We start from the raw sequence: 72089 nt of genomic DNA, 5'->3' as shown, positions 1-72089 counted from the left end.
ATTATGTCTGTGTTGGAAAAAATACTTCAGCCCCAATAAATTAAAATTAATCTATTTCTTAAATAGTTTCAGATAATTATTAGATAATATTTATTTAAATTTTTCATAACCTATTAAATATATATAATCCCTGCAAACATAATTACTTGAACAAATTTTTTGTAAGGAGAACAATCGTTCCTTGTACCACTTAGATAAAAAAAATAGTCTAAATATTATTGAAGTGCATAGTGGTTACGGAGATAGACTAAATTGAAAAGTGTTTGGGTTTTAAAAGTTGATTTACCACATTCAAAGACTGGTTTACCTTCCACACGGCCGCAAGGAGAACAAAAACCGCCTTTGTCAACTGCTTGAAACACAAAGCAATGGTGGGAATCGAGCGTCAAATTGTGGCAAGTTGCGTCTCATTTGTCAAAAAGGCTCCACTGCCACCTTCCAAAGTGAAATATTGCAGCCGCCACCAAGACTTTTGGTTCAAGATAAGGTTGGGTCGACTTTCAACCAAACACAGTGTAGCCTGTGTAGGCTCTTCGGTCCTAAGGCTCAAATACTTACTAAAAGCGAGGCTGTTGACTGTTGAGTGTTGGGACAGATCAAACATCTTTCCCCTGCACTCGTGATAAAAGTTCAGACCAGTGCGATTAAGAATAACAATAAAAGTTATTGTCTATCTATTAAATTATATATTTAAATTTTAATAATTTTTAAAATATTTAAGTCAAGTTTAGTTTATTAAATTTTAAACTGACATAAACAAAATATTTAAATAAAAAATAAAAACCAAAACTTATTTTTAATTTAAAAATTAAAAATATTTGGATTGAAAAAAAAATTGAACCCAAAGTTACTCCCACATCTGGTGTAGTTGTCATATTGTTCTTGCTTTTTTTTTTCTTTTAAAAAAATCAAAATAGAAAAGGAAAAAGTATAAATATAATTCGGTTAGTACTTATTTATTAAAAAAATCAGCTTATATTAAATGTAATTATATTATGAATGAAAAATATTTTATATAACATATATAGGGATGGGCATGGGTTGGGTTAGTAATTTTACATTTTTCACCTGACTCGACTCGACCTGAAAAATATATGACCTCCACCCGACCCAAACCCTATCTGATTTTTTGAGATAAAATCCGAACTCGATCCAGTCCGACCTGAATAGGGATGGCAAAAAAACCCGAACCCGACGGGGAAAACCGAAAACCGAATTAAACGGGTCGGGTTCGGGGATGATAAACGGGGACGGGGACGGGGAAAACCCATTTATTTTAAACGGGGACGGGGACGGGGACGGGTTTGGTAATCCCCGCCCCGATTACCCGATTACCCACCCCGATACCCGACCCGATAAATATTAAAAATAATTATTTATATATATATATATATATATATATATATATAATATTAATAAATTTAATTTAAATAAAAAATATATATTTAATTTAAATATATATATACCCGGCCCGATTCCCAGCCCAATACCGACCCAATACCCGACCCAATACTCGGCCCAATACCCGTTTAAATAACCGTTTATGCTAAACGGGGATACCCGTTTCCCCGCGGTTTTCTCCGATTACCCGACGGGGATCCCCGTTTAAATCCCCACGGTTTTTTAAACGGGGACGGATACCGGTTTTTTAAACGGGGACGGGGACAGGGGGACCAATACCCGGCCCGTTGCCATCCCTAAACCTGAAACAATAAAAAATGTTATTTTTACTCAATAAAATTAATGATTTAATTGGAAAAAAATAATATATATAGAGAGATATTATTGTAATTAGTCCTAAATATATAATGTAAAATTATATTTTTTTGGGTCAGGTTGGGTCAGGTATTTTTACCCTAAACCTGAATCCGATCAGACCCGAACATCACCTTTAAAAAACCCAACCCGACCAAAATTAAAAAAACCTCGACCCGATCAAGTCGAAACCCGTCGAGTTCGGGTCTCATGCCTATCTCTAAATATATATACATATTTATTTTAGGTAATTAATTTATTTTCCCAATGGTGTGTTTAATATCTCATTGTACTATTGTTTTAATATTAAATCAATAATATTTGTTAAAAACTCATTATCTAATAAATACATGTATAATTTTTAATTTCCTTTATTTAAAAAAACTTTAATCCCTAATATATCAAGTTCTTAAAATAAACAAAAAATTATAAAAGTCTTAAACCTCTAATTCCTCAATTTTCAAAGTCTATTTGCTTCTACTGAGTTGATAATCAACGTCCACACTTTCTATCATCGAAATCATATTGGTTCAATTCCCACTTCTTGTTGCATTAATTACCTCAATTGGTAGAGCGCAAGGCTCTTAATCTTGTGGTCGTGGGATCGAGTCCCACTGTGGGCAATTCATAATTCTGATTGTCGGAGATCTTCCATGGAAGCTGCTCTCAAACTGACGTTGGGGACAGCCTACTATCTTACCTCCCATCACTCCATTACATATGGGAATATGATCAACTAATAAACTGTAATATGTCTAGATGATTTGATTCATTGATTCGGTTCAGACAGCAGTATAAGTTTCTTTAAAAACGATAAATCAATGAACGATAATTAAGTGAATGTAGTTGGTGAACAACGAAACACGGTTTAAAGGTATTTAGGAATTTAGGCATTTTATGCGACGACAAGAGAACGATCAAGCAACGAGAGTCTATCGGTGAAAGAGATAATTAGTAGTGACTAGTGATTGATTCGACGGTACATGTTAATAAATGATGATAAATTAATCTGACAATCTAGGGAATAAAAATTTTAAGAATTCTTTTTACAAAAAATTAAGGATTATATTTTTAGGGGAAAAAACCCAAATCACAAATTATGTATTTATTAAATGATATATTAAGGACGTAGACTATTAAATCTTAAAATAGTAACAAAAAGATATCTAAAACACTTAAAATAAGAAGTATGTATAATTAAGATAGTTGTTAAACATTTTTTTTAATTGAGAAGCGATTAAGGCGAGAGGCTAAGACTAAAAATCATCGAGCCAGTGAATTGAGGCTGCAAACAAGAAGAGAAGATTAACCATGTCCACAGGGGGAGTTGAAATACACCAGGTTGTAATGGTGATCCGAGGTTAGGTTATCTATTCGGTCGGCCACTTAATTATCATTTCTTGAGAACCACTAGAAACGAATCTCCCATGGACGATTGCACTAGGGAGAGCGGATTGCGTTTGGGGTCATCTTTAACCATCATTTTAACTGGTCGGGAGCTGTCCAGCTCCACTAGGATTCGATCAATGGCAAAATTCAAAGCAACAAGGAGACCTTCATAGATGCCAATATTCTTGCTAAAACCGACAATTAAAATCGCGAAAATTTTCTTCAAACTACTTTTTTTATATTAAGTAAAAATTAATTAATACTAAAATGATATCCCACGGTATTAATTGACTTTTTCTAGTGAATTGCTATAAACATTGAATAATATTTTCTTAGAAAGAAAATGAAAGAATAATAACTATCAATATCAAAGGTTTTGAGTTGAATGTCATACTAGTTTTTTTAATATTTTTTAACGGCCCATTAATTTTACCGACAAGCCGTGACTTCCCCTCCAATGGGGGAGGGGAGGATTGAGGAGAATCCAAGGAGCTATTCTTTCACATGTGGAGGTTAGCAGCAGCACCATTCGCACTCCCCCTCGTCTCTAGCCCATCATCTATAATACAATCCATTATGCCAAATTTCCAGTAATTAGCCCCCAAACTCACCCTATGTTTCGTTGACTTTTCAATTCCACCCTCCTCTCCTCTTTCCCAGCGCAAAACCAAATGGGGGCCAACGCGTCGGAACCTACCTCGTCCCGGACTCAACGGACTCGCTGGAGTCGGTCCCCTCGAACTGCGTCCAATCACCTCAGTTCGTCTCCCTCCGATTCGCAATCTAGTCCTACTACCGTATCTTACACATCCGCTTCATCTTACACAAAAGAGACGTCGTGGGAGACTTCAATTTCAAGCCCAAGTTCACTTTCAAGCTTCCGCGAATCCCTCTCCGAAAATCCTCACATCTACGACATAACCGAAATCCGAGCTGCCACCAACAACTTCTTAGCCAAGCGTTTCTCATCCAATTCATCCTCTACCGCCGCTTGCTGGCGCTGCAATCTCCGTGGCCGTGATACTGTCGTTTTCCAACGCAAGTTTCGCCGCAAAATCCAGAAGTCTCAACTCAAAGAGCGATTATCCATCATCTGTAGAAGCAATCACATGAGTATAATCAAACTCCTCGGCGCTTCCATATCCGGCGACTATATTTACCTCGTTTATGAGTTCATCGAAGGATCAAATCTCGTTGAGTGCTTGAGAAACCCTAGGAATCCGAGCTTTACCGTTCTCTCGACGTGGATTTCTCGAATTCAAGTCGCTACGGATCTCGCTCACGGTCTCGATTATGTTCACAATAGCACCGGATTAAAAATCAGCATCGTTCATAATCATATAAAAAGCAGTAGCATTATTGTTACAGAGCCTTCTTTCAAAGCCAAGATTTGCCATTTTGGAACGGCACAGCTTTGTGGTGAAACGGACAAGGAAACACTAGAAACCGGCTCTTCGAGACTAGAAACAGAAATTGAAGAAGGTAATGTGAGTTTTAGGGAATTGAATAGATCCGACAGTACGGGCAGGAAATTCGAAGCGCTGAGAGATTACATGTCGCCAGAATTCAGATCCAGCGGCATCATGACACAAAAATCAGATGTTTACGCCTTCGGTGTGGTGATTTTGGAACTGTTATCCGGGAAGGAGCCGTTGAAATATCGACATGATAAAAGGACCGGTGATTTTCTAAGGACGTCATTGGTGGATACTGCGACGGCAGCCGCGGCGGAGGGAAGGGGAGGGTTGAGGAAGTGGGTTGATAGGAGGTTGAATGACTCGTTTCCAGTTGAGGTGGCGGAGAAGCTGATACGTCTGGCGTTGGATTGCGTACACGTGGATCCTGATCAACGGCCTGATATGGGACGCGTGGCAGGGAAGATATCCAAACTTTATCTTGAGTCGAGGATTTGGTCGGATAATGTAAAACTTCCGACCGGTATTTCGGTCTCCTTGGCAGCTAGATGAGTTGGAAATATGGCAGCCTGGTCATCCTTGAGTTCTTTCAGTACTCACGCTTGATTTTGACAGATGTGGAAAGAAACAGATTTTATTCTTTTGCTCAATCAGCATATCAGTTGAAATCTCATCGTCTATTTTATGAAAATTACTATGGCCGACATCATGAAGACGACAATTATAAAATTGTTGGCGTATTGCTGTAATACACCCTGAGAGATTAAGTCGATCTTTGAAAAGTATAGTGTAAAGTGATTTTTTTCCTCTAACAATTTCAGCTGTTTGTTCATTTTCTATTCTGTAATATCGTTTTTTCTTTCATGCCTAATCAAGGAAAATTGGAAAACAATTTGTTTGCATCGCCAGCCAACAGATACTGGAAACTAATTTGGAAAGTAGCTTGTTCATTAGTGTGCAACTTTTATGGGGTATTAGGCACACCAGATTGGAGATATCCCCGCAATGGTAAAATCAAACGGTAGATATAAAATGAGTCGGGTTTAAATAAAAATGAAGATACTATCCTCAGTCATTACATTTGCTTAGTTGTTAACTCATATAAGCTCTGGGTTTTTGCGTGGGCTTTTAAGAACAAATCAAGCAAAAGAGAATAATACAAAAGGAGAAGTAAATTCTTTTCCATAATATACATCGCGTGATACAGTCATTGTACCTGTTGAGCCAAACTTTTGATGCTGCAGTAGGGTCTGAATCTCATGCATATTTTCTTATTGATTTAGCATCTTCTGAAGCATGGTGACCTATACAAATAGTAGAACAAAATCATCAACATGATCGTTTTCAATTCATATTGTTTGTTTGTGTCAACCTGAAGAGAACTTGATCGAAACGATAAGGAATGCATATATCTTTTAACATTAAATCATGACATGCCATATAATTTGCGTTACAACCCCACACAACATTCCCGTCGAAGCATTGTGCGTTCGTAAGCTTCTTTTGGGCCTAAAGAAGACTTCATTTCCGTCCACCGGTCATAATACAATTTAGCCCAAAAAATAAAGTTGTGATCCGTTTAAGAAGCAGTATAGTCATCTCATCCCATTCACCACAAGCATCGATTATAACAAACCACTTTCTCTTTCTGTTGCATCTATTGAAAGGTATATAATTGGTGTTGTTTCATATTGAGATTATTAGACTTCATTTCCGTCCTACCTTCATCATGCAGTCTTGTGTCCTTCCAGTTTCTCTGTGTGACAAAATTGAAGTCATGGTACGCCGATTCGTATGCGGATCTACCACTTCCTCTAAGCGTATGTCTGTTGTTAACTGGAATTCCTTATGCCAGTCGGTTGGTTCTTCATGGCGGACTTGGCATTAGGAAAATGAGGGTCCATAATTTTGCTTTAATATTTAAGATTTGTCACGGCCTTGTCCATTCCCCAACGTCGCTTTTGATCTGGCTCCTTCGAGAGAAGTACAGGATGATGGCTCTATGTTTCCAATCCATCGTTAGAGCTGGTTGCTCTTCCCTCTAGAGTCTATTCGCTTCTGGCACGATTTGTGGGTTCCTCAGTTTGGTGTCTTGTTTGACAATGCGGCATCCTATTCCCTTATTGATGATGATCTTCTTGTCTGCGATCTGCTAAACCCCAATGGAACTTGGAATTGGCAGTATATTGAAGGTGTCCTACTTGGCTAGTTCCAACAGCGATTTCGTTCATTCAAAGCATTCAGCCGTCGGCTGCCTCACTGGGTCCAGAATGTGTGTACTGGCGAGAAGATCCCCAGCGGCGTTTTTCAGTTAAAAGTGCGTACACTATTCTGGATCAGGCAAACTGGAACGCTAAGGATGTTCAGTGGACCTTAACCTGGAAGCTCAAGGTTCCAGAAAGACTTTGCGGATTCCTTTGGTTGGCTATGCAGGATAAACTACTAACAAACCAGATTCGCTGTGCCAGACGTTTCGCCTCCGATTCCTCTTGTTCGGCTTGTAATTGTGCGACGGAATCTCTCCTCCATTTGCTCCGTGATTGTCCTTAGACGCACCAGCACTGGTGCAGTGTAAATGCTAGTTACAACCTTCCTGCTTTCTTCAATCTTCAGCTCGAGGAATGGTTGATGCAGAATCTTCGACTCCATACCCATTGTTCCATCATTAATGGGGAATGGGATATCTTATTTTCTTTTATTTTGTGGCAGCTGTGGAAAGGTAGAGATAATCGAATCTTTCAACATCTAAATGTTGACATAAAGAGCTGTTTTCAAGCTGGAATTTCATGGGGTAAATTCTATGGAGATTCTATTACCACATCTCCTAAGCCTACTGCCCCTTTGTTTACTTAGATTAGTTGGTCTATGCCGGACGATGGATGGATTTGTCTCAACACTGACGGTGCGCTATCTCCTTCCACCAATCTGGGTTCAATTGGTGGTCTGATTTGCAACTCTAGGGGCGACTGTTTAGCGGCTTTCTGCAGATTCCTAGGTCATATTAAGCTGAACTTTGGGGCATCGTCGATGGCCTCCAAATTGCATGGCAGCATGGCTATGAGAAAATCATTGTTCGAACGGATAGTATTGCAGCTATTCAACTACTCTCCCCACCGCTGGTGGACAGCCCTTTTGCGTTGGTGAGATCCATTGCTCAGCTCATGGACCGGCCTTGGTTTATCAAGTTCAAGAAGATTTACCGTGAAACGAATAATGCGACAGACTACATTGCCAAGCAGCCTGCCCCTAGTGATGGCTCTGTGTTTATTTTTTATTCTCTTTCGATACCTCTTCTTGACATTCTTCATCGGGATATTCATGGTCCCCCTACTCTCGTTTGAGAAGTCAGTGTCTGGACGTTTACCCTCTCTCTACTATTCAAAAAAATAAATAAAATTGAATTGATAAAATATATAGATTTTGAGATGAAAACTATTATTATACTGAATTATATTAGCTTTTTCATTAAAATAGGGAAACATGTAACGTTGATGATCATTTAGATAAAAACATAATATGATAATAAAAGAAGAGAAAAATAATAGCATGGTGACTGATAAATATGTAGCGTTGGGTGACCAATCAGAAATGGAAGAACGATCTAGAAGCATTTATCGCTCAACAAATTAAAATTATTCGTTTTTTCCATGAAAGATTGTATTCATTTATGTTCTAATGTTTAAAATATTTTCTCAAGTTTACTGTTTATGTTATTCGTGTTTTGCATGTTATAGAGGATTTGGTTGTGACTCATAATCGTCTGGTGTATGTATGTATATGTCCTTAACTAATTGCGATATTCTCCAACTTAGAATTTAGATATTGCAGGCTGTTTTTGTATCGACTTTAAATGCTTGTTTTTTGGTGTCAATTGCATTAACTATATACTGGTTGGCTATTCTAAAGGGAGGAATGTTGTCTTGGATGAATATGGAAGTCCAAAAGTAGTTAATGATGGAGTGACTATAGCCCGAGCAATTGAGCTTCCTAATGCTATGGAAAATGCTGGTGCAGCTCTTATCAGAGAGGTCACACAATCCTTTTACTATTAATCTTCTGATGTTGAATATGTCTACGATCTCACGTTGACATGATCATTGGAATTGACATCTTTAGTTTATTCTTTGGCTGTAGGATGAAGGTTGCTAGTAAAACTAATGACTTCTGGTGACGGGACAACTACAGCATCTGTACTTGCACGTGAAATAATAAAACTAGGACTTCTCAGTGTTACCTCTGGTGCAAATCCTGTATCGGTAAAGAAGGGTATTGATAAAACAGTTCAAGGGTTGGTAGGAGAGCTGGAAAAAGAAGGCCAGGCCTGTTAAAGATCATGATGATATCAAAGGTATTCTGCATAAATATAATTCGTTTCTGCGCACCAAAACTATTTGCCACTAGCGATCAACCCCCAATTTATCTTTATGTGGGTACTTATGCTTCTTATTTTCAGCCGTGGCGTCCGTATCTTCCGGAAATGATGACCTTATCGGAACAATGGTTGCTGATGCAATTGACAAAGTTGGGCCTGATGGTGCTTTGTCCATTGAGTCATCTTCCTCATTTGAGACCACAGTTGATGTTGAGGAAGGAATGGAGGTATGCCTTGTTGCCGATATTTAACCCATCGGTATTATTCTTTATCACTTACTATAGAAGTAACCTGGAAATCTTAGTGGCAGTTGAAATCTGATTTTTATTCGAGTTGTCTTGGTTTCTTTTTCCTACTACTTGCAGATTGACAGAGGTTACATCTCCCCACAATTTGTAACAAATCCTGAGAAATTGATTTGTGAATTTGAGAATGCAAGAGTGTTGGTAACTGATCAGAAGATTTCAGCTATAAAGGACATAATTCCCCTGTTGGAGAAAACCACTCAATTAAGATCTCCTTTGCTTATAATTGCTGAAGATGTCACTGGAGAGGCTCTGGCCACACTTGTGGTGAACAATTTGCGGGGTATACTCAATGTTGCAGCCATTAAAGCTCCTGGTTTTGGTGAAAGGAGAAAAGCTATCCTTCAAGATATTGCCATTATGACTGGTATGTTAGCTGCCATGTTATTTTTTTTTTATAAAAAAGATGGGAACTTTAGTCCATGTTTTATAATGTTTGATTGATTATGTAAACTGTAGGTGCTGAATACCAAGCTACTGATTTGGGTTTGCGCATTGAGAATACCTCTGTGGAGCAGCTTGGCGTTGCTAGAAAAGTGATCATCACCAAGGATTCAACTCAACTCATAGCTGAGTCAGCCTCTAAGGATGAGATACAATCTAGGGTGGCACAACTAAAGAAGGAGCTTGCCACTACAGCAAAATGGGTTTTTAGCGGCACTTTTAGCGGCGTTTTTTGAACAAACGCCGGTAAATACTTGTGTTTTAGTGGCGTTTGTATATAAACGCCGCTACCTACTGTACTTTAGTGGCGTTTTCGTATAAACGCCGCTAAATAATGTACAATAGTGGCGTTTTAAGCACAAACGCCGCTAAATGCTCGTACTTTAGTGGCGTTTCTATATAAACGCCGCTAAATAATGTATTATAGTGACGTTTTAAGCACAAACGCCGCTAAATGCTCGTACTTTAGTGGCGTTTTTGTATAAACGCCGCTAAATACTATACTTTAGTGGCATTTTAAGCACAAACGCCGCTAAATTCTAGTACTTTAGTGGCGTTTCTATACAAACGCCGCTAAATGCACGTACTTTAGTGGCGTTTTTATAAAAACGCCGCCAAAGACTCGTACTTTAGCGACGTTTTTATACAAACGCCGCCAAAGACTCGTACTTTAGCGACGTTTTTATACAAACGCCGCCAAAGACCTGTACTTTAGTGGCGTTTTTATACAAACGCCGCCAAAGACCCGTACTTTAGTGGCGTTTTTATGCAAACGCTGCCAAAGACCCGTACTTTAGTGGCGTTTCTGCGGCTAAACCCCCCAAAACACGTACGCACTTGAATCCCATTAATTTTTTTAAAGAAACCCTAAAACCTTGTTATGTTTACCCTTCTAACTTTCTGCCGCTTACATCTCTCTCACTCTTATTCTTTTTATCCTTAATAGAAAATGAACCAGAGGCCAAAATCCTCCATGGCCAACCCTCCCCTAGCAACTCCGACAACCTAAGACCATTTCTAGACCTTCCAAAATCGTCTCTTTCGCAGCCCCAATGCCAAACTCAATGGCATTACTTCAAAACCGGCCAATACCGGAGAATCCGACCCCAACGACGACGATGCCTCTTCCAAAGACGACCTCCCTCTCCTTGAATCCGCCGCCGAAGGTATCCAGGAGCTCGAGAAGAAATGCGCAGCCTTCGTGCGCAATGACGTGTACGGTTCAATGGGATGTGGAAAGCTGCCATTGAAAGAGAAACTCCTGCTGGGCATCGCCCTCGTCACGCTTCTCCCTATACGTCTCGTTTTGGTAATGACTATTTTGGTCGTGTATTACTTGATTTGTAGAATTTTTACGCTATTCTCGACCCCGAATCTGGAGGATGAGCAGGAAGATTTTGCACATTTGGGTGGGTGTAGGCGAGCCGTGATAGTCCAGTCGGGTCGGTTTCTTTCTAGGTTGCTGCTTTTTACGGTAGGATTTTATTGGATTAATGAAACTCATAAGGATTCAGCAAATACCCAAGAAAGTTCAAAAACCGAGGTAGAAAGTTCAAAAACCGAGGTAGGATTTAAGATGATTCATATGCATTTAGTTATGATAACTGACAGACTTTAGTTAAACACAAGAAGTAATTGCTTGATCAACATTTTCCTGAATTTATATTTCTGTGTATGATTTTTCTACAGAGTACTAAACAATCAGAACAACAAGAAAGGCCTGGTTTTTTCCACTCTTCTCATTTTAGTAGTTGATTATGGTATAAAATGTAAGCTTTTGATGTTTTAACTGACATATCTCTTGTTTGGTTTTTTCCTTTGAAATGCTTGGATTTTATTGCTGAAGAGATCAGTGAGTAAACTTCCCTTAATTGGTCTTATCGGGTGAGAGTTAATTTTATCCTCGTAAATTTCTCCCGTGATTTGGTGCAAAACAGTCTGCAGTTTGGTTGCCATAATTGATTTTTTTGCCTTTTAAAGCTTGATATAGTTATGGGACTTATGTCAATAGTTTTCTTTTATGTCACTCATTCTCCTAATCTACAAGCTTCACATCTTATGTTGTAACAATGTCTAGCAAGCGAACCATTTACATTAGAATAAGAATCTTCAGTTTTGGAAAGAGTATTGTGTGCATCAATTAGTTCTTGGTAGTTATATGTTTCTTTTGTTTTGTATCTTTCCTACCAGTTCTATATTTCCTGTGTAGTAGAAATAAATTGGTTTTGAACTGGCGTGATGAATGATATTTGGCTTGTTTCTTACAGCAAATGTCTTGGTTGTGTCTATGTTCAGCGCGAGTCAAAATCATCAGACTTTAAAGGTGTTGCAGGTGAGTCAAAATAAATTGATTTTGAACTGTTACTACTACTATTTTAAAGCTTTTTCAGAGTTTTAGATTTATCATTCAAAATCATCAGGCTTTTTCAGGTTACTGCTAACAGCTGGGAAAGTGGCCTCTTTATCTTATTTCTTGTTGTATTTGCAATAATTGCTGATGGTTATGATCAATATTGTTTATAATCAACATGTTTGTCTTTCATGTACTATATTAATGTATCTTGTTTCCCTGCATTTTGTGATTTTAATCATTCCCTGCATTTTGTGATTTTAATCATTAATTATTTTAGAAGCTTTTTTCTTTATGAAGTTTTGGTCTATTAGCTATTGTCTTTTTTTCTTTTAATTGTTTGAATTATCTATTGTTTTGCTATCAGCTTCTTGCCAACCATACTCTGTTCATAGTTCTGAATTTTAGGTGTTATTCTTGAAATGCAATAGAACTATCACGAGCATTTCTATGCCAAATCAGAAGCATCACACCTGTGTCACAAACATTTTTTGCTTAGGAATGTTTGAAGCATTGTACCCATTAAGGGTTGACAGTGTTATGTATGTTAGTTAAATCTATATTTCTCCTCCTTTTTCCATATGCCATCTGATTATGGGGGTCTTCCAGAATGCATTGGCTAGCTTGCATATGTGGATATATGCCATGTATCATAGTTATTTAGAAAGAAGATAATGTTTAACATTTTTTCTCATTAGCTTGAACTTATGTTTGAAGGCAAGAAATTTGGAGGTAATATTGTTTAGAATCATGCTTTTTCTTCTAGTTTATCTTCTTGTAATATATTGTATTTGAATCCATTGTTTTCATTGTTGTTTGAATTGAAGGTACATTTCTGATGAAGAGAATCAATTGAAGTTGCATGCCAAAAGGAAAATTGCCACTAGAAGATTGTTTTTTATTCTAGTGAACAATGTTTTTATTCTATTGAAAGAGAAATAACCTAGAATAAATTGTAGTGAACAATCTTGAACTATGTTACATTTTAATTTAATTTTATAAAATTTGATTTATTTTTGCATATAATTTGTGTCGTAATTAAATTTTAAGTTTATTATTATTAGATAATGATATAGAATATTAAATATCAATTAATCTTAGCTAAAGAATGGTAATTATAGATCTGACTTTTTGCGGCGTTTGTGTCCAAAAACGCCGCTATAGATCCGTACTTTTGCAGCGTTTTGTATCCAAAAACGCCGCTAAATATCTAACCTTTTGCGGCGTTTGTGTCCAAAAACGCCACTATAGATCGGTCCTTTTGCAGCATTTGTATCCAAAAACGCCGCTAAATATCTAACCTTTTGCGACGTTTGTTACAAAAACGCCGCTATAGATCTCGACCTTTTGCGGCATTTGTTCCATAAACGCCGCTAGAGATCTTGACCTTTTTGCGGCGTTTGTTCTAAAAACGCCGCTATATATATCGACCTTTTGCGACGTTTGTTCCAAAAACGCCGCTATAGATCTTGAACTATAGCGGCGTTTTTGGTTCTCAAACGCCGCTAACTTTTGCGGCGCTATTTTTTGCGGCGCTTCTTGCGGCGTTTTTCCAATCGCCGCTATAGGACTAAAAAAACGCCGCTAAAACTCTATTTTCCTGTAGTGTGCTGAGACAGATTCTGTCTACGATTCGGAAAAATTAGCGGAAAGGATTGCCAAACTATCTGGTGGTGTTGCAGTCATTAAGGTGGGGGCTGCAACAGAGACCGAACTCAAAGATCGTAAGCTGCGAATTGAAGATGCCAATAATTCTACATTTGCTGCCTTAGAGGAAGGTATTGTGCCTGGTGGTGGTTCTACATTAGTTCATCTCTCAAGTTGTGTTCCTGCAATTAAGGAGAAGCTTCAAAATGCATAGGAGCTGACATTTTGCAGAAGGTGAACATTCTGAAGATTTGCTGTCTACGAGTAATGATTGAACTCGGTTTAATCATTTTAGAAACTCAGTCTAACATGAAAGGCCGCATTGAATATGTGTCATAAACGTGAACTTGCTTTCAGTGCAAGACATAGTGTAGTTGCAATTCTTGTGCTATAACCAGGTGAACATTTATTCTTTAAATTTTAAAATTATAGTGATTAATTATTTTTGCATGCAGGCTCTTGTTGCACCAGCGTCGTTGATAGCTCAAAATGCAGGAATGGAAGGTGAGGTAGTGGTGGAGAAAGTGAAGAATAGTGAATGGGGAGGTTGGTTACAATGCAATAGTGTATGGATTGTGATTTCCCTTGATTTATTTGTATATAGGCTATTTTCTCCATCGTTGGTCCCAAATGATGTGAAAAATCCTCCCAACCCCAGTCTAGCATCAAGATAAGAATCTAAAATGCATTACATCTTTGCTGTTTCATGAAAGCTCAGCTGCCTCTGGCCCATTTCAAGATTCCATTTATAACTCTCTGCTTACACATTTTTCTATTATCACGACAAGCAGGTTTGGTGGGTGCAACTGCAGATTGCTCCACATCAAAGAACCAAAACCATATCGATAATGACCCTTCTTTAGCCTTGCAGCTGGATATCTTTTTGTAACAGTATGGTCCGAGTGATTTCGTCCATGCTCTAAACCAACATGTGATGTTGAGAAATAAATGGGAGGTGGCCATCGGGATACAAGTTTTGATACACGAGGTAGGCCTTAATTAATTATTCACACATTGTAAACATGCAACAAATAACCCTCCTCCTAATAAGGTATATATTCCCTTGGGATGGCGGATGCCCAATACTTTTTTTATTTATTTAAATGCTGTCCAACATTTCAATGTAAATGGGAATATTGTCGTTGAAATTTATGCATGGTGTAGGGACGGTATTCATCTGATTAGTTTTCACATACTCGAGGTCTGCATGCTGTGTGTTTTTGCTAAAATATTTGAAGCCGCTGATTAAAGCAAACGATTCTCTACAAGGAATGCTTTCTTGCCACACATTTTAATCGTAGATGGCGAGCTTTCGTATAATGGAGAATCAAGAGAATCTGTTCTTATATTCTTGAATTGCAGATACATTTATTTAAAATAGTTAAAGATAATAACATATCATTTAATTTTAAATTTAGATTAATGAAGGCATAAAATGATATTGGAAGAAAAAAAAACTGAATATCTAAATAGGTTACATCCAAGAGATGAGATGAAATGATATTATGATATGTTTACTGATTTATTAAATTTATGACTATACTTTAATAAAAAAAGTTGCATAGTATCAATTATGAAAAAAAAATACCATTTGAATAATTTTAACTTTTTTTTAATAAAGTTCATGTATCTAATTTATATTATTTAATAATATCATCGATTCAATAATTTTAATGATTAAAAAAATATTATTGTTCATTAAAAATTCAAATTCGCACGACCGAAGTGGTCGAAATGAAAAGGGACTATTCAACTATAGTCCCTTTTCATTTCGACCACCATTTTTGAATTCTCGTCAGTTAAACCGTCCAATTATTTAAACGCATTCAATCAAGTCACTAGCCGTAACAGTTAATGGAATTGTTGACGTGACAGTTAATAAATTTGGTCTAATTTACATTTAGTCCTTGTTACTTACACAATCTATCAAATTGGTCATAACCTCAAATTAATTCAAAATATTTAATCTGCCAATAATATATGTCATAATATCATTAGAGAGCCTTTTTAATTTAATTAAAATTTTTAAATGGGATGAGTACAATAAAATTTCAAGATTGAATATATTGAATTAATTACTTATTTTCCTTAAATTAAATTAAAAAGGAAAATAAAATTTCAAGATTGACACCATTCGTAAAATAAGTAATTAATCGAAGAAAATTCAGATATCAGGATGGTCACCATCAGTAAAATAAGTAATTAATAATAAAAAATCAGATTTCAAGACGAAGACATGCCCACCATGACTAAGTCGTGGCTCTGCCATTGATTGATAGTCTCTTGTAATTATTTTATTATGATATATTTGAATTGTGTTAAACTCAATTTTTAATCCTTTTTTGATGTGGTTTTATTTTTACTATTCAAGTGTTAGTTTATGTTCTCTTATCGTTTCAGATAAAATAATTGGTTAGTATCATTGGTGAATTTCAATACAATAAAACGTTATTTTTTGAGTTCATAAACTTTTATTATATTCTTTTTTATTTATTTAACATAGTTAATTGTTTAAAAAAATATTTGCTTATGGTTTATAAATAATAATCGTGTGAAATTGAATTGAGGTGTCTTTTCACTTCTCAGCTTGGTCGGGCTGTTGCACCTTGGTTTTTCACCTTTCTCCACCTTATTTCCTCGGCTGTGGCTAAATTTTGAGAATGGTCCTCAACTATTGGTTTATTGTCCTCAATTAATTCATCAGCTAATATACGAAAGACGTCATTCCGAAGACCCAGCTGCTGGTCCTTAAACGTAAAGCTTAGGATCACATGGACCATATTACAACATTTTTGGGACCATTCTTTCACAAAAATTTGCAGAGCACCAGAGATAAAGCAGCGACAGCCTGCTTTAAATGTCTAATCCCATTTTCCATCCATCGTGCATGGAGGACTCTAAGTAGGTAACATATTCCTATAGTTAAGGAAATAAAACAGATCCATTTGTATTTTTGTTGTTGTATGTAGCAGCCTCATTTCCAACCATCACCTGTAATTGCACAATGTATCATGCACTAAAACTTCTGTGGCTCTTTAATCCACAGAAGAAGAACAAGAAAATATCACAAAAATTTCATAGTTTTCCTGTAATTTGCCCTAGATCAAGATCAGTTATTGAAATATATATGAATCACCCAGCTTTCAATGAGGTTTCTGAAACGTTGCGTGGATTGAAGACGTCGAATCATGCTTTGAAAACAATAAGAAACGACTAAAACATAATTATTGAAGAAACACACCTAAATGAAAACTGACATCACAGCAGTAGTTCTGCAGAAGAGCCGAAAATAAAAGAAAACTATTGTAAGTTTATTAGCTGCCAGCCTATTACATGACATGACTTGGAATCTCGGTGCAAGTATGTATGTGTTTTAGTTTTTACCAAGTAGTAGGGCCATGCCATGCACAGAGAAATCATTACTATCAAGTATTTTGCTGAGAAAAATACTAATGTTACATTCCAGTCTTATCAGGCTGATCCCATAATACTAGTTATGTGTTTATTCAATCTGGTTCCTATAGCTAAGAGAAGATAAAATCGATGCCTTAGGCATACGCTTGATTTGAGAACAGATTATTATTCCAGATTTCCATATGTGCATGAAAATAATTGATGAGGAAAATATCCGTATACATACAGTCTCTCATATGTGATATCTCAAAGAATGACTAATCGAATAGAGCTAGAAGTATAATAACGAACAAGCTTTGAGTTTGCAAACCCTACATATTTAGTGAGAGCAGTAATATAAATAAATACATAGTGCTTCATGTTGCTGCATATGTGTTGTACTGTACGATATCTATGCATCCTTTGTCAATCTTTCTTTTGGAGTTTTTGATGATGATACTTAATTCATGATCATCTGATGAATTAAAGGATGAAATAATTACTAAAATTTGATTCTATTAAGCTAATGAAAACGGTAGAGGACAAGTCCAAGAATAACATTATTGATCTCAGACCACATGATGGCCAAAAGGGAAAACCATTTCTCTGATTACTACTCAAAACAGTAGAGTAAGAGTAGTTTCATTTGAAGAGATAGAATTTCAGAACAATTTTTCTCAGGCAAGTATTTTCATTGATTGCAAGTTTATAGGTTTAGAATTATTCACCGACTACTTGTAAGCAACATTTTGACCAACAACCCAATGGGTCATGGTTAAAGCTCCTTATTCACACACCTCAAAGGTAGGGTTCGACTTCAAGGTCTGTCAATGGTCTCTCCTTCCCAAAAGTTATAATGGACCAAAGTAGAAGTTGATAATAATAACAAATTTTGTACGTATATACTGTTCAGGACTGCCATAACAATGGGACATGGTGTCTATGACCTAAGTAGACAAAAAATGATAGGTGGGGGATGATGAGTTGATGCAGTCATATACTCAAGGGGGAGAAGCAAACGGAGCTTATTTAACTGATTGGAGATTGGAGAAGCAAACAAAGGTGAAGGCTCAAGTTCGAAGACAGACATGTTACAAAGTTCCACGTATAATACTTCCTACACCACTATTTAGTATTTACACAGAAAACCCTGAAATAAACCCAAAAAAGAAAGAAAACCCTGAAAGATTTTTCTGCCATGAAACTGTCTCCAAGAGACACCATCAAAAACTTGTCTAGTATGTGGTGTGCGCAGAGCTTAATCAAACTTATGAGCCTGAACCCCATTTCTAACACGCAAGTTAAAGACGTAGTACTATTATTTTCTTCGCTTAGAGCTTTATTTCTCTTTAAAGAACAGACTGTAAAAAAAATGATTTTCCAGAACAGGCAACTGATAACACGGGTATATGGTAGATCTTTGTGAGAGTTTCGATAATCAATAGCGGGCCAAACTTTTCGTATATGTTTGGCTTACAATTAATGCAGTAAAGAACCTGAAAGAAACTATCGGTATATGCCATTAATATATATACGAGTACCTACAGCTTGGAAAGTGATAGAGGCACACAGATATCCATAACTTTTTAGACACTCGAATCATCACTTTCATGACCAAAGAAGCAAATTTAGCCTCTTCTACGAAAAAAAATCTCGGTAACGTGTGTAATTGAAAGGGATGAGGAATCGGTGGGACTGGATAGTCTTGTCTTGCAATTGATCAGAGAGAAAGAGACAAGATGTTTGAGGGTCCAAGTTGCAAGGATGCGTCTCTGGCGGATGGTCCACCAACAAGAGGGGATGGTTGATTAATGCCAAAGGGCTATCGAACACAAAACATTGGCATTTGGAAATGGCAAAGTATCAATAATGTGACATGTTCGCAGTCCCACCACCATCTCTCTTCCACATTTGAAGTTCCAATTTTCAACAATCTACTGATTCTACAGATAAAATCCACTTGGATTCGTTTCCACAAAACTTTTGTTTCTTTTATCAAGTGCTTAATCAAATGCGTTTTTGAATCTTTTCCCTAGTGAGGACAAAGGCGGTGGAAAGAGCGAAGCAAACATTTTTGCAGTGAGCTATTTAACTGATATCATCAAATCCCCCCCCCCCCGAAAAAAAATCTAATATATACCTCCCTTCTCCCAGAGTTTGTGATGGTTGCACATCCGCTGGCAAAGCATATCTTCAACGAAATAACCAAAATCGAAGATCTGCAAAGTAAAAGAATGGATCTAATTTCCTTTTGTGGGAAGAAGCAAAGATAACAGAACAAGAGAAGGAAAGAAATATTGTACTAATGATAAAAGTTCACCTTTTTGGCATAACAGGGCAAAGTCCGTTCTCCAAGTCAAAGTACCCATTTCCACTGTTGCAGCTTATTGGATTTAGAACAAGAGTCATAGATCAGCAAGCCAAAAACCTTTGGAAACACCCTAGGTAAGTCGACACTTCATGGGTATAAAAGAAAACAACTCCACCCACCTGACAACAACATAAAAAAGAAGAAGAAAGAATCAACTTGATTTTGTTGAGAAGCGCAAAACAGTACATTTTGTGTATAGTCGTTTATTGCCGATGCAGCATCATCAAGATTCTCACTTTCAAAGATGTTTGGCAATGAAGTTTAGAAGGGGAAGAAGGGTATTATCATCACCACCGTGCATTTGCATGTGAATCTTGATGATGCCACATCCGCAAACGACGACTGTTTATCTATCTCTCCCATATCCATTCTCATGCACACACTCAGCCATATATAAAGCCAAGGGAGACGAGACGAAAGATTAAGGATCCGAGTTGAGACATTTGAGTTTGACCCAAAAAGGAGCATCGAAAATTTTGGATTTGAAAATGAAAAATCCTTAATATCATATGCTTATTATTATTATTATCGTTATTATATTTTGGTATGGCATCGAAGGAGTGGGCACGAGGTCCAGCTGATGTGGCCTGTTAACACTGGTGAAAACGTGAAGTAATTACGCGACAGCTACCCAAGAAGAATCAAACAAGTTGAAAGAAAAATTATTAGATCGACCTCATTCACCACATTTACACTTACGTGGTCTCAACTAACAATATTTTTTTATCTTAATTTTTTAGATTAAAGTTTTAGTTCTTTACTACGTATAAATAAGAAGTTAGCAGTTATTTATAATTTATAATAAATTGAATTTTATGGGATAAATGCAAAATAAAATATATTAATTTATAATTAAATTAAAAAATAAAGAGTGGTTATGAATTTTAATAATTTGATTATCAAACTTTTCATCAATTTCTTTCTACCTTAGATAATTCAAATACTTAAGAAATTTGGAAATTTCTAAACTTTCTCACTCATGTTCTTTGAAGCAATTTGAAGCATTCAAACAAAAAGAAAAAGAAAACGAAGAAATGGACTTCCTTTCTCTCTATTCAATTCGGCTAAGAAAGAAAATAAGTACCAAAATGCGTTTTACATAAAATTTATAAATTAACAATTTCAATAAAACCAGATATAAGTATATATTATTCACCTATTTCCTCATTTCAGTAAACCAATTCAGTTCTCATGCAACCAAAAGTACTGAATTTCACTAGTTTTGAATTGGATGATGAGGTGTAAATTAAAGATGATAAAATAATGTTTTGTTGTCTTTTGTGTAAAAAGATAAAATTAAAAAATAATTCATTTTGCCTTACTCATAAGGTGTGAAAAATTAAATCTTTGAACCTTTCTTCTTCCCTGTATGCGAGGGAAAAAAGGATGGAATTGATGATTCTTTTGTGCACCCATGCTCGTTTTATGTTCTTAATTAAGGATATGCGTCTAGTAATTATAGTTATTAGTTATGTTTTGTGAACTTGAAAAGCCTTCAAAGAAATAGAATTAATATCATCAAAAGGAAATAAAAAGGGGGCTGGAGTGAAGATTTTGAAATAATATTTTTTTATTATTTGCTTGCTTAGATAATGTTAGTGTATTTAACTATGCTTTGAATTTGTACGCAAATATGTAAAGGCATGTCTTTTAATTGTGATATTGTATGTTCATCATGTTCAGATATATGATATAATATATAAGATCGGATATGTGAATAATTATATTATACAATATGGACTCTTTTTTAATATAGCATGTTTGAAATGTTACATTACATTAATTAGTATAATTTGTATGTAGAAGTGTTACTGTGAACATGTTTATAAGAATGAATATTTTTTTGGGTACATAGGATAAAACGGGGCTAAATCTACGAGATAATGTTTTGGAATTATTTATTTCACGAGATAATGTTTTCCCAAGATTAATTGCTGAAGTAGGGCGAATTGCACAGTTGGCCGTAGGTCGCCCGGTAGGTCGCCATGCCTTCCGGACGACCTACGACGTGGCAGCTTCCGACGAGGGAATGATCGTGTGCATGGGACATGCACAACCCAACCCATAGGTCGCCATGCACTCCCAGCGACCTCCTAGGTCGCCATGCACTCCGGGCGACCAAGGAGGTCGCCATGCATGCCCGACGACCAAACTTGCCCGACAACCAAGTTTTAACCCTCTGCTCCCTCATGCATGCGTTGAATCCATAGAGCGGGACGTGCAAAAATATCACATGGCCATGCAAGGAGACAAGGTCGCCGGGCGTGCATGGCGAGCTCCTTGGTCGCCCGAAGTGCATGGCGACTTAGGAGGGCATGGCGACCACGTTGTAGGTCGCCCGGAAGGCATGACGACCTATGACCAACACTGTGCAATTCGCCCTACTTCAGCAATTAATCTTGGGAGAACGTTATCTCGTGAAATAAATAATTCCAACACATTATCTCGTAGATTTAGCCGATAAAACGGTTATGTTTTGCAACCTAATGTTTTAGGGTTTCTTCACCATTCGTATCCGTGAGATTAGCTCGAAGGGGGGCTCGGTTAGAATGTGTCCTCCTCCTTTATTCTCTAATGACATGTTAGCTAGTCGATCGGCACATTGGTTGCCTTCTCTCCAACCGTGTCTAATTTCTGTTACCCAAACTTCTTTTCTTAGATCGTTGCAAGCCCTAACTATGTTTTCTTGTTGCAGATCCTCTGATTTTTCCCCGTTCAGTGCGTCGATGGCCCTTTTACGTCGACTTCAACAATTAGATTTCTTGCTCCCAGTGACTTCGCAATGATGAGTCCTTGTCTGATGCCCCAAATTTCAGTCATTGTGCTGGTGGCTGTCACTGTTCAGCATGAAACCAGCCACCCAATTCGCCTTTATCGTCTCTAATGAGGCACCCGAGACCTGTCGGGGAATTGCATGCGCCATCGGTGTTAAGTATCCAGTACCCTTCAGGAGGCTTTGCCCATTTCACCCATCAGGGTTCCCCCCCGGTGATATCTTTATAATTTGTGACCCCAACAGAATTTCTCTTGATCGTAAGTAGTGTTGCCCAAATTTAATTTATCGTTGTCTCGGAGATTTGGTTTATAAGAATGAATATGGTATCAAAGTAATACGAAATTAAATTAAATTATTGGTCATGTTAATTGAAGCACCTAATCGTTTTGAAACATAAAGCAATCATACATAGAATAAAAATTCAAACAATTAAATTAATTGAAAATAATAAGAAAGATTAAAAGTGAAAAGTTTTACTAAAATTAAGAGATTAAAATTAGTATTTTTTACCAAATATTAAAATTAATATTAAGCCTCAGATTTAATCCCACATGTGAAAAAATATTTTATATGAATATATAATACTTAAATATATTAATGGTGTCTTGTAATATTTTATTGAAAAGGTTTTCCTATTTATTAAATGGATACGAAGGAAATCACGAATCCCGAAATAAAAATAATGAGTCCCATCAAGCCTCCACCTCATGAAAAATTTATTAGATAGTCTTAACTTACAATATCAATCGTATTTTTAATCAATAATAATTTTTTTTATCTTATTTATTTTAAAATAAATCTTTATTTTTTATATGTAAATAAAAAATAGATAATTACTTAAAATTTATTTTAAAATATATGATTCTCATTTAGACTATAAATTACGTGATGACACGAGGAATGAAATAATTTCTCCCACCTTATGCATGGCCCAAATTCGTACAATCTGCTGTGGTTGATGCTCAATTTCCTTTTCATTTTGTTCGCCACTTGGCCTCTTCTTTCTTTTCAAACACCATGATTGATAAATTTATATTATATTCAATTTATTTTTATCTTTTTACAAATTAGATTCAGATATTTTTTTTATCGTACACCATTATCCACTTCTTAATTTTTAATTAAACACAATAATTGGAAAAATATAATCCATACAAAACTACCTAAGCATAAACACAATAATTGGAAAAATATAATTGGAAAAATGAAAGGTGACGTGTAGTGGTAAAAAACTAAATTCACTAATGTTACTCAAATCAAATTTCTTTGTTAATGTCGACAAAAATGAGGTGTAGCAGTAATAAAGAAAAACTTACGTTTTAACTTTAAAAGTAATATTATCAAAAAAAAATATAATTCTAAACTTTTTACTACATTAAATACTAAAATAATTCCTTTGTTAATAAATTTCCTGTTGCTGCGTGTGAATGTAAAAACTAAAACTGGTTTCTGTTTGTAAATGATCCGGTGCGCGGGTTTTTTAGATTATAAAATGAACAAAAAAAACTATATTCTGATAGTAAGAGAGTCAGTCTGCAGGATTTTATATTATTCCTTCAATCAGATACCCGAAGCAATGATTCCACAGCATCACATGAAGAAATGCCAAAACCATCACTGGAGGATTAGGAGCTTTGTGTCTGCATCAAGGACGAAGACAGCTAGCACTGATACTCTTCCAACAAGGCTGAATTTTTTTAACACAAGTTTTAATCTTCATTAATTAGGGAAAAACTTATACAAGGAACATGAGATCAGAACTTGCACACGTTGCATGTAACAACCCATGTAACCATGACAAAGATATAACATCAAGAACAAAAGGTCAGCCCCTCTTTTTTGACAATCACGTATGATTTATGTATATTCAGACCATATTACTTGAATTTACGAGAATTATACATGCTTTATTCTTTTTCCCGGAAACGGTTTAGAATGGAAAAAAATCGTTAGATTCAATGTACAGATATAACAGATTTTTTGGGGGAAAAAAGTTGAAGGTAGGATTGAAGTTGAAGTGACAAGTGAGTAGGGATTTGCGCATGAAAATGAAATGTACTAATCTTAGTTATAAATGGTTGGTGGCGTAGTGATTGGATGGGATGGATAGAGATATAAGGTAGGCGGCTCGCCATAAATTGATGATTGGCTTTTTGAGAATCAATAACGTGCCACGCCTTTCATATTTTGGCCACTTCATCCTTTCACGCCTTATTTTTCTTGCCATTTCTATCTTACTATTCGCCCCCAGAAAATCAAGGAGGAAGAAGGCCTAACTTGGTCTAAAACTAATGGAAGACCAGAAACAAGGTTTATACATGTGTACGTGTGAGATGAAAGAGTTTTGGGTTTTAATGATCGCTATTGAAAACTTTTTATTTAACGTTGCAAATAGGTTTGAAACAAGTGTGTTGAATCCAATTGCTAATCCAAAAGCTTCATATACGTGTTGCATGCATAACACTAACATCACGAGTGCCTTACGTGTTATTGTTAATGACCTGTAACAAAAATACGATTTTATTAAATTCAATTAAAAATCTTGTGTCTCTTGAGTCGTATTACGTACAGTTGTATTTAATTTAGAAAAAGGATGGTAAAACCTAAATTGACAAATGAAGCTCGAGAAAAAAAGAAGAAATAAAAGTGGGTTTGATGAGAAAGTTGTGGTTCCAGTATTGCAGAGTTGGAGGAGAAATAAATAAAAGGAGGCGGCGGCGGTTGTTGGGGGGCGGTGTTTTACGTGGGAAGCACGGTGGCTCCAGTGGCGTAAACTGAGGAACGGGCGTGGAAACCGTACGGACGGGCCCACCACTCCACGTGAAAAATGAATGAGGCTGCTTGAAAGGAGAGTGTGCCGCCGACAACCTCTGTTTGTAAGCGCCTTTCAGAGCGAGGTGGGCGCAGGCATCTCTCCCTCTCCTTAGTCCAATCATACACACCATATCTAAGGTAATTTTATATTAAAAACCTTAAATAAATAATTATTAAAAAAAAAAGAAGATTTTATCTAAAATCGTCTACATAAAACAATCTCGCAACTTGTAAATAGCGTGTTAAATCATCACACATTCCAACATTTGAGATACGTCTAATTTGGGTGGACTTTCTAGGTAATTCAATAAAAGAATTTAATAAAATGATCTCGCGCATTGCGAAGCGCGAGGTATCATCAGAACCAAAATATCGCGAGATTTATGAGAGATCTCGTGGCCTGCAACGCGCGACGATGTTTCAAATTAAAATTAATAATAAATAAATATAATAATAATTAATAATATTAATTATTAAATATAATAAATAATTAAATATAATAATAAATAAATATAGTAATTAAAATAGATATTTTATAAATAATTATAATATATTTTTGTAAATTTTGAAATAATGAAAAATTATATGTATAATATATTAAATATATTAAATAATTAATAATATTATAATTATAATTATAATATATTTGGAAATTTAAAAGATAAAAGCTGGTATTTTTTTTTGAAAACAACAATCTCGTGCCTTGCAAACTGTGAGGTACTGGAAACGAAAGAAATTATGATGGGATTCGATGAAACTCAAATTGATCAACCGAATAATTTGCCAAGAGATGGTGAATTAACTTTTTGAGTTTAGAGAGTAAGAAGTAAAAAGATGAAACAATTTGCACAAGGATTTATAGTGATTATACTTCTCAATCAAGTTTACATCCACATAAACTCATCATTTAGAATTTTCTAACAAATTCACTAATTTGTTCTTTCTTTTTCCAGTAGAAAGAGATAACATTTACAACTCCCTAGCTTCTCAAATGCTAAGCTAGAACCAATCCCCTTCACAAAGGTTGAAAGATGTAAATAAGAAAACCTCTTAAAGGAATGTGTTTACAAAAATTAAGCTCATTAAAACACTAATATTTACGAGAGAAAGGAAAATAAGAATGAAAAACTATTTTCTTATGTTCGATTACTTTGATAGGTGTTGTCCAACCTTCTTCAAGTGTCCTCAACTTGTTTTTATATGTTGAAATGAGTTTTTGGTTGTTTCTAGCCATTGGAGATGTTTTGGAGCCGTTGAGATTAATTTTATGCAAAATAAAACTTCCCAGAATATGGAGTATCGGTACTCCTTTCAAGAGTATCGGTACTACCTTTATAATATTTAAATAACTAGCCGTTGAAGATCATTGGGCTTGACCAGTATCTATATTATGCTTCATGGTACCACTGTGTAAAGTAGTATCGGTACCCTTTGAGTATCGATACCTATTTTGCATTCTAGAGTTTAAGCAAATTGGAAAACAACTGGTAGTATCGATACTTCTCTTACGTTTGGTATTGGTACCACATGAACAATATCAGTACTGATCATGTAATATCGCTACTGTAAGAATAGCATCGGTACTACTTACCCAGAAAAACTGTTTTGTACTCAAATTCTAGTTTAATGAACTTTGAATTATTTTTGAAAACTTTGAACAAATTCAATCAAGTCCAAAAATATTTTGCCTTAATTTGTTATATCAAAATATTATAAAACATATTTCAACAATTTAGAGTGTTTTCAACAATCGTTACAAAACTATACCCGTTTGCCATCCCTAGTCAAGGTGTGTCAACGGTTTCTAAGAAGGTCTCTGTGTTATTACCTATGAGGATGATGCACATTGTAATCTTCTTCTTCTCTGGCTTGACTCCCCCCACGTTGCATCCCCATACATGGGCGACTCTGTGGATAGGGATGGCAAACGGGTATAGTTTTGTGGATTCCGCTCCGCATCCGCTCCAATTGGAGCGGGGATGGGTATAATTTTAGCGGGTAGTGGGCGGGTGTGGATTTATAAAGTGGTACCCGTCGTGGGTGGTGGGCGGGTAATGGGTTTGAGACATTACCCGCCCCACATCCGCCCGCCCATCTAAATATCTATTAAATTTTGGACAATTATGAATTTAGGTGTAATTTTATAGACTAATTTATAAATTTTAATATTGTATAATATATAACATATAATTTAACCTAATATTAAGGATATTTAATCTTTAATCTGGACTTTAATTAGGGAAATATTCGACTCTTTGATTAAACCCATAATCACACTAACCACGTCACTTTCCATGTTCTTTAGCTCATGCTACCCATCCAAACACAAATTAGCCGTACTATAAGCATTAACATCAAAAGAAGCAGTTTCCATGTTCTTTAGCCCCTCAAAACCCATATTAGGCGCACTATGAGCATTAACATCGAAAGCAACACAACAATCCAGCTCTGAGACAACATGCTCCCTATAATCTGTCTCCATAACATTCGTAGAGCCACTCCTCTGACAAATTGAAGCATGCGCTGCTACCTCATCACGAACTGTCTGGGAACCAACTCCAACATCCCATTCGTTTGCTGTCAGGCGGGTCTAGATGGGTATGTCGCTAGTAGGTAGTGGGGATAGATTTGAAAATGTACCCGCGTGGGTGGGTGTGGATTTGAAAATTTGTACCCATCATGGGTGGTGGACGGGTGGTTGATTGAAAAATATTAGGTGGGTATGGGGATGGGGGAGGGGGTATCCGCACTCGACCCGCCCGTTTGCCATCCCTAACCTTGACCCTGTCTTCACCCACTCGACTCAATCAGTATTTCAGTAAATGGGGCAGTTGTCGAAAGGTTTATTCGCTGATATCTTTGACAAGTTGAATTTACCACCGACACCATTGATGGCTAACTTCAGATCTGGTATTGTTGAACAGAAGCCACCGCAAAACATATTTTACACATGTCCCGATTCCAGTGTCAGTGGTGGATCGATTCCATATACAGTCGTCGATCCTGACGATGATGGTGCTGAAGAGGAAGAGGGACTACACTTATGTTCGCGTCGGACTCGTCGTCCACCACGATGCAGAACAAGTGGACATAGGCATTATTGGCTCTTATTTAGTTCGTTCTTCAAAACTGAAATATTTTTACTGACCTATTTTATTTTTAGTTAATTAAAATATTTTCTGTTAATTTAGTTTATCGATAATTTTTACTTATAGGTCACACACAGTCTGCACGTGCGTTTGAGGATCTGCTGCAAGAATTGAGACACAAGAATTTTTATGGCTACAAGTGCCTTCCTAGAATCCTAAAGGAGAAATGGTTTTGATCATTTGATGGGGCTAGACGGTATGGTCACATGACAACTAACTTGGCTGAGGTAATAAATTCATCACTAAAGGGAGTGTATCATTTGCCTACCATGTCCGTTGTCAACCCTTTTCGCAACTTTGGGAAGACAAACAGTTGACTGGATAACAGGTGGCTACCAAATCCACCTAGACCTCTTTAGAAAATTGCAAACATTACAGTAGCATTCCAACGCGATGAGTGTCATATGCTTCTCTCACGAAATGTCATTATTTCGTGTATCAGAATTTGCTAAGTCATTGGAAGGCATACAATACAATGCATATGTGGTTAATTTACGAGAAAAAACATATGAGTGTAGATTCTTCTAAACTTTCAAATACCAGTGTGCACACACCATTGCTACTGCTTCTTCTGTTCGGATACCCTACATGAGATTCATTGATAGGGTTTACTTACTTGAAAATATATTCAAGGTTTATGAATATGAGTTCTCTCCCATTGGAAATGAATGAGATCCGGATGTAGTTGATGATGAACATACAATGTGGCCAGATTATGCACTACGACAAAAAATTTTGGTCGTTCTCGGTCAACTCATATTTTTTGTAACGAGGATTTGGTCGAGCTTCAAGAAATAACCGAAAACCCTAAATTATGCTCTATAGGTAGAGATCTCGGACTCACGAAGAATAAATGTCTCAATTGCTCTGACCCACGTATCAATTAAATGGGATTTTTGTATTATTTATTTTTTAATTAAATGTAGGAATCATTGGGCTATTCGAGTTAGCATCCTTTGTTGGCTGTTGTGGAAGGAGCGTTGCAACAAGATCTTTGATCCAAATTATTTCATGAGGGAAGATATCATTGTTAGGTGTAACCGGTTGGTAGAGGAGACTTTACAGGCCGTCATTCCAGCAGGGGGTGCAAACCACGTGTGAGCAGTCTTCCCAGGACATGGTCAAAGCCGACGGCTGGTTGGGTTAAAGCGAATTCTGATGGTGCCGTCCGGTCAAACGATAGTATGGATGCCGTAGGTGGTGTATTGCGGAACTGTAATGGTGATTGGCTCTTTGGATTCACTCGTAGTTTGGGTAGATGTTCCGTGCTTGTCGCGGAGCTTTGGGCTGTTCACGAAATCCTTTTATACGCTTTGAACCTTGGTTATAGACAGATTGAGATGGAAACGGATAACCTCAAGGTAACCAAGATTTGGTCAAATACTTCTGATGCGCTTCTTGGTGATTCGCTGGTGGATGCCTTGCTCGAGTTAAAGGAGCGGGATTGGTCTATAAAGATGCGTCATATTTGCCGGGAACAGAATCATGCTGCTGATCGCTTGGCTGCCCTCAGCCGTGGGGCTCCGTTGGGAGTTCAGGAATTCTTAGTGCCACCTAGAGAGTTGGAGGCTGTTTTACTGCAGTATAGCATGATTTCTAGCTAGTTTGCTTTGTCTGTATTAGCAAAAAAATAAAAAAAAGAATGTGGTTACACGGATTATCTGAACTCAACAAAATATGTTGTTCCATCTCTTGTTTTTCATTAAAGGTGTTGATCTCTGATATGTGAGAAACAACGTACTGTCATCTCTCTCTCTCTCTCTCTCTTTTTTTTTTTAACGTTTTCAAAAATCAATGGGAGTTGATTTATGAGGTGTGGGAAATGACAGATGCTTAAGTTAATGGCTTCACCCTCTTGAGTTTCTGAAATTATTTTCTCTTTTATATTTTATTTTTAAAAATTAAAAAATATATTCAATAATTTGAATGATTTTATTTACAACAGTATATAATAATTCTCTAAGAAATAAGTAGCCAACATTTATTTAATTTTTGACCAACAACATATGTAACTGTAGATTGCTGACATGCGTACGTTATAATAATAATAGCCAAAATCTGTCACATCATTTAAAATCGGTAGTTTGAAATTTTCTCGAATGATTAAAGTGTTTGTGGCTAACATGCGGGTGATTGATTTTATGATCCTCCTGCAGGTTGTTTTTTCTGACAAGTCTGGGGCAGCTACTGGAATGAATAAAAACACAACTGTATCATCTACAGTGGAAACTGGAAACACTCGATTATTTGGATAAACAGCTCTTCATTTTAGACTTTCAAACAGGAGACTGGATGTACAACTTCAACTTCTGGAAATAAAACACTGTACAATTCATCTTTTGTACTCCACCTACATTACGCAATGCACATAGCTTTTTTGATTGATGGATATTATAATCTAAGCCGTACCATATAGTTCAGTTTAGATGACAAGGTAAGCTAAGTTACTGCTACATCGCTTCCCTTGATTGGCTCTACTTCTTAATGGGTGATTCAACTTTCAACAAAATACTCATATCATTATTATTTTTTTGATAAATTCACATGATATGGGGATCTTAATAAAATCTTTGATGTTGTTTTCGTTCTACTTAATTAATGTCTCAACTTTTGTTTCGAACTGTTATAGCCTGTATATGCTAATTAAAAAACTTGTATATTATTTATTAGAATTTGTTTCAGGAAAAAATTCATCAAAAAGTACAATTATTTGGATGCATTAGCCCACTGAGACTATCAAAGGTATAAAAAGAATGGGTAAACTACAATATTGATAACTACTGATTTTTTAAAACTTGTATTATATTCACGAAATTTTTATTTCATTTTAACTACGATCATTAGTTATCATTTAGAAATATTAACGTCACATTAAAATATTATTTTAAAAAATTCTTAATTTTTCAAAATGTCAATGACCGCGAAAATCAAATTTATGATGAATAAAGTAATTGATCAATTCCAACGTGGGAAGACTTCGTTTCACCCAAAAGATGATCATAATTTGATTTCAAGTTGATTTGACAGTTAAAAGCGACATATCACAAAAAAATTAATTTATACGTTTTATTAGGTTGTTGCCTCCTTTCATCGTCGTTTCTAACATTTTTCAATAGCTTCTCTAATCGAAAAGATCATAAAAGTATTTTTCTTCCTCTTTCCATTCTTTCCTTAGTTTAAACTCGTTACAAAGCAACCCAACTTCCTCATATTTTAATCAAAAACTGTAAGTTAGAACTTTTTGATTTGTTATTGTCAGCTATCGAATCAACTTAAAACTAAACTATGTTAATCTTTTGGTCAAATTAATCATTCTTGTTATTGAGATTGATAGACAATCACACAATCCATAAGAAACCGACCTTGGTGACTGCTGCAAATTTCAAACCTTAAGGTTCAGTTTCTTAGAAGACTTTAATATGTGAAGTTAATATTTCTTAATGACAATGATTATAATGAAAGCGAAATAAAATATGGTGATGCAAGTTTTGAAAGGTTGATATTCAAAGTGAAAGCATTATAAAAATACAACAACTATCGATATAGTTTACCCTAAAAGAAACAATAAATCCCTCAAACAGTCACACCCGACACAAACCAAAACAACCTTTAATTAGGGAAATAATTAACCTTAATTTGTTTTATCCCGCGACATTAGTTCACCTTTTAAGGTTTAGCTTTGGAAGGCGAATCAAAACATACGAGTCATCCGATTTCGGAAATATAAAAATGGAGCTTGCCTTTATTGAAAACTTACTCAACGTTTCATGACCATACACAATAAACTATATATATTTGGACCTATTTGAATCTCATTATCCCGAAGAACATAATTGCTACAGCATGCGCTAATCAACCTATACTCGTATATTTGAAGTTGTAAACAAACTAACGTTAACTCCGTCAACCCTGCTTATCCTTACATCAAATCATCCACTAGCTACTAAGTGCTACATCATGTGCTAATCAACCTATACTCGTATATTTGAAGTTGTAAACAAACTAACATTAACTCCGTCAACCCTGCTTATCCTTGCACCAGATCATCCACTAGCTACTAATTACAGCTTTGACGTCTTCAAATAAATGTTTTACCATTAAGCTTTGCAAAGCCATTGTAGATCTGCATTCAAGCTCTTAAGGGCTCTTCAAATATTGCACAACAGAATAATTGCAGACCATTTCTTCCTTGAAAAGGCACATTCAGCGAAGATATGATTTTCTCGTCTCAGATTCACTATGACGTGATATGCATTAAGCATCGTCTGTGAGCCTACATCCATATGCTGTTGGATCAGGGCTAAGAGCTAAAAGTAAAAATAAAAATCGGGGCTTGAATTCATTGGCACCTTCAGAGAGGGGGAGTTGTTTGGGCCTATTGATACATAAAACCCCAGACGATGAAGAGAGATTATACCTTCAAGTTGGGTTTCACAGCAGTTGATCCAACAGCCAATCTAACTTTTCTTTTCTTTCTTTCATTCTGAGATTGGTTCACGATGTCATTTCTTCCCTTCTTTAAAATTTAGTTAATTGGATGCCAATTTGATAAAAAAAAATATTAAACTAAATTCAAACTATTTTATTTTATTCGTGTACCGTTTTTTTAGTTTTGTATTTTTTTTATCGCTGATGATGACATTAATTTCGCCTTAATATATTTTTTTTCTTTTTGAATAAAAATGATAGATGAATTTATCTGTTTTTATAGTAAAACTATTTTTTCTTTTTGAATTTGATGCATCTATATATTTTTTTTTCATTTTCATTTTATATTAAATATTTTATTCATAATTCTCAAATTATTTCACTTTAACATTTTAAATTCCTAATTCCTTAAATTATTTTACATTAATATTTTAAATTATCTTTTAAAATATTTATTTTAACTCCAAAACATTTGAAATTTAATTATATTTCTTTATTTTAATTTTTAATAAAAAAATTTAAATCATGTAATTTGAATTTTTAGATTTTATGTGTGGATTATATATATTATACACATTTATATTTTAAAATTTTAAATTTCTCTATATATTTTTGAAATATAATATAATTTAAAGAATATATATATATATGAACCGGGTACCTGTGACCCAAAAATATGGGTATCCGACTTACGAGTACCCTGATGTAATGGGCCGGGACACAAGCTGACTTTTTGATACCCGAAAATTCTAGGTACTCGATTTTGACCAACCCTAACTAACAGAGTGTCACATTCAGATAATGCGACTCTTATTATTGCATTATTATTTTATAACCTAGAGTTGTATTATTTTGATTTTAAACTATGTTTCACGGAGCTCCGATTTATAAGAGTATTTTTATAACTATTATGTATGTCAAACTTGGTATCATTCTGTATGTTTTGAAAATAAAATGAACATGTTTTGACAATCTGGTATTCCCTCATTAGCTAAATATGACACTTCAAGCCCAACCGAGTTTAGAGTGTTACACAAGTACAAAAAGAACCACCATTTTCATGGACATCGAAGGCTCCCACAGCAAACAAGTAAAACCAACAGGATGTCATGATCCTCCATTCTAATTCAGAGAAAGAAAAAATCATGGGATAGCCAAAACCACTTACTCCTTATAGAACCTAGCTGCTGAAAGTAATTCCCAAACTTCTCCCTAGATTCAAGGTTCTCTCAGCCTTTCGAATTAAAGCTTTTCTTCTCTACACTCTTGTATATTCAATTTCAGCTCTTAAAAGATGCAAACAATTCTATGAAGCTACTTTCCTCTTCACGTCCGTCAAATTCCAAAAAAGCTGCAAGGGGGTGAAGAAGGAGCTATATCATATAATTTCTGTCTGCATCAATGGACTATGAGGATTGAGGAGCAAAGAAAAAGGAAAATTCCAGTTTATGCATTTCAGAAATAATGTACCATTTGACTTCAGAACAAGTATCAAATTATTGGCATTATCTTTAATGATGAGAAAATGGAAGTTTAGTTTATTTTATTTTTCTTGAATGAAAAGGGTTTATTCAATTCCATCGAAGTTATTTGCTGACCTGCAAATTGCAAGGTATATGTGAACTTTAGAAGCGTTACCAACACACACAGAAGGAGATCATGAGGTAGGCATATATAATCCCACTTGTTCCAACACACAGCTTGAATGCATACTTATTGGAGATTTGAATTCCAACACACGCATAATTCTAGTTTTGCCGACCTATTAAGTTATATTTAATGTCTACAAACAAAAAGCGTTGTAGTACTGGTTGCACTGTATGTAAAGGTCTAAATTAATCTTCTTACCTAGGCCTCGTAAGCTTCTTCGCTGCTAAATTGGTTAAATATTGGTAGCAGGACCACATACTTCATTAATTTCTTTGAACCTCAGTAATCAACTTTATTAATTTCTTTCTAGCAACTTGGCCCCCATCTCTTCCGTGGCAAACGTTAATGCACTTACCATTAATTATATTACTTGGGTAGTTTAAACAGCTGGTGAACCCTAATACAAAGTCTACTTGATCCTTTGGAAATTCCACGAGACCTCTCCTGTTCACAGCTAGATGCGGCGAAGCGGATTAATATTTTATATACTAATATTTTTTTAAGTTGTTTACTGTTGGGAACCTCCACTAGCTCTTTAAAGTTTAAACAGCTCTTAAATTGCAGCTACCTTCAGTATGGTAAACCTAGTAGCCCGACCCTTTGGCGGTTATGCTTCGGACAAAGCTGCTCAGTTATTTGGCATGAGAGGAAGGCCATGGGTCTTATGGATCCTTCAAACATGTGGAGGTGTTCTCTGTATCTGGCTGGGCCGTGCCAATACACTCCCCATTGCTGTCTTGGCAACGATCCTCTTCTCCGTTGGAGCTCAAGCAGCCTGTGGAGCCACTTTTGGCATCATCCCTTTTATTTCACGACGATCTTTGGGAATCATTTCAGGTCTAACAGCCGCAGGTGGAAACTTCGGGTCCGGATAGACTCAGCTAATATTCTTCTCAACCTCTAGCTTTTCCACAGCAACAGGTCTTACTTGGAAGGGAGCCATGATTGTGGCTTGTACTCTTCCTGTTACTCTGGTTCATTTCCCAAAATGGGGCAGCATGTTCCTTCCACCTTCAAAAGATGTAAACAAGTCAACCGAAGAACATTACTACTCCTCGGAGTGGAACGATGACGAAAAGAAAAGAGGCATGCACTCTGCTAATCTCAAGTTTGCCGAGAACAGCCGGTCCGAGCGCGGAAAGCGTGTGGCCTCAGCATCAACCCCACCCAATACAACACCAATATCCCATTTTAAGCTATACAGTCATCCAATATATTCTTTCTTGTTCAATATTGACGAGGGTTATGCTCTGTTGTGTTCTGAAATCTGAATTAAGCTTTGTTGTTTAGATGAAACTAGATATTATAATATCCATAACAGCCAGGGATTCGGGTTAATGCTGGAAATGAAGAAAATAATCTAAGCGGGAACTGTTTATTGATACGCATCTCAATGCATGATTCCGTGGCATTCCAAATTTTTGTAATTAAGGGACAGTTGACTTGTCGTTCATTGTGAAACACAACTAGAGTTTGCCCATCTATACAAAAGCATAACATATTAAAATAGTAACACATTTCAATTATCTATTCGGTACATTGCGTCACCACAAGTATAAGATTTTCTCAATTATATAGATACGGTGAAAAGCTACAACCGTCACTAAAGTTTAAATAATTTATTGGCTTTATTAAGTTTAAGAAGTCATAAAATTAATTAATTTAAAGAAGGGTTTGTTACCTAGTAAAAAAAATTATGCAAAAACCAAACCATCTTGGTGGTAGAGGAGTTGTTGTTGTTATTATTTGAGGCCTCGGGTTCGCACACTGAGAATAGTTAAGAGTTATCTTTAGACATATATTGTTTTGTATTTACATCAGATTAATCAAAAAAGAGTTAAAAGAAAAATATGAAATAATAAATACGAGTCTCTTTGTCCAACATTTTTTCCATTGAATGAAATTAAAAATTATTTTGTTTATGATAAAAATAATATTTAAATTAAATTATGATTAACATAAATTAAGTGATCTCAATGGTTAAGGGAATAATTGTTATCCTTAGAAATTTCAAATTTGAACACGACGTCTGTATTGAGAGTTATGACTAAAAACAATTGTATTTATTTTATAAAAGATATGTTGTTATAATATTTTATAATTTACACATTGAAAGATACTAATTTTTTTTTAAAAAAAAAACCGACATACCAATTGTCCTAATATGACATATAAGATTATCAATATTCAAGTGATGAATGTTAAAAACTAATTAATTTTTTTATTATAAAATTAATAATATTATTAACCACAATATAACTTTTCAAATGTACGTAAAGTTTAATGACCCTCGACTTCATTTATAAAAAAAAAATCTTAATTGGGACGTGAGATTTTTTTAGTAACATTACTGTAACCAAATTGCATGGGGGTGATTGGTTTCACTTTGGTTATAAAATTACAACTTGTTTGGCCATCTTTAGAAGTTAAATGACGATTCCATTCATATAAAAATCAAGGTAAGGGGATGTCCTCACGTCAGAAAATGATGATTCACCCCTTTTGGTGTCAGCACAGAATAGGATTGAAAACCACAATTTACAGCACCCAAAATTCCAACTTCTTTTGGACGGTACATAATATCTGAAATCGTACTATTACTGAAGAGAATGATGAAAATCTTTCCCCAAATGTCTAATAATATGCAAGAAGCTGTTAACCTTTGCAAATTTTAATCTCATTGTTCTAAAAATATGAAAATATCCTGCATGATTTGTGTGCACAAATATCAGCAATTGTATATTCAGCAAAGGATGTGGGAACTGTCATTCCAGTTGCAAATACTCGTTCAACTCACGGCTCTCTATTTGCTTCAAAACACAGCTCGTGGCGCCTGCTATAATAATTTATTTATATATGGCCTTTCGATACAAAGCAAACGGCAACGAGGATAGCCAAATTCCTCTTTTGGTTTAGATATTACGAGGCTCTGCAAATATTACGTAATACATCGAACCACAGGCTGATAGTCAAACATGTTTACATCAACCACCCAACAGCTACAGAATAGTGGCAACGCTGTTTTATTAGAAAACCCATAAATTTATGATTTTTATACAATTTATGAGCAAGCAAACTGACCCTTTGGCATATACGATAGGACCCTCCCCCCACGTTCAAATCTAGCTGGAATCCCAATGACTAGGAATCTCCAGCCCTAGCTCCCTTAGGGCTTTTACGAAGTCAAAGACTCATTTTCCATTATAAATATACTGGAGTTGGGATCCATTGTTTCACCACAACATAAACATAAAACACTAGTTAGCAAACTTTCCCTTCCTATTGCCAACTTATCTCTTTGAAGAGGCAGAAATGGCTCGCGTTGAAGGATCTCCAGGAAGCTCCATGCATGGAGTCACTGGAAGGGAGCCCGCTTTTGCCCTGTCAGTTGCTTCACCAATGGTCCCAACTGACACAACCGCTCACTTTGACTTGCCTGTGGATTCTGAGCACAAAGCCAAAGTCTTCAAGCTTTTCTCTTTTGCCAACCCTCACATGAGAACCTTTCACTTATCTTGGATCTCCTTCTTCACTTGTTTTATCTCCACCTTTGCTGCTGCACCCCTTGTTCCCATTATTCGTGACAACCTCAATTTAACTAAACAAGACATCGGTAATGCTGGTGTTGCTTCTGTTTCTGGCAGTATATTCTCTAGGCTTGTGATGGGTGCAGTTTGTGACCTACTGGGGCCTCGTTACGGATGCGCGTTTCTGATTATGCTATCTGCTCCAACTGTCTTTTGCATGTCATTTGTTTCGACTGCCGGTGGTTACATTGCGGTCCGGTTCATGATCGGATTCTCGCTCGCAACATTTGTGTCTTGCCAGTATTGGATGAGCACAATGTTTAACAGCAAGATTATCGGTCTTGTCAATGGAACTGCCGCCGGATGGGGTAACATGGGAGGAGGTGCCACTCAACTTCTAATGCCCTTAGTTTACGACATTATTCGACAAGCCGGTGCTACGCCGTACACTGCTTGGAGAATTGCCTTCTTCATACCCGGGTCATTTCACATCATCATGGGCATCTTGGTCCTAACCCTTGGACAAGACTTGCCTGATGGGAACCTTAGCACCTTGCAGAAGAAGGGTGATGTCGCGAAAGATAAATTTTCCAAGGTAAGTTTCTTTTAAACTTTTAATCTTTTCTCAAATGCTCAAAACTCTGATATATCAAATTTTTACTAATAAACTCCTAATCGTTATTCAGGTGTTGTGGTATGCTGTTACAAATTACAGGACCTGGATCTTTGTCCTCCTATATGGCTACTCCATGGGAGTTGAATTGTCCACTGATAATGTTGTTGCCGAGTACTTCTACGATAGGTAAGATGGCATCCCCTCTTTTTTTGAAACGCCAAACGATTAAGGTTCTTAAAGTGATCATCTTCTAACTTGAAATAGGGCTGTTGATGAACTAAACATAATTTTCTATGGTGACAACAGGTTTAATCTCAAACTCCGCACAGCGGGAACTATCGCTGCTACCTTTGGGATGGCAAACCTTCTTGCTCGGCCCTTTGGTGGTTATGCTTCCGACGTAGCAGCTCGATACTTTGGGATGAGGGGCAGGTTATGGGTGTTGTGGATCCTCCAAACCTTTGGAGGTGTTTGCTGTATCTGGCTCGGACGGTCCAATTCACTTCCGATTGCTATCTTATCAATGATTCTTTTCTCCGTTGGAGCTCAGGCAGCATGTGGTGCCACTTTTGGAATTATCCCATTCATATCGCGACGATCGTTGGGGATAATTTCAGGCATGACAGGAGCAGGAGGGAACTTTGGATCAGGATTGACACAGCTAATATTCTTCTCAACTACAAGATTCTCCACAGCACAGGGTCTTACTTGGATGGGAGTCATGATTGTGGCCTGCACCCTTCCTGTGACATTAGTTCACTTCCCACAGTGGGGGAGCATGTTCCTTCCTCCTTCAAAGGATGTGGTAAAGGGCACTGAAGAGAGCTACTATAGTTCTGAATGGAATGAGGATGAGAAGAAGAGAGGGTTGCATCAGGGAAGTCTCAAGTTCGCAGAGAACAGCCGGTCCGAACGCGGCAGGAAGGTTGCATCGGCTCCTACTCCGCCAAATTCCACACCAGAATCAAGGGCATGATATGCACGTTCAACTCAGTATAATCAAGATAAAGCTTATGATATTCTATAATTGTAGTTGTGGAACGCTTTTGTAATGTGTTTTAAGAAAAACAGTTGTCTACCATAAAGATGAAATAGAATGTGATTGCACCCAGGCCATAAGAAATATTCCAGCCAGGTTTTGTTGCAAATGAAGAAGAATGAAGCCGAGTCTTATCTCTGTAGAAAAATCAGATGCTTGTGATCATCATTTGGGTATTTTTTAGGTGTATTATTGGTTGAACTCCTGAATATTAAATCCAGAGGTGGCATCATTCGATAATTGAAATTTAATACAGGAATAAAAGGGAATCTTGAACATTTTTTCTTCCAGAGATCTTGGGGGAGTTGACTTAGCCTTGCCAACTACAGGATAAGATCAAAGAAGAAATATAAATTAGTAAGTATTGACAGTAACATGGCTAAATGAAGTAATGTTGTTAAAATATTGGGAAGCGGATACCCAAAAAATATTTAGAGATTTGGAATCTTTTCTACATTACCCTTTAATCTTGTCATGTTTTTCCGATGTTTTTAACCAAGTCGTTATATTTCTCCGACGATTTTGCATTGAATTTAGTTTATTGACCAAAATAAAAGCACCCCTAATAGTTTGTGATTAATAGGATAATTTATCCTAAAATAAAATATCAGTTTAACAGCCATGTAACATAGTAACATAGAAGTTGATGATGATGTGACTGAAGGATTTGAAGTTAAGAATAGATTTTTAACAATTAGGCTTAAATTTTTAAATTTGAAAAGTTGAGGGACTTGATTCTTGAAAATAAAAGTAAATGGACTAGATTTCAAATATATAAAGAGCAAGGGGACTTGGAGCATATTTTAACCTAAAATGGAAATATTTAAGGCTTTCGGACGTGGACCTTTTTAGGAACACTAATGGGAGCTTGTTGGGCCTAAGATTAAATGCTTATCATAACATCTCAACCTATATGCATGCAGGGAAAGAAATAATGAGGATACGCATCGATATACCCAGCTCAGCTGTATATTCTTTGCGGTCCTTTTCGGCACTTTCTTCTGACATTTTCTTCAGCACAAATCCTTGGCCTTTGCATTCCAAACATATCCCAAAACCATTAAAATCTTCACAGGGTCTCCAAGGAACCCTTCAATTTCAAAGCAAACAAACAGAGGTGAAGGCCGAGGCAAAGCGATATGAGCAAACTAAATGTATTTGAGCAAGTACAAGGCAAACTTTTTGAGGAATATTTTTACTTGCTTAAACCAACATTCCTGAAACATGAAGTACGGACCTCAGTTGCATCAGAGGCTTTAGTTCTCCTAACAAGAAATTAATACTGCTGCACCACCCACAACTGCTGCAGCAATTGCTACTGAAGCAGCCATCGTGTGGATAATTTTTGAGTATGTTCTTGTGATCTCACAGTATTGATCAAGGAAGAGGCTCTATAATCCAGTACACTCTGGACTTTTGGCCACGGATCTCCAAATGTTGCACAATATCAGAAGGAAATATTAGCATAAGCAACCTTACAACCTAACAAGACAGTATCTCATGCATAAATTGCTCAAAGGAGCTTATGTGGCGTCTTTAAGTGTCTGGAAAAAGTCCTTTTAAGTTATATTATTCTGAATATATCAATCAAATCAGTGTAGCTCAAGCAAATTGACAATTTGCCACAATCCATCAATCAAATCATCAACCAGCACAACTCGGTCTCCAACAAGGCAACAACACAGGTAAATCTTTGGAACAACATGAAATGAAAAAAAAGCAGAATGTATAGAGAGTGTTTTCAACAATAAATCAAGCTGCTTGCCAAAGATCATGGAAGCTTTGTAATCAACTCCAAAATGCAGCTTAAAGAACTGAACAGACAGGAAACCAGAGCCCAATTCCCAGTGGAACTGAAACTTGTTTCCATCTTACTCAAAGTATCTAAGCTATTTGTTAAAAGAAGTTGGGGCATATCAAAGGTTAATTAATGGCATCATGTTAACCCTCAATTAAGTTGTTACTAAACATGGCTTTTATGTTCCTTCCAGTTCAAATCTTAATTGTTCATTCATTTGAAGGGCCATAAATTCAATATATATCGGCAACAAGGTTGAAGATGCATAGACAAAACGTGAAACTAGTCCCCAATTTGCAGGACTGGTTGAGATCTCACTCCCACAGAGTTAACGCATCTAAATAATTAAATCTCAACACTAAACACCACCAAACATTAAATCGTTTAAATTTTGACATTAACACCCCTTCTCTACGTTCATTTAACACTGCTCACCTACTGCTAAATGAAGGAGAGTTGCTGTAAGATTTCAACTTTAATTATTTATTTATTTTTTTATCAACTTTAGATGAAAAAGTAACCCAGATATATCAAGCTTTTACGTTGTGCTGGAAATTTGGTTAGCTTTCATTAATGGAGAGTTAAGCTTAAAGACCAACTACATTACATTAAATGCAGGCACGAATGAGAAAATCACCAAGTTTATTTGAAGCTTCAGTTCTATTGCAAAATTGGGTACATAATTGTTCTGCTAGCAGGAGATGCATGTGTTATCGGGATGGACTGACAAATGGCTTGAAAAGTGGAAAAAAAAATATTACACAACCATGGGAATTATTGGTGTTGATGAAGAGGCAGGCAACAGTTAACAATTAACAATTAACACCGGAAGCTAAAGAAGTTTGAGCAACCTGTCCTAAACAAAACCAACAATTTTATTGGCTGATTTATTGTTACTTTCTTTCTTTCGAGATGTATTTTTTTTTACTGTGAAAATGGGGATACTAGTAATTGCGTATTCCATGCTTCATGTAATAAGCTTATAGTAAATAAAATACTGTCACCTTGTTAATTTTAATCAAGTTATTTAATTTAAAAATGAATAACGTGAAAAAAACCAGAAATTTGAAAAATACATAAAGCTGAAATCAAATTCGATTAAAATTGAAAAAACTCTCCAAATTTAGGGTTTTTTATTTGAAGCAACAAATTTTGGTTTGATAGTGTAATAACGGGCATCGTACAGTAAAAAAGGGGGTAGCCAACCCACCTCACCAAATTCATGATCGCATCCTAATGCAACGCTATAGCTATGGCTTATGTATTTATTTTCACCTACTCACCAGCCTATTTAATAACACCACACCACCCTCCTTTGCAAAGGAAACCAAACCACCACCAGGAGACTCGCAAAACGACTCGTCTATCCCTCCAAAATGTCTGTCGCAAATGGTTGCATCGTTTTCGTGTATGTAATTTTGATGTTTTCTTCTTCTTTGGATGTTACCGTGGGCGGTCGCTATATCCCATCTAGTGTTCCCAGCACAATGAGGCCGGCATCCGTTGATTACCTGAAGACTAATCCTCAAGTTCTGCTCAATCACAAGCCCAGGGTTAAGCATAACAAGGATCAATTAAAGGGTTGCATGCCCAAAGGGTTTCGCCCTTCATCTGCTCCAAGCCGCTATGTTAACTATCAAACACTTGGCTCCTCTTGTGCTACAAAACTCCACTAATCCCAAATTTAAAACTTTGCTTCATCATATCATACTTTGGTCGGATCTTGAGAGAAATCATGTAAGTTAATTATGTCATGTATGTATGTATAACAAGAATTCGATTTCTTTTGTTTTCTTGGGAGATGTGTGGGGTACATAATGCCTATGTCTTTGGCCATATATGTGTGAATTGAACATGTTTTTGGGTGTACTAACTTCATTTGTTTTTGCCCAAGTAAGATTAAAGTGCAAAATCCAAGTTTGAACATGGTGGGACAAATTTTTCCATTTTGAATTCTGGGCCTGTCATATATTAAAAGAAAACCAAAAATAACTCTGGGCTGTTCAACTTTGGGGATTTGAGAATGAACAAATCCCTTCAGGGCTTGAACTTTGAGCATTTAAATGTTAAAGCAAATGTTTTTCTTTTTTATTTCAGGAGAAACCCAACCCAATGATTAAGGGACGATGGTCAGCTGTATCAAACAAGTTAAAAGGTGAGCATATGGAATCGATTGCAATGGAATTATGAGAGGACACCACGGTGCTCAAGGCATTTTTAGTTCCTTGAATTACAAGACACTTCAAATTATTAGTACCGTGCACCCTATCCATCATGACATACAGTATGCATAAATATTTTTTTAATAATTTAGATGAATACAAGAAGCAGAAAAGCAAGTAACTAAAATAAAAAAAAGGTGGCAAGAGTTTCATATATGTGACCCACATGTTCTTTGTATTGCTTTTAAGACAGCACTATCTTATCAACCTTACTAGTCAAGAGAAAAAAAAAACACGCCAATGACTTGCTGACATCCAATTCGTCGTCCCGCCAAAAAAACCAAACCAAATTATACAGACAGATTATACAAAACTTATTCATGTTTAGAGTCTCCTTTTATGAAATAAAAAATGGACAAATGAGCATAAACATAACAATAAAAAACAAAAGCGGGGTTCGTTAGCCTTTATATAAAAAAAATTCTTTTTATATATTTATATAAAGAAGACCAATTGATAGTGCATTCCAATTTCCACAGATGCAAGTAGTCATGGAAAACAAGAGACTTCAGAGTTGGAAATGGTGTGATGGCAAAACAAACACCCTGAGTTCTTATCCATAACAAATTAAAGCGAGCCTTGGAAAACAAGAGACTTCAAGTTGACAGAGTGATGACAAATAATGATTAACAAAGCAAAGCAAGAGATATTATATATCTATCCATTTATTTGTTGTACTCCTATAAAACAAAACACAGGCTTCAGCACCAACGTCTTCTCTCTCCAACTCGCTCACTCGCTTCACTCTTTTCCTTTTCCTCTCTCTCTCTCTCATTGAAGTTCTTTTTCTTACTCAAATCCAGGTTTGCTTCGTCCTCTCACTCCCCTTTAGCTTCTGACGCTTTTTAATTTAGTTTGTTTGACATGGAATCTTAACTTGTTTTGTCTGCTCTTGGTTGATTAAGTTACTAAGAAGAGACAAAAAGTTTGAAGCTTTCAGGTTGTTTTTGGGTCGGTTATTTATAACTCAGCATCAGCTTCTTTAACAATTAGTAATTGTGCTAAGGAACGATTGCTTCTGTTCACAGTTTTGGTTTTTCTGAAGTTGATAGAGTTATGGGTTCCCTTCAGTAAGTAAAAAGTTCTGTTTTTGGAGCAATTTCCAGCCTTTTTTTTGTCAATGAAATGGAGTACTGGGTTGTTTGAATGCTATCGAATGTGTGACCGATGCTCTGGTATTTTTCTTTTGCATCCTGGCAAATAGATTACGTTTGATGTGGATTGGTGTGTTGTTTGTAATAAAGATATTGGGCTTTTCTTGGTTTTGTATTTATTCTTCATTGATTGTGTTCCATTTCATTTATTATCTTCATAAAAGTTGAACTTCCTGATTTTGTTTGAAAGGATATAGACAATCCTTTGTTTTTTTTATTCCGCCATAATGAATACAGTTCATTGGTAATTTCCATTTTTTTCATCAGAACATCTGGAAAGCAGGAGTAATAAATGGAAGAAATACAGTCTCAATCAGACAATTACAGATCCTCCTCCTCTTCAGCCAGTAGTCCTGCAAATAGGGTGCCTGCATTTAACTTTTTCTATTTGCGAAAGCCTGGTGCGCTTGGACAACCTATCTCATTCGAGGATTCACCCGAGTGGGAGGATACAGATGTTGATGCCAGGGTAGAGGAAGGAGGCGACTCCATCAATGCTGCAACCACTCCCGTCTCACCTTCTCTCTCAAAGCTCAATAGTGGGTCCTTGCCTTCGCCGTACCTGCCAGAGGGTGCAGCTGCTGGAAGAAAAATTGCTGGTGCATCAGTTGCATGGAAAGACTTGACTGTTACTATAAAGGGGAAAAGGAAATATTCTGATAATGTTGTGAAGAGTTCAAATGGTTATGCACTGCCTGGTACAATGACTGTAATCATGGGTCCTGCAAAATCTGGGAAATCCACACTCTTGAGGGCTATTGCAGGTCTTTTAGCATGTCTCTTATGTTTTCTACTCATTTAATAATGATTTTTAGACGTTTAAGATTAAAATGATGTTTTCTCTCGATTTTAGGAAGGTTACCTCTTGTGGCTAAAATGTATGGCGAGATATTTGTAAATGGGACGAAAATGCACATGCCTTATGGTTCATATGTGAGTTTTACCTGCATTTTTATAGAGGGTGAAATATTTAAATGTTATTTTCGATGCTTCCTATGGTTCTTAGGTTGATAGTGGCAATTCTTTGCTGGTAAAAGGTATGTATTCTCTTTCAAGGATGGTTTTTTTGACTTTGAAAATCCAATCTGCAGGGATTTGTTGATATAGAAACCACTCTAATTGGCTCACTTACTGTCCGGGAGTATCTATACTACTCTGCTTTGCTCCAACTTCCTGGTTTTTTCTGTCAGAAAAAGAGTGTTGTAGAGGAAGCCATCCATGCCATGTCATTGGGTGACTTTGCAAACAAACTGATCGGCGGTCATTGTTATATGAAAGGGCTTCCTAGCGGTGAAAGAAGGCGTGTTGCCATTGCTCGGGAACTTGTGATGAGGCCACATATCTTATTTATAGATGAGCCTCTTTATCATCTTGATAGGTAGCCTATTAATTAATTTAGTTTTCTTACTTCAACTCTTAACCGTGTTTTATTTTTCTTAGTTCTTACTGCTTATCTCTTACATGCTCTAGAATGCTTACTTGCTGATTGGTGTGTCATCTACGTTCCATAGAATCAAGACTGTCTACGATGTTACAGCTAAATTTTTGTATTTTGTTTTATTCAGTGTCTCTGCCCTTTTGATGATGGTAACTCTGAAGAAACTTACAAGCACAGGATGTACTCTCATTTTCACTCTTAATCAGAGCAGTACAGAAGTTTTTGGTCTCTTTGATCGTATCTGTCTGCTTTCAAATGGAAACACCCTGTTTTTTGGGGAAACATTAGCTTGCTTGCAGGTAATTAGTAATATGAATATAATTATTTTTGTTAATCCTTTTTTTGATGTTCTATTTTTAGTGACTTCATTATGTTGGCATCATTTGATAAGGGTGAAAAAAGGGTCTATCTAAAGATAACATGGAGCAAGTAAAATAAGAGAGAATAAATTTATAAAGATTGAAATTTATTTTCTTTCAATTTTTCATATGATCATCTTTTCTGCTTCTGGTGATTCTAATTCATCTCTCTTTTCTTGAAGCACTTCTCAAATGCTGGATTCCCTTGCCCAATAATGCAAAGTCCTTCAGATCACTTTCTACGTGCCATAAATACTGATTTTGACAGGATCATTGCTACGTGCAAAAATTGGCAGGTATCGAATGATTCTCATTCTATATATTGTAGTTCAAAGCCTTAATTTTAATGATACTTACAAGTTACAGCAAGGAAAACCTCAAAAATAAGAGTAAGGAAAAAGCCTTGAACTTGAGTCGGATCTCAAAAGTTGTCAGTTATTGTTCGCTAAATGTAAATCAAGATGATCCAAAATGCTCATGTGAAGTGTATCATATCATTTTGTACGACTATTGTATATTTGGTATTACCATGAACTGCTTCATTTTTGGGTGCACCTCTTTTATCTTTTAAGTTAGAAAAATAGTCAGTACCGAGTTTGATTCCACCAAAATAAAAGCCTTATCGATCTTAACTGTTTCTATAGTTTAGTAACATACATTGAAATGGCTTCCTCTTTATTGTTTCTAGTTTTGTGTAATTTACTTATATATGAACTGCTACATTGTGACAGGATGACAATGGGGAATTCTCATCTGTGAACATGGATACTTCTGTTGCAATATGTACTCTTGAGGCAACATATAAATCATCATCTGATGCCGCTGCAGTTGAAACAATGATACAGAGACTAACAGAGAAGGTACAATATGTAGTCTTATTTGTCTTGACGCTGAACACTTTACTATTTCTTTGCCTCGACTAACAGAAAGCTTTAATTACATGTATGGCTGGTTCATATTCGCCAGATTGTTAGATTTGAAACTAATACAGCTGCTCCCAATAGTAATCTTTGGTTATGCATTAGTAGGAACAATTCAATATACATGTCTACAAATTAAAGGTGCTAGCAGATAATAGGGAAGCTGGCTGATATATATTTACGACGCACCTTAGCATTTTTTCATGCATGACTTCCTCAAGTATTATGGTAATTATTAGTCAGCCTTGGTAGTTTTTATTCACTTCAGTTGCTTTCTACAGGAAGGGACACTTCTGAAAAGCAAGGGCAAAGCTGGAAATGCCACACGAATTGTAGTATTGGCTTGGAGATCATTACTAATTATGTCAAGGGAGTGGAAATACTACTGGCTTCGTCTTATTCTTTATATGCTTCTTGCATTATGTATTGGAACTATATTTTCTGGCTTGGGGCATTCTTTGTCCTCAGTTGCGGTGAGTAAATCGTTTGCTCATGATTAAAAGTATATGGTCTTATGTTTTGTTCATGCAGGAAAGGATCAAACATTGGGAGGGGGCAAATTACTTAACTTAAAAGTACAAGAACCTATTAAGTATTTAAACTCGTTCTTTTTTTGGGGGGGGGTGGGGTTGGGGGCAAGGTTAACTTGTCTAATATTTAAATTTACTGGTACCTAAATTGCCATTAGACCAAAAATTTGGGCTCCTCCCACTCATGCTTTGTTCTGCCGCTGTGTTCATGATTAAAAAAGCTTTTATACAGGATGCACGTATCTATAGTTATTATAGTTGCATCTTGTTTATTGTCTATAGGATATTTCTTCTTGCTGTTATAGGATATTTCTTCTTACTTTGCTATAGGCTTTTAAGTAAGTGGCTTATACTTTTGATCTGCATGGTTCGACTTCTGCTACTTTCTTCTGTGAACTTGGAATTTTCTCAAGTAACTTAAATGATTTTTAAACTATCATTCTTCTGGTACCAGACATTTTTGTCGATTGACTTCATCCATTGATGAACCAATAGTAGCAGACATGCATTGGATGGGCATGTTTGTAGCAAATTAGAGTAGGAACCTTTTGTGATAAGCAAATAGAAAATGTAGTTTTTGATATGCAGTAGTTCATCATGATGATTCATGTCCTTCCTCTTTGATGAATGGATGACTGCTTACTCTGATATTCTTTTTAAAGTTTGACATTTTGGATTTGTATTATGAAATTGATTATCTTATTATTATCATTTGAAAAGAGTAACTGATTCACATATGAAGCATGGGTGCATTTCTTACTTTAATCTCTTCTTATTGCAGATGAGAGTCACTGCAATTTTTGTATTTGTATCGTTTACTTCACTTTTAAGCATTGCTGGAGTACCTGCGCTAATGAAAGAAATCAAGGTGATCCTTCTCTTTATCACCTTGTCTTTTTTGGCTTGAATATAATGGCTATTTGAAGTTCTGGACCAAGAAGCTGCTCTCCAATTGGAATACCCCATCTCCTATCTTAACCAAAAAATTGAGTTCCTAACCAAATTTTGAAGTTGCATGATCGGTTGCTTTCCTCTCTTTTTTCATCCTGAAATTGTGCTTTTTTTTTTTTGGCAGATATATGTAAGTGAGGAGTCAAACCAGCATTCAGGAGCTTTAGTCTTTCTGTTTGGGCAACTACTCTCAAGCATTCCCTTCCTATTCCTCATCTCAATATCATCAAGTCTCATCATCTATTTCTTTATAGGATTACGAGATGAATTTGGTTTGTTGATGTACTTTGTGCTGAATTTCTTTATGTGCCTCTTAGTAAATGAAGGGTTATTGCTGGCTGTTGCTTCTTTGTGGAAAAATATTTTCCCGAGTGTCTTAACGCTTGTAACCATAAATGTGAGTTTTCACAATTTGAAAGACTATAAATCTTTGTACAATTTCATAAATATTTTTGTTTCCAGTCTTGAGCTTTTACTAAGCCTTTGCTTTGCCAATCTTGTGATCAAAATGCATCATGATTCAGGTGTTACTGATGCTTGCAGCGGGCTATTTCAGAATCCGAGATGAGTTGCCTAGAACCGTGTGGACATATCCGTTGTCATACATAGCTTTCCACACTTACTCTATCCAGGTGTGTGCGTGTTTATAGCATTAGTTTGTTTATTCTTTACCAAAAACCACATAGCATCTTGTTATTTTCTTTACATCAAAATACATTTGCTCATATTCGGATTCTGTACGCATCAGAGAATCCATTCTAGGCAACCTTATCATTTCTGAAAGAATCTTTAAAACTCGTGACCCGTGTTTCTGCTTTAGGGGCTTTTGGAGAACGAGTATCTAGGAATGAATTTTTCCATTGGACAGTTGAGGATAATATCGGGTTTTCAAGCACTCCATAGTGCTTACGATATCTCTCCTAGCAGTAACTCCAAGTGGGAGAATTTGCTGGTATTGTTCTTCATGGCAGTTGGATATAGAATTCTTGTGTTCGTTTTGCTACATTTTCATGCAAGGAAAAATCTATCCCTACATAGAATTTGCGAGTGTAGTTGCGATTCGACGACCTGAGATGAATGGAAGTGAAGTGGTGCTACCATTTTTGGCAGTCATTCAAATGGTATAATATTGTCTTTTCATTGTCCGATCCAATGTGACCGTTCAGAAATTGATCATACTTTGATGCATCATTCATTAGCGCATGAAATTTTTGGAATGCTCGATGAATCCAATTCTTTGGTTTTAATCACCTTATTTTCTTGTTCGTCTCTTTTGCTCCCTTTCCCATGTATTCGAAAAATCCACAAAAGCATATATATATCTTAAATCTACCTTTTGATGGAGTCTGCTTCCAGTCACGTGGGCTACTGTGCTGCATGAATGCCATAATATAGGTGCACTTACAGATGAAATAAGTTTTATTGTTTGTTTTTTGGGAGGGAAAGAGCTACCCATACAATAACAGTGAATGACGAGTTTCCTTGAAAGAGACTTGGTGGAATTCGAGACAACCTTAGTAGGCTTTTAAAGCAGAAATACGGTTTAAAAGAAGGAATGTTGCTGCCTATGCTTGGATAACAACACGTCAGTTGCGATGTTGTAGCATGTAAGTCCTCAAAGACTAATTGTAAGTTGCTGCCTATGCTTGGATGACAACACGTCAGTTGCAATGTTGAAGCAGAAAAAAAGGATATTTGAGACCCTTTTCCATTAGAGAAAATCACACTAAACAACAACTGTAACTCATCAGTTTCATAAGCCACGATTCTCCCTGCTTACTGCAGCCACAAAAGATTTTGTGTGCGAAAGATATTCATTAAAACAAGCGAGTTCATTTTATAGAGCCATCGAAGAAAAAAAGAGAGAAGAACTTGCATAAGCTGATTCCTGAACTTGTCTTTCCCGTATTTTGTACTTTTGTTTTCGATTAACATGGTAGCAACAGTACGAAAGCTGTCAACAAGGTGAAGGCTGTTAAAGTGCTTTATGTGCATGCATTGCATGAACCACGTGCGAGGGTGGTTAGTTCGTTGCTACAGGTGGCTGGTTCGGTTCGGCAGTTTCAACTGCTAAAGTTATTGCTTTCACTCTCCTCTGTAAATGCTTAAATAGCGTTCGTGTTGTTCAATGGAATCAAGATAATAAAAATACCAGAAGCTTTCTCAGTTTCTTTCTTTCTAATTTCGTTGAAAGTTTAACAAAGGCAACATGAACATTGGCTTTCAAAGTACTACCCTCTTCAACACATCGTACCCTTCATTTATTTTCATTTCTGTTTAATTTCCAGCACTTGAGTAGCAACTAACTTTAATCTCGCCAAACTTTATATATATGCTAGGTTGAATTATGTCATAGGAAGCTAAAAATGTAGCACTTAAAACATGCAATCAACTTGAAAGTTCGGCCTTGTTACTGGATATCTTCTTTAAATAAAAACCTTGACTAATGATTATGAGAATTCAAGTTTACGCTGATGGAGGACAGAGATGGCAGCTTGAATCATAAACTCAGATTGGATTTGATTTTGATAGATTTAAATAATAAAATTATCATCGGTCATTTCTAACGGATGACCGCTCAATGCGGCTCGAGTAAGACATAATAATATATTTGCCCCAGCAGAAACCTAACCCAAGGCCGAGCGATCATGTAAAAACTGGGCTGCAGCTTTTAGAGGAGCAATATGAAATTAAACTGGGCTTCCATTAAAATCTACAAGCTTGCACTAACTACTTTAGGAGACTATTTGATGATTAGCAACTTGAAGAGGTAAAGCATAAAACTTTTTTGGAAATATTATAAAATTATCACCCATATCGACTCAAGTTGGGTGGTATGTATCTTATCACAAATTCAATCCATAAATCATTTGTATGGATGATATCAACCACTTCTAATTTTGGCCATGAGGATACAAAGCAACAAAAATTATTAAATACCTATTTCAATCATAATTTCTAGCGTTATAAAAAAAATAATGCCTACATTAGAGTGTTGCTAAAATCTCAATTATTGTGAGTATAAAAATCAAGAGTGCAGAAGAAAAAAGATATGAGAACAACTAGAACTACTTATACAATAAAAGGACGGCAACCAAATATTTAATATAAATATGCACAACCTAAGCCTTGGCGAAACTCTCCCACTTACCGCTCGAAAAGTGTAACTCGTAATTGAAACTAACATATTTAAGTAATATTATTTAAGTTATAGTTGAAAATTTGAAACTCACAAACTACAATGACTTGAATCGTAACTTACATATAATAGAGGTACTGGTTACATAATTTAACCAAATCAATTAAAGGAAAACAGGTACACGTCCAGATAAGGTAACCCCTTGGGATTCTTTTATACAATTCAAGCATTTAGACGATAAAAAATTAAGATTCTTTTATTCTTACATAAAATAACAGGCGCTTTTATTATCGATTATAAATTTTATTACAAAATGAAGCCACGAGGCACCGTTCCCATTCAAGTGAACTGGCAGGTGTGATATACACGTGGCGTTTCGTGATCAGAAAAAACCCAAATGCCCACGAGTTCTCATGGGTGTGCATCACGTGGCCTTGGAGCAATCCCCTGACCCCAGCCCAGTTGCTTCATTAGACAGACATAATTATAGTTTGCCTCACATAAAGACATTTAAATAATGGAGGCCCGTCTTGTCACATCTTCATCCACGACTCTATTTTATGGCTAATCAAGAATAAATCAAAATCTAAAAGAAAGCAAAAAATAAAAGTCTCCACTATGAGGTCATGGTTTCGATGCATGTTGGAATCACACAAGTTTGATTTATTGTGGAGAGCGTTTACCTCTTTTTCTCTCTCTTGGAGCCTCCCAACTTGTGTTATAAACGGACTTTATAAGTTTTGTTGAGGTAGATGGGGTGTGGGCGTTGTCAATGCTGTTGAAGCAACCAAGTCATGTAGCTTTTGTCTTCATTTGCACCTGCACCTTCATGATTTTTTATCCACTTCAGCTTTACAAAATAAGTAATATATATGGAAGATGCGCTTGTCAGTTGATGAAAATAGGCTAAGACCGAGACAAGGAGGTGCAAGTGCAGGTGCAGGTGAAATCGATTTTGGCTTCCTTTTCTAAGACGCGTCATATCATATCCCAATCCACTCCATGGTAGCAAGCTAGCTTCAGGTTCTAGTGAATGTTTCCTGTTTACTTTTCCAACTCCTTGGTTTCTTGCGTTGGATTATGGCGAGGGCTTCCAGTTTCAGGTGCTACGATGTGGGCTGCTCAAGGTAACAAGATTTTTCTCTCCTTCTATACATATATATGTCTCTTTCCTTTCTACAACAGCAAACGTTTGGTTTTATTGGAGAATGAATCAAAAGCTTGATTTTCTGATAAGATGGTGACTTAAGATTAAGTTTTGAGAACATTATTAATTTTTCTTTGCGGGAAACATCAAAAGCCGCATCTTGTCTTAAATCATTTCCTCAGTTCAGATTGGAGAGGACGGCGAACAGATTGTGCTTCTTCTTCTGTGGAGGGTCAGAAGCTCAAGAACCCAAGATAAAGACATCACCGTAACTTCTTTTATTCTTCTTTTATCAAGGATGGATCAAATTCAGTCAAACTATCTTTAAAGTTCTACAAAAATGCTCCACTTTTTTTTCTTTCTGGGAAGCTCTTTCAACAACCTTGCAGCCGTTGCCTTTTTGTTTCTCTCCCAGCTTTACTGCATGGGAGAAGTCGTCACTTTCTCGGGGACTAATAATTAATAAACCTTTGCTAGAAGATGAGCATTTTACGCTAACATTTCCAAGTGTTACAGTACTTTTTTTCTCAGCTTCTACGACTTAGCAAAACAAAAGTTTTTCTCAGCTTATTTGTTTTGTAAAACAAGGTATATAAATTAATAAAAGATCTCTGGAAACAAATATGATTGCTGCAATTCTGATGCTGTTTTGACAGAATGGTTCGATTTTGTAAGGCCAATTTAGGTGGGACAGTTTTCATTTGTCATGTCACTTTTTTCAATAAAAAAGGGTAAACTATACTAGTCCACCCAATTATAATTCTTTTCCATTTTGATCATCACTTTTAAATTATTGTCAATTAAATTATTAAATTATTTAGTAAATTTAATATACAATTAGCGGCGGCACGCATCACTATCATATTAGAGGGTAGTTTATTAATTTTAATTATTTAATTTGTTTTATTTTTATCCAATAAGACGGTGCCATATGTCACCATCTTATTTGTTAAGCAAAACAATATAAAACCAAACCTATATTCAATTATAATTTACAATATTTTTATATATAATCTTTAAATTGATTTTTTTTTAAAAAAATCAAATTTCGATTTTTTATATTTTTAAGCTATATTTATTTTTTTATATTTTTAAGCTATATTTATTTTTTATATAGAATCATTTTATTATTTTTTAGTATAACTAATAATTTTAATTTTATTTAATGATTATATATAAAGAATCATATATATATTATTATTAATTATGTTAAAATAATAAAATTATACTTTGGCTATATAAAAAATAAAGAATATAGCATATTAGTCATTTTCTATGCCATTCGTTATACATTATATATAAAATGTTGTAAAACACTACCAACTTAGGGGCTTAGCCTAGTGGTTCAGGGGTGCGTGGTATTCATGGCAGCAATTTAGGTTTTACATTGGTTTGCTTAAGAAATAAGATGGTGACATCCATCTTATAGGTAACAAAATTAAATGATTAAATAATTAAAATTATTAAAATACCTTCTAATACAGTAGTAATACATGTCATTATCTAATTAAATATTAAATTTATTAAATTGAATTAAAATTATGACCAAATTGATAGAATGTGTAAATATTGAGTACCATCTTATTGGATACAAAATAAAAAAAATTAAATGATTAAAATTAATAAAATACCCTCTAATATTATAGTGACACATGCCACCACCTAATTGAATATTAAATTTATTAAATTGAATTAAAATTATGATTAAATTGATAGAATGTATAAATATTAAGGATCCAATGTATAATTATACTAATTTTTCAATTGTCACGTTATCACTTCCGTAAACTGTTAACGACTAATAACCTGATTGAATGCATTTAAATAATTAGGTGGTCTAGTCGATAATAATTGAAAAATGACGGTCAAAATAGAGAGGAACTATAGTTAGGTGGTCAGTGGTATAGTTTACCCTAAAAATATTTTAGAATAGTATGCATCATGTTTAGAAAACTTAGAGGTCAAATTTATTTTAAAAAAATATTTCAACATTAAAATATAATTTTAGGAGTCATAATATCATTTAAGCTTCTATTCAGAATAAATATTTTCTAACTAATAAACTTAAAATATGATAAACTAAAATAACCGTCAAACTTTTATGATGTCATTAGTCCACACTGATAATTTTACTTGGAATGCGAATTAGTTTTTTTTAATAAAACATTTTTACTTTTTGGTTAAAAATAAATCAAGATATTGGGGAAAGTGGTAATTAATTTTTTTTCCTAGCATATTAGCCAAAATTTTATATTATTTATAGTTTCATAGTCTATAGTTGTTTTTTTGCGGACGGTATCAGATTGCACGAATAATGTGTTATTTCTTGGAAGTTGAAGCACACTATCAAGGATCTCCTATCTTCTACATTGTCATTATTATATAAAATAAAATAAAAACATAAATTATTTTTAAGGGTACCTCTTCAGTAAATTTATTAGAAAAATATCCTTAAATAGTATGTATAGAATTAATTCACATCCTATGAAGTGCGAGGATAAGTCTCGCTTTTTATAGGATTTGAGGTATGTGCAACGTGGACGTACTTTTCAAATAACGTAATTTAATATGAATATTAAGTACTTTGTGTTACGTAGAACGAGAGATTTCTAAGATATTGAATCATTCCTATAAATTTATCACGAATAATATTCAACATACCTCGTGTTTTTCAAAGAGCAAGGTATTTAGTTTTCCAGCAAATCATAAATGTTTATAGGCATGTTCGGGTATTTAATCTCAATTTATAAGATTCTTCACGTAGTATTAGAATTTATCTTTCAGTTGAGGATGATATTATTGAAAACAAAATAAAAATCGCGTCGGAAATGGTTTCTAGAAGAATAAGAAATACAAAATCATGTTCAAAGTGGATACAATTCTTGGTTATGTGCATACAAATGAAGGGAAAACACACTCAAAACAAAAAGAAAAACCCAGAAACCCTAGAAGAATGAGGAAAACCTCTTGCCGGGCAAGAAACATGGAAAGCTTGGTGAAACAGACGGCTGTTTAGACCGTATTCGGGATGTTGTATGAATAGTTACAAACATTGCTGGCCAACTGTGAACAAAGTTAAAGTGGTTGCCCAAGTCAATGCATTAAGTACATAAATAGTGGGGAAAGTATATGTCCAGGAAATTGGATTTAATAGTAAACATCAACTTGAAAAAACAGATCTTCTCACAATTTTCAAACCTAGTTGGTTAATTTTGCAATATTTTATTGGACGAAATTAGTTGTTAAGCCATCGAAATTGGGATTGATTCTTTCCAGTTCCCTCTAATATTTAATCATCCGGGCTATAATTTTAAAACCAACTTTCATGGTAACATCCGAAAATTATTTTGAACACAAGTTGTTAAAAAGATAATATTGACAACTAAACCAAAACTCTAATACCGATTTATTAAGCCAATCACCCTACAAATTATATTCATGCAAGTATAGATATCAGATGGGAATAGGGTTTGTTTATTTTTCATGAGAAGACAAGTGTGAATCTTATGGAACAGTGATGCAGCCTGACAGAGATCTTGTGATCATGCAATTCTGGAGCCTTGTGGACTGTTTGGATTCCCTACTCCTAACATACAAACTTCAACCTTTCTTGATTTTATGCATCCCACGTCAATTCATGTTCATATATATATATATTATATATATAGTATATTCATCCAATAATTCAAGACCAGAAAATTACAAAACAAAAGGAAAAGGAAATAATTTAGGTATCTAGCCTCTAAAAAGAGATAATGAATGTGTTAATAAATCGGATAAAATAAACGAAAGAACACAAGAATTTTAACGAGGTTCGACAATGTGTTTACGTCCTTGGTGTCTAGACGACGCTAAAAAATTTTTATTCAATGATAATAGGTTTAAGTTACATCTTTATATATTAAGCACTTTATGAGTCATACCTTACAAAATGTCCAAATTAAAGAGGACTGTGTTAGAAAAAAAATGGGATTAGGTTGAACTGTAAGTCATTTTTTAAAGCATTGCTTCCTCCATAAAAATCCAAAATCTCCAGCGTCATCATTTTGTTTTAAAATACATGGAAACAGGCTTCCAGCTTAAAAACACGATTCATTAAAATACGGTGTCTGCCCTTCAATATTTTGGAGCAAATGTAGGAAATACAGAAGAGTCAGTGCTTGGTTTATCTTGATATAGAGATTATTTATTTGTTCTTCAATGATGGTTACTTGTCCAGCTTTCATAAACACATCATAACCTCTCTTAAAGGAAATTGCGGGGGGGGGGGGGGGGGGGGGAACTAGCTGTAGAGCTTTACATGTCTGTCCAAAGTAGAAATGTTTCTTCATCCTACACAAAACCCCAGAAACTAAGTTTTGAATCTCAGACACACTATCAAATCCATCAATCCAAAGCCCCTCTTCTTTGGCCCTTACCCCATCAAATCTTTCTTATGTTACACCAGCAGTCCGTGGATTCAGTGGTTGTAGTACATGACTTTCTCTTGTGTCTTGTTTTCATCAATGAAGTTAAGATTATCTTTGTCTAAATTAAACCCACTTGGCTTCTCAGTCCATTGGTTAACATCTACACCTCCAGTATTGGTGCAGCCATGACTCAACACGAACTTAACATTATCTTCATAGCCATTAGAGGCACCAAAACCCTGGAAATTGCTTATGTCTTCTTGCTTGATCTCTCTGCCATAGCTGATTTGGCTAGAGGTTCCATCAGATGAACTGCAGCTTACTTCTCCACTTCCAAACATGAGAAAATTTTCTTTCGCTGGATAACACTGCATGTAACTCACCAAACTCTCCGGCGTGTGACTAAAAGAAAAATTGGTAGCCAAGGTAGTGTTGTCATTGTTCAAAAGACCAGGTTGAAACGATGATATTGGTTCAAAGGCTGTGAAAGATCCGGTTGGGGTGTAATAAGTAGTGCAGTCTTTGTACATAGATGAAAATGAAATAGATGGAGGGTGATGGGAAAATGGTAATGGTGGTGGCTCTTTCTGAGACTGAAAAGCCATAGTCATGGCCATGAGTTTCTTCTTGAGCTTGGTGTTCCAGTAGTTCTTGATATCATTGTCAGTTCTTCCTGGTAACTGAGCTGCTATTATTGACCATCTACAAAATGCATGTTAGAAAAAGAAAACGTTCCATAAGAAGTAAATAAAATCCATGCTTCCCCCCTTTGGAGTTTAAGTAGATGATGGGGATCAATTGGACTTGGCATGCAAAGCAAGCAGAAGAATAAAGGTTTTATACAAGTTTTTTTCCTATTAAAAAACTTTCTTCTCTTTGTTACTCTTTTAGGTAAACTTGATGAAATATTCTTCATCAAGTTAGAAATAAAGACCTACCTGCTTCCAATGGTGGCAAACAGGTTGCAGATAATCCTATCTTCCTCATCAGTGAAGTCACCATGTTTAATGTTGGGCCTGAGATAGTTTAACCATCTCAACCTGCAGCTCTTCCCGCATCTTTTCAGACCTAATTTAAAGGCGACAAAAATTAGCCAAGAAAGAGAGAAATAGAGAGGGTATCGATCTGTTTTGGTGATAATGTATATGTTTACCAGCTTTCTGGGGGAGAGCAATCCAATTCCCACCAGTGCCGTACTTCTCTATGTAGTCCTTAAGCTTTGAGTCTTCTTCAGTAGACCACGGCCCTCTCTTCGCACTCGCCTTGTCGCAGCAAGGAGCCCTCCCCATCTCTGTGATCTTACTTATATCTCTTAGATATATACGCTGATCTGTTTAAGAAACCAAAGGATCTCCCTTTCTAAGTAAAACTTGGATGCAGAAATCTGGCGTGGTGCCTCGTGCCTTTTAATATCAAAGAGTTGTTACAGTAAGGAAAAAAGAGAACATTTTTAATAATAAAGTTCTGCAGAGGTACATCTAAAGTCAAAATAATGGACACCTTTTATCAGTTTCCAACTCAATGATAATTACAAATAGCTGAGACATTGTCCACGACCTGTTATTATGGCTTCAACTAGTTAGAGAATATGGGGTTATTATCATTAATTACATTCTCTTAAATTTGTTGCTGCGAATCTTACTTACGAAACCCATCAAAGGACAAAACAAACCCCGTTTGTAGGGGACTCGTTATACCCAAATATGCCCATTGACTTGACGAATTTGTATTTAACACATCAGTTGAACGAGGGGTCCCCATGGATCAAATTATTTGTCCGGAATTTCATCTCATCAGGTGTCTCCGATTGACTTGTCGACGGTACCATTCGAACTATTGACGCATCATAGGTCAGAGAAAGTGAACAGAAGTAGGCCAGCACTTGCAGATTGTTTTTGCTACGTTAATTCTATCATTTCCTAACAGGGTAGCCAAGCTTTGATTGCAAAGTCGCGGCAGCGAAATAGAGCCCTAAGTCGAAGGTACCCCTTGGGAATTAATGATCACACTACAACTTAACAGTAGGACATAATATTAAGACTCAGAGAATTGGTTTTATTTAATCATTGTTCTCGAATATATGCTTTACCCTGATATTTTTTAGGGTAAACTAAAAGGGTGATCACTAAACTATGATCAACAATAACTTTGACTATTGATGTTTCGTTTTGTTTTAACAGATCATTCAATTATTTAAATGGTTTATTCAAGTCACTCTCTGTTAATTTTTAATAGAGATAATGATATGTTAATTAATAAAATTGACATAATTATATATTTGGTACTCTATACTTATATATGTAGTTAATTTAGTCATAATTTTAATTTAATTTAAAGGCACATTTTTACCACTGGGCAAACCACCCTTTTGATTCCAAATTGCACAATCTTTTATATATTTTATTTAAAGTTATGACACAACAAAAGGAAATAATAAGAAATTGGTAAGATTTCAACCTAGGACTTTCAATTGGATTGGAAGAACTTTAACCACCAAATAACATAATTAAATAATACTTACAACATATATGTGTATCCCTAGTATTTGTTTTTTTTATGAAAAAGGGAATTATTATCAGGTGCCTCGATAAAAATTTCCCTAAACCTATAGGAGGAAAAGAGTACAAAGGATTACACCAAGAGCTAAACGAAGAACAAGAACAGCCCATTCAAAACCCCCTCCCATGAGCACCCAAACAGCAAACAGCTTTCATACCATGTCCTCATTCAGGATTGGAGCCACTTCCTCTGGGGGGACATCAATAAACTGTGTAGAAATAACATCCGGTCCAACACTTCTCACAAGACTATCGGCAACTCGGTTTCCTTGTCTCAAAACATGTTGGAATCTAACTTCCCAATCCTGGTCGATTATCCTATAGATATGTTCAACAATAGACAACAAATTGTTCTTCTTTTTGCGGCCATGCAGATGCTTTACAACCGACAAGTTATCATTCTCTACAATCACCTTTCGCGCACTCGTGCGCCAAGCACAATGAAAATTGATGTACACACCCCAAAGCTCTGTTTCCAAAACCGAGCACACCCCCATAAACTTTTTAAAACCTAGAATCCAACCTCCATTATGATTCCAAGCCACACCACCACAAGACGCGAAACCATTTCTATCTCCATAGTATTTTGTTTGTGATCAACTCATCAACTGCATCGACTCTTGGAAAAGGAGAAATTATTTCATAGGCCTATCCTGCCACATTATCTATGACCCCTATTAATTAAAATTTATTTACATCATCAATTTTTTCCACATCACTCATATAATAATATTTTATTTTCCAAGTCATCTTTCTCCCTTAAATATTAAAATTAAACTAACTAGGGTTTATTTTATTCCCAAACGTAATACCAATTGCCCAAAACTCACAGAGCTGTATTGGTTTGTAATCTCCCTTTGCCCAAAACTCAAAAGAATTGCAGCAGTTGAAGTCGGTATCACTTTGCCCAACTTTCAAAGAATTGCAGTTATTATTTTCTCCATGTGATCATCGCCTTCATCATTCAATAATACGGTAATTTTATTTCTGCATAAATAATTGCTTTAAACTACTTTTCAATGTAAGTTAAAATATTTAAGGGGGAAAGATGACTTGGAAAATAAAATATTATTATATGATGATGTGGATAATTTGATATACAAGCATCTCTCTATCATAGTTTTCAGCTGCTTAGGCTGTGATAATTCTTTTTATAGAATTCAAATTTGGATTTTGTATTCTTCTTAAACAAAGTTGAAAGCTTAAATCACTGCATCTTTCCAAGGGCCCAGTTTTTAACAGATTTGCTCTTTCCTCTGGTTGTGGACCTCACTCATGTCAGCTTCACACCAATAAGACTATAAATTAGCTGACCCTATTCCCATGTGTAATGGGATAAGAGGGAGATAGGATAGTAGGCTGGCTCCCAACGTCAGGTTGAGAGCAGCTTCTGTGGGAGATCTCCGGCAATCAAAATTATGAATTTTCCACCGTGAGACTCGATCCCTCGACCACATAGTTAAGAGCTTTGTGCTCTACCAACAAAACTATCTAATTTATAAATAATTAAATATCACAAGATCAATAATGTCTTAATTTCTTATAATCATCGTCAGTTTTTCCATGTTCATTGCTCGCCATGTTAACTTCCCCATCAACCAACTTGCCACGTTACCTGCATGTTGGGTCCCTCAATCTCCTTATTTATACCATCATTGTAGCCACATTCTTCCATACACAAACCTAATTTCAAAACCTTCAAGTCCAGGTCTCGATCTGCATTATTGACGCCAGACAGAATAGTGATTATCCTGCAAGCGCTCCAACAGATGATTCACAAGAGAAAATTCGCCCAAAAAATCCAGAGAAAAAAAAGTCTCTAGGGTTTAATAAAATATTATCAAATCAAACAATGCCAAAATCAGTCCACAAGCCGGACTGTTATAGCCAAAAATCGTATTTATTCGAATTTTGCCAAAAATAGCAAAATCCCGAAAATCACTCTAAATTGAAATTCGAAATAAAATAAGCAATCTCTAAAAAATCCGGCCTAAATCGGATTTAAATTGACTTCCTAATTGACAATCGAAATATTACCATAAATAGTAAAAAATATCTAATTCTAGTGATTCGGAGGGGAAAACGGCAGAATTTGAGGTTGAAAAAAAGGCCACATAGAGCGTAGCTCATGTGGAGCGCGTGCGCGTCGAAAAGAGCTTTTTGGATTGGGGTCTTATGCACGATTCTGACACCTGTAGCCAAAGTTATGGCCAAAAGACTGAAACATACTCAAAACGACCCCAATAAGGAACATGTCACAATCAATTCCCGCCTTTGCGCTGATCTGCCAATTCATGGTATCTCAGCGCCATCAAGGTGCAATCTGACAGCTCAGCATCATCTGTCTCGGATCCCCCTGCATCAATTATGGCCCGGTACTGTGTGTCTTTTGTTTTGTCTCCCTTTTATGGCTTCAGTTTTCTACATTTTTCATGCATTTTTCCATGATTTCCTCAATCATTGCACAGGGTCCTCCTTCCCCTGGATACTCCCCGAGCTCGAAGGTTAGTTCTATGACCTTTAACCAAGGGTTTAGAAACCGATGGGATCTACAACATCAGAGACTAGACCAGGGTTCACTAATAATATGGCTTGATAAAAGCTCAGGTTTTTGGACTAGCCGCATGTTAAAAGTCAAATAATTTAGGCACCAAATTAGGCACCAAATGGTGCTTTGTCAAAGTCAAAAATTAGGCACCTAATTTTTGTTGAAATTGGGTAATGGGATAATTAATTTTAGTCATTGTAATTTAGGGTATTTATAAGATTAGTCCTTAAGTTTCAACTATAAATACTCTAGCTCATTTAGCTTTAAAATCATCCCAAAGCATTCTAGCTTTCTTCCAATACTAGAGAGATTTTAGAGAGTTTCTTGAGAGTTGTTTTCTCCTTTTTATCTAGAGAGAATTATCATTGTTTTCTCCTAGGTAGATCGAGAGAGGTTGTAATTCCTATTTTCTCATAGTGAAATTCTTCTACCGTTGCCCGTGGTTTTTACCCTAAATTTTTAGGGGTTTTCCACGTAAATTTTGTGTCTCTTTTATCTTCATTTTTATTTTCTCAAATTATCAGTTGCGATTTTGCTCTATCCGATAGCCGTCTTCCGCAACAATTGGTATCCGAGCTAGATTAGAGTGTGTAATATCTTCTTATTGTCTTTGTGGTTGCCACCAAAAGGTGGATCCTCCAACATAAGAAAATAAGAAGTTATTACCCATTCTTTGAAGGTTCCAGAGAAATATTCACGATAGTGAAATAGTGGGAGCTATCCGTAAAAGAAGTTATGGCAACGAAATTTGATATTGAAAAATTCAATGGGAGAAATTTCTCATTGTGGAAATTGAAGATGAAGGCTATCCTGAGGAAAGACGGTTGTCTAGCAGCTATCAGTGAAAGGCCAGTGGATTTCACAGATGACAACAAATGGATCGAAATAGACGGGAATGCTATGGCAAACTTTCATCTAGCATTAGCAGATGAAGTATTGTCAAGCATCGAGGAAAAGAATACAGCTAAGGAGATATGGGATCATCTCACCAAATTGTACGAGGCCACATCGTTGCACAATAAAATTTTCCTTAAGAGAAAATTGTACACTCTCCGTATGCCAGAATCTACTTCAGTGGAGCACTTAAATACATTGAACACTTTATTTTCTCAGCTTACATCCTTAAGCTGTAAAATAGGAGAACAAGAACGTACTGAACTTCTACTTCAAAGTCTACCGGATTCGTATGATCAACTCATCATCAACTTGACAAACAATAATGTCACCAGTGTAGTCTTCGATGACGTTGCAACTGCTGTTCTACAAGAAGAAAATCGGCGCAAGAACAAGGAAGACAGACAAGTAAATCTGCAACAAGCAGAAGCATTGACAATGATGAGAGGGAGATCAATAGAACGTGGCCAAAGCAGCAGTTACAAACATGGTAGATCGAAGTCGAGGAGCAAGAAGAATTTAAAGTGCTACAACTGTGGAAAGAAGGGTCACTTGAAGAAGGATTGTTGGAGTCTAAATAAAAACTCTAAACCACAAGGCAATACCGTAAACACTTCAGATGATGGAGATGTTCTATGCTGTGAAGCGTCAACCACCGTGGAAGGAAGAAAACGATTTGCAGATATATGGCTCATTGATTCGGGAGCAACATATCACATGACCTCAAGAAGAGAATGGTTCCATCATTATGAACATGTCTCAGGAGGATCTGTGTATAGTTGCAATGATCATGCCTTAGAGATCGTTGGCGTGGGAACCATCAAATTGAAGATGTACGATGGAACAATCAAAGTTGTTCGAGATGTGCGGCACGTGAAAGGCCTGAAGAAAAATTTATTATCCTACGGATTATTGGATAATAATGCAAGCAAGATTGAAACACATAAAGGAATGATGAAGGTGTTCCGTGGAGCGCTTGTGGTGCTGAAAGGCGAAAAGATAGCTGCAAACTTGTACATGCTGAAGGGAGAGACTTTGCTAGAAGCAGAAGCCTCTGTTGCATCATGTAGTTCAGATTCTTCAATGTTATGGCATCAGAAACTTGGGAACATGTCAGAACAAGGAATGAAAGTTCTTGTGGAGCAAAAGCTACTTCCAGGCTTAACAAAGGTATCACTTACTTTGTGTGAGTATTTCATAACAAGTAAGCAGCACCGGTTGAAATTCAACACGTCAAATTCTAGAGGAGATGTTGGGTATATCCTATTAAGAAGAAGTCATATGTGTTTTCAACTTTCAAAATCTTCAAAGCGCGGGTGGAACTTGATTCTAGAAATAAGATCAAGTGTTTCAGAACAGATAATGGAGGTGAATACACAAGCGAAGAATTTGATGACTTTTGCAGGAAAGAAGGCATCAAAAGACAGTTCACAGTGGCAAACACTCCTCAACAAAATGGAGTGGCAGAGCGGATGAACAGAACCTTGTTAGAAAGAACAAGAGCAATGTTGAGGGATGCAGACCTAGAAAAAACATTCTGGGCAGAAGCAGTCAATACCGCATGTTATTTGGTGAATCAAGCTCCATCAACTGCAATAGAGCTGAATACATCAATGGAGATGTGGACTGGTAAACCAGCCGATTATTCAAACCTCCATATATTTGGAAGTATTGTGTACGTGATGTACAACTCCCAAGAAATCTCAAAGCTGGATCCAAAATCCAGGAAATACAAATTCTTGGGGTATGCTGATGGAGTCAAGGGGTATCGCTTGTGGGATCCCACTGCCCGTAAAGTGATCATCAGCAGGGATGTTATCTTTGTAGAGGATAAACTACAAAGAAAAAAAGATGATGATAGCACTGAAAAGTCAGAGACTACACAGATAAATGTGGAAAAGGAGTTTGAACAAGGAGATTCTTATGAAGCAAAACCAGTATATGATGAACAAGAACCAGAGAGTTCTGAAGCACCAACAACTCGTCAATCAGATCGTGTGAGAAGACGTCCCAATTGGCACTCAGATTATGTTATAGAAGGTAATATTACATACTGCCTTTTAACAGAGGACGGTGAGCCATCAACATACCAGGAGGCAATAAAAAGCTCAGATGCTTCACTGTGGATGATGGCGATGCAAGAAGAAATCGAAGCCTTCATAAAAATAATACATGAGACCTTGTGCCACTACCACAAGGAAGGAAGCCGATTGGTAACAAATGGGTCTTCAAAATCAAGCGAAATGGTGACGATCAAGTTGAGAGGTATCGTGCAAGACTAGTGGTCAAAGGATATGCTCAAAAATAATGTATTGATTTCAATGAAATATTTTCTCCTGTGGTTCGACTAACAACAGTTCGAGTAGTTTTGGCAATGTGTGCTACATTGGACTTACATCTAGAGCAGCTAGATGTTAAAACAACTTTTCTTCATGGAAATCTTGAAGAAGAAATTTATATGCTCCAGCCTGAAGGTTTTGAAGAAAAAGAAAAGAAGAACTTGGTTTGCAAGTTGAACAAATCTCTGTACGGTCTAAAGCAGGCGCCGAGGTGTTGGTATAAGAGATTTGATTCCTTCATTATGTGCCTTGGATACAACAGACTTAACGCAGACCCTTGTGCTTATTTCAAGAGGTCTGATGATAACGATTTTGTTATATTGTTGTTGTATGTAGATGGCATGTTGGTTGCAGGACCCAACAAAGATCATATTGAAGAATTGAATGCGCAACTGGCTAGGGAATTTGAAATGAAGGACTTGGGATCAGCAAACAAGATTCTAGGGATGCAAATTCTCCGAGACAGAAGTAATGGGAAGATTTGGCTTTCACAAAAGAATTACTTGAAGAAGATCTTGTCAAGATTCAACATGCAAGATTGTAAGCCAATTTCTACCCCTCTTCCTATTAACTTCAAATTATCCTTCAGTATGAGTCCTAGCAGTGAAGAAGAGAGGATGGAGATGTCTCGAGTACCGTATGCATCAGCAGTGGGAAGTTTAATGTTCGCTATGATATGCATAAGACCAGACATTACACAAGCAGTGGGAGTGGTTAGTCGGTACATGGCGAATCCAGGCAAAGAGCATTGGAATATTGTAAAGAGGATCCTCAGATACATCAAAGGGACCTCAAATATTGCATTATGTTACGGAGGATCAAACTTACTAATCAATGGTTATGTAGATTCTGACTATGCAGGGGATTTGGATAAAAGCAAATCTACTACAGGATATGTGTTCAAAATTGCTGGTGGAGCTGTAAGCTGGGTTTCAAAATTGCAGTCAGTTGTGGCTACGTCCACAACAGAGGCAGAATATGTAGCAGCTACACAAGCCAGTAAAGAAGCAATTTGGTTGAAGATGCTATTGGAGGAGCTTGGGCACAATCAAGAGTATGTCTCTCTGTTTTGTGACAGTCAAAGCGTCTTACATCTAGCAAGGAATCCAACATTTCATTCAAGGAAAAAGCACATACGAGTTCAGTACCATTTCATTCGTGAAAAGGTGGAAGAATGAACGGTAGATATGCAGAAGATCCATACCAAAGACAACATAGCAGATTTCATGACGAATGCAATCAATGCTGATAAATTTACCTGGTGTCGATCCTCCTGTGGCCTGTCAGAAACGTAAGCAACATGAAGGTACAAGGTAGAAAGAATGGTGTGAAGATATGATTATTCCAATCAAATCTTCAAGTGGGAGATTGTTAAAAGTCAAATAATTTAGGCACCAAATTAGGCACCAAATGGTGCTTTGTCAAAGTCAAAAATTAGGCACCTAATTTTTGTTGAAATTGGGTAATGGGATAATTAATTTTAGTCATTGTAATTTAGGGTATTTATAAGATTAGTCCTTAAGTTTCAACTATAAATACCCTAGCTCATTTAGCTTCAAAATCATCCCAAAGTATTCTAGCTTTCTTCCAATACTAGAGAGATTTTAGAGAGTTTCTTGAGAGTTGTTTTCTCATTTTTATCTAGAGAGAATTAGCATTGTTTTCTCCTTGGTAGATCGAGAGAGGTTGTAATTCCTATTTTCTCATAGTGAAATTCTTCTACCGTTGCCCGTGGTTTTTACCCTAATTTTTTAGGGGTTTTCCACGTAAATTTTGTGTCTCTTTTATCTTGATTTTTATTTTCTCAAATTATCAGTTGCGATTTTGCTCTATCCGATAGTCGTCTTCCGCAACACCACATCCCTTTGTTTTTCTTCACTTTCTTTGTTATGATCATTATGTTCTTCTCCTCGTCTTGGAGATTATCACTTGACAGAACTATGTGCTTTTTCTTTTGCATTCGTGGTGAAAACAGGAAGTGGTTTCAAGTCACCTCAGCCATATCAGCCTGGTTACTTTGGTGCTGCCATGAAGCTCCAACCCGCTTATACAGCAGGAGTCATTACATCTTTCAATGTAATATTAACATTAACACACAAATTTATTGAGCTAAAAAATCGCTTAACTTATTAAATTTGATGTTTTACTATTCGAAAAGCTTTCGAACGGTGAAGATCACCCTAGAAACCATGATGAAATTGATATCGAGTTCCTTGGAACAACACCGGATAAGTCATATACTCTGCAGACTAATGTGTAAATCAGAGGAAGTGGTGATGGAAATTTAATTGGGAGGGAAATAAAAATCCATCTACAGTTTGATCTTACACAAGACCATCATAATTATGCAATTTTGTGGACCCCTACTAAGATTATGTAAGTGTGACCTAATTTGTTTGTAATTTTAGAAACAAAATTGATATTTCTAAATTATGTGAATTAGATGGATTAACAATAGGTTCACAACTAGTTATGATGGGTTATTATTTATGTCACTGTTATTTAGACAATTGTGTTATTATGGAAAGAGATGAGCACATTTTGTAAGCTCCCCTGGAGTATAATATTAAACTAACTCGCATAATATTGTCATTGAAATCTAAAACTGATTTCTTAAATGATACAACCAATAGATTTTTTGTAGATGATGTGCCCATAAGGACGTATGAAAAGAAGCGTGATGCCACATTTCCGACGAGCCCTGTGTAGGTGTACGGATCGATACGGGACGCATCGTCTTGGGCAACCGATAATGGAAGGTACAAGGCCGGTTATAGCTACCAACCCTTTTTTGGTAGGTACTCAAACTTCAAACTAGGTGGTTGCACCACAAATGGCCCAGCCCATGCCGCCCTCCCTCAGCCTCTCCTACGGGTTCCGACAGCCTCAGTCAACAACAAGTGATGACTATGAATTGGGTGCAAAGGAACTATTTGGTGTATGACTATTGCCATGACCCGATGAGGGGTCATACTCAGACGCCAGAGTGCTAATTAAGATTGGGATAAATTGTTTAACGTAGAGGAACAGACGCAAGAGTGGTTGCGCGTCCAAAGCCCTCTTAAGATTTGCTTGTCTGCTTGTGCTATTTATTTGTATTGTATTGTTGCGGGTGTAGGCATTATTTGTTGAATTGAGTGATTAGAAAGAAATATGCTTTTTATGTTTATGAAAGGAAACACGTTGGAGAATTTGAGAATGTGGAGGTGGCCAAAAGTACCTCTACGTATTTATATTTTTATGATTTGATACCAAAAGCATCTTTGCAGGAAATGAAGAATACAAACAAATCCTATATGCTTATCCATTCTTCAATTCATAGATTATAGTGCTCTTTTAGCACCAGAAAAGAAAGATGGCGGTATTTGCGTGGACTTAGAAGGCCCAATTTCCATTACAAGATACAACCTACACCAATTAACGTCTGTAATAGCCCATTAATTACCAATTCAATTGTTAAGCCTATCAAGTGCTTTTCTTTTCTTTCAGAAGCAAGCCCATTACTAAATATCATTGTGAATCGTTTTAATATACTATCAACGGATTGTTCCATGCATGTTGGAAACTACGCATGTCATTTGAAGCTGAATCCAGCATGCGATTCATGCGTGATTGCTAGCAGCTGCCTTTAAAACTTAGTCCAACACTTGCACATCAGCACGCCGAAGTTCCATATTCTATATACTAATAACGAGCTATCTGAAGTTCACAAAGAGAAGAAACTAGATTTCACTGTGTCTCATCAAACACTTGGACAAAACAATACAAAAAGAGAAGAATCTTTTGCATTCTTCAATTGCCAAATAGGATTTGCATTCCAATGCTATGAGCCACACTTTATTTTTGCCACCAGAAGCTCCCTTACGTAGTATAAAACATGGCAGGGAAGCTTTTGAAGTTCAAAGGTTCATCATTCAATCTAATCCAATCCAAAGCACCAATAATACAGTGAAAGCAACCTGTAAAAGGAACCGTGGCTGCTGACCTGACACAAAAAAAGAAAGCAAAGATATCCGGAACTCAAAAGCACATCAGCTGTTAACACCCACTTATCCCCGCAATGGGTCCATTTGTTTTATTAATATCCCGTGAGTCGTGACCACTGACTCCATCTAAAGGCCCCGCCCTCTGCACTGACGGTGCCCATCCCTTCTTTAAGGGTGATTTTACCCCACTGACACCGTTTGTTTTTATTTTTACTTTTCTAACACCGTTCGACCAATATTTCCAAAACTAGCACCCTTTCTGCTGAGTTGGCAAAGGCGCGTCCCCGGGGGCGCGCTTTACCCGGTTTTTCGCTGAGTTGGATGCCACGTGTGAAAGGCGCGTCCCCGGGGACGCGCCTTTGCCAACTCAGCAGACACGTATTTTGTTTTATAATAAATAGTTTATTTTATTATTATTATAAATTAATAATATATTATGTAAAATGTTTCGATTATATTATGTAAAATGTTTCGATTATAATGTAAAAATTATAACTAATAATATTAAATATTATATTAAATAAATATATTAAATATATTTATGTATTTAAAAGTTAAAAAAATTTATTTAGGTGTACATACATTGACAAATTATATAAATGCAATAACATTAAATTATTAGAAATAAAAACATTCATTTAAAAACTTTAATTACATAAGAGTTAACGGTTATATGATGATAACAGAGCTGGACATTTTTTTCTATTGTGCCCGATGTTTCTACAATGCCCACATCGTTTTTGTTCTGTTGACTTCTCCCGAATATCCATATCACAATGTATTCTAGTAGATTTTGGACGACCTGAGTCCCTCAATAGCAATGGATATGGGACAATTGTAAGCCAAGTTTGAATCTCATTTGGGTCTCTTTCGTTTCCTATGGGCGGAAACTCAAATTCATATACCTTGAAAACTTGTGAAAGTTGGTATACGGGATCAACATAATTTTTGTAGTCCAAATGCGAATGTGAGCAAGCAGCAATGACATGAGAGCATGGATATTTGAGTGCTTGAAAGAAACCACAATCGCACCACCTCTCTTGCAGATTAACTCTGAAAGAGTTAGCTTCAATCCCTTGCAGCGGACGTGGCATTTCGGTTACACGAAACAATTCACGGGTGCGAGAAAAATTTGTAACTAACATCCCATTTGATGTAGCCATTTTTTTCTGTAAATCGGCTACTAGTCTTGGGTGGTAAATATGTTCGTTTTGCATCCAAGTAAGAGCTTGTCCACCGAGTTTTGCAAAGAGTTGACCCAAACGAAAATAAGTCGTTTTGACCAGCGCCGTGACTGGTAAATGACGCGCCCCCTTTAAGGTTGAATTTATTGCTTCAGCCAAGTTTGTTGTCATATGACCATAGCGATACCCCCCGTCATATGCATTTGTCCACATTTCTTTGCTGATGTCCATAATGTACTCGCACCCCTTCTTATTTTTGCCAAACAGCTCTTGTAGCATCGACTCAAACCTTTGAGGTAAGAGTTCGTAACCTAAGTCATTAGGAATATGTAATAGTTAATATGAAGTATAAATAAGTAATAAGAAATTGATAGAAAAATTAGGAAAAAGTAACATACCCATCCGCACGACTAACTGACGTTCATCGTTCTTCTTGTATTTTCCGTAATAGTTTGCAGCAATATGACGGACACAATAACGATGTTGAACATGTGGAGGTCTATACATTGTACCCAAAGAGTCCATTGCTGCTTTTATCCCGACTCCTCGGTCTGAAATAATGCATACTCGTTCCCTGGTGACAACATGTAAACGTAAATTTTTAAGGAAAAAAGCCCAAGACTCAGTGTCTTCTCCTTGAACGAGGGCAAACGCAACAGGAAGAATATTGCGGTTTCCATCTTGGACCACAGCCAATAATAAAACTTGCTTGTATTTCCCATACAAGAAAGTACCATCAATTTGGACAATTGGTTTACAGTACTTGACTGCATTAATACACTGAGGGTAAGTCCAAAAGACTCGGTAAAATTGGCAGCGATCGCGAACCATTCGATCATTCACGTAATGATGTTGAGTTTCGAACTCAACAATTGTCCCGGGATTAAGTCTTTGCACAACATGAAACTAACTGGGCAGCTCGTTGTAAGAGGAATCCCATTCGCCATGAAGTTTGCAAATGGCATTCTGTTTTGCCAACCACGCTTTTTTATATGAGACAGTGTACCCATATTGGGACTGTATAGCAGAAATCAACACTGCAACAGCTATATGAGAGCTTTGCTTCACAATGG

The 72089-nt window shown here is 36.1% G+C and overlaps 4 protein-coding genes and 3 pseudogenes across 4 annotated transcripts; 6 read left to right on the top strand and 1 right to left on the bottom strand.

The window, feature by feature from the left end:
* Positions 1 to 3739: 3739 nt before the first annotated feature.
* LOC120131362 (lysM domain receptor-like kinase 3) lies at positions 3740 to 5313 on the top strand. The gene has a single exon (XM_039148372.1). The coding sequence runs from the start codon at positions 3816 to 3818 to the stop codon at positions 5109 to 5111; it is 1296 nt and encodes a 431-aa protein (XP_039004303.1). The 5' UTR covers positions 3740 to 3815; the 3' UTR covers positions 5112 to 5313.
* A 2121-nt stretch (positions 5314 to 7434) lies between these two features.
* LOC120131537 lies at positions 7435 to 14256 on the top strand (annotated as a pseudogene).
* A 20559-nt stretch (positions 14257 to 34815) lies between these two features.
* Positions 34816 to 35621, top strand: LOC120131536 (annotated as a pseudogene).
* Positions 35622 to 37511: 1890 nt separating this feature from the next.
* Positions 37512 to 39526, top strand: LOC120131504 (high-affinity nitrate transporter 2.1-like). The gene is made up of 3 exons (XM_039148489.1): positions 37512 to 38380; positions 38472 to 38587; positions 38708 to 39526. The coding sequence occupies exons 1-3, from the start codon at positions 37571 to 37573 to the stop codon at positions 39375 to 39377; spliced, it is 1596 nt and encodes a 531-aa protein (XP_039004420.1). The 5' UTR covers positions 37512 to 37570; the 3' UTR covers positions 39378 to 39526.
* Positions 39527 to 44094: 4568 nt separating this feature from the next.
* LOC120131395 (ABC transporter G family member 3-like) lies at positions 44095 to 49958 on the top strand. Its single transcript, XM_039148397.1, has 12 exons — positions 44095 to 44263; positions 44882 to 45378; positions 45468 to 45547; positions 45706 to 45992; positions 46180 to 46351; positions 46594 to 46707; positions 47143 to 47271; positions 47613 to 47804; positions 48643 to 48729; positions 48937 to 49209; positions 49337 to 49444; positions 49633 to 49958. Exons 2-12 carry the CDS (start codon positions 44907 to 44909, stop codon positions 49882 to 49884), a joined length of 2166 nt encoding a protein of 721 aa, XP_039004328.1. The 5' UTR covers positions 44095 to 44263; positions 44882 to 44906; the 3' UTR covers positions 49885 to 49958.
* Positions 49959 to 57557: 7599 nt separating this feature from the next.
* On the bottom strand, positions 57558 to 58796 carry LOC120131535 (transcription factor RAX2-like). The gene is made up of 3 exons (XM_039148511.1): positions 58661 to 58796; positions 58446 to 58575; positions 57558 to 58209 (listed from the first exon to the last, which is right to left on the bottom strand). Exons 1-3 carry the CDS (start codon positions 58794 to 58796, stop codon positions 57558 to 57560), a joined length of 918 nt encoding a protein of 305 aa, XP_039004442.1.
* Positions 58797 to 62509: 3713 nt separating this feature from the next.
* LOC120131534 lies at positions 62510 to 68925 on the top strand (annotated as a pseudogene).
* Positions 68926 to 72089: the final 3164 nt, after the last annotated feature.

The sequence above is a fragment of the Hibiscus syriacus genome, unplaced genomic scaffold (genome assembly GCF_006381635.1).
Source record: "Hibiscus syriacus cultivar Baekdansim isolate YM2019G1 unplaced genomic scaffold, ASM638163v2 tig00110556_pilon, whole genome shotgun sequence".
Classification (NCBI taxonomy): domain Eukaryota; kingdom Viridiplantae; phylum Streptophyta; class Magnoliopsida; order Malvales; family Malvaceae; genus Hibiscus; species Hibiscus syriacus.
Note: the sequence above shows the minus strand (reverse complement) of the source record. Positions and strands in the feature narration are given on the sequence as shown.

What these genes read in the sequence shown, in the direction of transcription:
- LOC120131362 (XM_039148372.1), top strand. Translation starts at nt 3,816, where the DNA reads ATGGGGGCCAACGCGTCGGAACCTACCTCGTCCCGGACTCAACGGACT.
- LOC120131504 (XM_039148489.1), top strand. Translation starts at nt 37,571, where the DNA reads ATGGCTCGCGTTGAAGGATCTCCAGGAAGCTCCATGCATGGAGTCACT. An exon ending in CGAAAGATAAATTTTCCAAG is followed by an intron (nt 38,381 to 38,471) that starts GTAAGTTTCTTT and finishes ATCGTTATTCAG; the next exon opens with GTGTTGTGGTATGCTGTTAC. An exon ending in GCCGAGTACTTCTACGATAG is followed by an intron (nt 38,588 to 38,707) that starts GTAAGATGGCAT and finishes TGGTGACAACAG; the next exon opens with GTTTAATCTCAAACTCCGCA.
- LOC120131535 (XM_039148511.1), bottom strand. Translation starts at nt 58,796, where the DNA reads ATGGGGAGGGCTCCTTGCTGCGACAAGGCGAGTGCGAAGAGAGGGCCG. An exon ending in TGCTCTCCCCCAGAAAGCTG is followed by an intron (nt 58,576 to 58,660) that starts GTAAACATATAC and finishes CCTTTAAATTAG; the next exon opens with GTCTGAAAAGATGCGGGAAG. An exon ending in TTTGCCACCATTGGAAGCAG is followed by an intron (nt 58,210 to 58,445) that starts GTAGGTCTTTAT and finishes TGCATTTTGTAG; the next exon opens with ATGGTCAATAATAGCAGCTC.
- LOC120131395 (XM_039148397.1), top strand. Translation starts at nt 44,907, where the DNA reads ATGGAAGAAATACAGTCTCAATCAGACAATTACAGATCCTCCTCCTCT. An exon ending in AAACATTAGCTTGCTTGCAG is followed by an intron (nt 46,352 to 46,593) that starts GTAATTAGTAAT and finishes CTTTTCTTGAAG; the next exon opens with CACTTCTCAAATGCTGGATT. An exon ending in CGCTAATGAAAGAAATCAAG is followed by an intron (nt 48,730 to 48,936) that starts GTGATCCTTCTC and finishes TTTTTTTGGCAG; the next exon opens with ATATATGTAAGTGAGGAGTC.